Below are 72,089 nucleotides of genomic sequence, written 5' to 3'. Positions count from 1 at the left end.
GATAATTTCTTTTTTAAAGATATAAGCACAATATCATTTTCACACTCAACAAAATAAAAACTTTAATATCATTTACAATCTGATCCATGTTCAATTTTCACTGGTTGTCTCAGAAATGTCTTTTTACAATTGGTTTGTTTAAATCAGAATCCAAGCACAGTCCACATACAGCATATGGATGATTCGTCTCTTGAGTCTCTCTTAAACTATATTAGTTCTCCACCCTCCCCCCAACTTAAAAAAATTAATTTTTTTTAAAAATTAAAAATAAACCAGTAGTTTGAGGTAGAAGCTTGATCAGATTCAAGTTCTCTTCCTTTTGGAAGGATGATTTCATAGGCAGTGCTGTATGCTTCTTATGGAACAATGAGTAGTTTTTCCTGGTTAGTGAGGTTAACTTTGGTCACAGGGTTCAGGTGATGTCAGACTAATCCATTTGTTGTAGAGTTTGTGTTAAGGTTTCTAAGCAGGAGTGGCCAAGGCGGGTTTCTTGAACCAACGTCAGCCTGGTGACTGTATAGAGCATGAGCTGATGAAGTGATTTGGGAGGCAGTGAGACCAGCTGAATGCAGTTGCAGTGGTCTAGGTGAAAGCTAAAGAGTTTCACTAAGAGGATGAACAAGAGGGTCCCCATGTGAGAAATATGAAGTAAGTGGTAGCTGTCTACCAAATGTTGAGTGAGGTAAAGGAGAATACAGTTAATCAGCCAATTTATCTCTTTTCTCTAGATGTATCATGCTTTAGATAATCTCACCCATTCCCGTGGTTTTAAATTCCCTTATATGCTTCTAACTCCCAAAGTTTTCTCTCTGGCTTTCAACTTTTATCCTGAGTGTCACACTCTTGGTATCTGAGTGCCTGCTGAACGTCTTCAGTGGGATCCCAAACTTCCATGTCCAAAACTGTTCTCTCATCTTGTCCACACAAATGTGCTTCCTCCTGCTCCGGGCAATGGCATGTCTAGTTGTTCAGACAAAACCCCCAAGTGTCCTTGTTTCTTACGTATCCCTCACACTCCAGTCACGTTTTGCAGATCTACCTTCAAAACGTCTGCAACTGAACAGTTCCCAGCAACTTTGTCCTAGGTCAAAGTATAGTCAGCCATCATTCAGCTCATGCTAAGACCTTGGTTTCCAGTCTTGCAGGGGTCCAGAGGGGAGATGTAGCACAGACATATTCGATAAACATTAGTTTTTTTTTTCTCTTACTCTGTTCTGATCATGCTGTGCTGATGGTGTCAGAAGGTGCCAACACTGAAGAAACTGGGCTCAAACATTTGCAACATCGTCTGTACCACACACCAGGAGGGTGCCACCACCTTTGCTTTTGTTATACTTCTGAAAACATTTAGAAGCAGAATGTCTGAAAGCTGAACAATAGGCTTACATGCTATCAAGGGTAGTCTGATCAAATTATATAATCCCTAATTACATCTTGCCTTTTAGACATCACCTTTGTTGCTCTATTTCTAGCACTTCAGAATGTCTGTCATTTTTGCTTTTTTCTTCATGGCTGAACACAGGCTTGGCAGGCTGGAGGACACTGGTGGCCAGTCAAGGCTCATGATTTGCCTTCACCTTCGTTGTCTTAAGTGTATGAGACTTTTTGCCTGCACACTAGTATCAACACTTTCCCCCTTTCCAGTTCTTAAACATAAATAGCAAATTCAACTCAGTAGCTGAGTTGAAGGCCGCTGTCCAGCTAAACAGGGCTGAACGGGTAAGAGCAGTGGTCTTACTGACAATAACCATCGTGTGGAGGCAGCGTGTTATACCCAACACCTGGAAGCAGCCATTGTGGCTGCAGTGTAAGGCACTGAAGGTGTGAACCTGGCTCTTCAGGTGTGACTTGGGTTGTCAACTGGCTGCATTGGTCCTACATTTGTGTCTAACCAGGAGGTGGCACCCTTTCTCTGCCCAGATGGTAGCGGTGGGTCATTACTGTGGGGAGGGAAAAGATGAGCTTCCATGGCATGGGCTGCCATTCCAGAGGCTCTGAGATGCGTGTTTTCCTCTTCTAAATGAACACACATTTCTCCCGAAGGAAACCGTGTGGGCTTCAGTTCTGCAGCTACCAGAGCCTCATTTCTCCTCCTTCGGAGGCGCCACTGCCAACCCTATTTCCTTGGGGTTCTCTCTCCTCAGCATGAGCCGCGGGTCCGAGGAGAGTGATCGGAGCAGAGCACTGTGATGAGGGTAGAGTTGGAACGGGACAGAAGACACACGGTCTTGGGGCTGCTGCTCGCAGTCGTTGCGTCCCTCCCTCCCTGCTATGAGCAGCCCTTCTGCTCTTATTCCTGAGTCACAAACTTGTCCTGTGTTTTTGCACGCAGAACTCAGCCCCAGTCCTGCCAGTCACCTGCACTGCTATTTGTTCTAAGCCCTTGCTTTTGTTTTAGATGGATTGTGGGGAATCTAAGGCCTGAACTGGGAAGAAAGAAGAAAGGGATAGGAGAAATGAATACGAGAGAAGAAAACTTGAGGAAAGAGACAGCTAAGCCGTCATCGGATAAACACAAAGTCGAAAGGCAGAGAGAGACACACGGGAAAGGAGAGTTATACAGAGAGACAACACGGCACACACGCAAGGTGGGTGGTGGGGGGAGGGATTGATTTGGAGGCAACAGAATGGATTTGGATCCCAGCTCATCTACTTGAAGCTCTGTGAAGCTGGGAAAGTCGCTTGGCTGCTCTGAGCCTCAGTTTGCCCATCCAGAAATGGGAACGATTACACTTCATTCACTCCACTGTGATGAGAACTGAATAGAAGGCATAAAGGAGGTCCTTTTGAAAGTGACAAAGCTCTGGATAAAATGGAAGTTACCTAATGTCAATGAGACCTGAAGAAAGAGGATGTTTTCCTGGTTCACGCCGAATCCTAGGTCTGGGCCATAGGTGTTCTCAGCATCCCATGAAGGAACCTTAGTCCCCTGAGCCCCAATCCCACTTTCTCAGAGCACTTTATAAGAGGGGGTTTGCTTGCTTTCAGCTCCTGGGCAGAGGAGCCTCCCTGCCTGGGGTGGCATTGTATGTATGTGTGCATGAACATGCGTGCACACACACATTCCTGGATTACTCTCTCCCAGAAAGAACATTCATGGCTAACATTTTATATAATTTGCTATGCGCCAAGTGCTTTTCTAAGGGCACTTCATAAACTAACATTTAATCCTCCTAACTCCCTTATGAAGCCGATACTACTAGCCTCATTGTACAGATGTTGAAATTGAAATATGGAAAGATGAAAAAAAATTGCCTACAGTCACACAGAGGAATGTGAGAAAGTGGCAGAGGAGATTAAAACCCAGGCCATCTTGTGCAAGGTTCTCCTCCACCATTTTGTTCTACTGCCTCTCAAGGTAGCTCCTGGCGGGAAGCAGGGGGCTGCCTCAGAGGGGTATTTAACTGGCGTGCACATCTCGTCCCGATGGCACACTCTGGGGGTCTGCCCCTGCACTCATGGTGTTGCAGGGGGTGTTCCGGGTGGAGAAGCCTCCCCAGCAGGCCATAATTCCTTTTCCTTGCAGTGAGGTGGCAATTTCAGCAATTTCTCAAGAGAGAGATGGGGAGAAGGACTTCATGTGCCCTTTATTCCTGATCAAACGTGCACCCAGACAGGACTAGCCACCCTGCTTCCAGCCTTGTCCCTGGAAGTGGGAACACCTACTGTCTGAAGGCGCCGGACTCCAGAGCCGGGCTTGGTTATGCAGCTGGGAGCCTGCAGTGGAGTGTGCAGTGACGTTCCCACAATGGGAAGCCTACTCCCTGATTTTACTTACTTCCTTTAGGGCAGGAATTGTGGGCCCAGAGTGAAATCCAATGACAATTTCATTTTGCCTGTTTCATATCAGAAAGTGATATGCAAGCAAGTAGGTGAGCAAGACTCAAAACAAAGACGCAGCAGGAACCCTCCTTTTGCTTCCGTGAAGATGCACCTGACACTCACTGCCTGAAAGCAAGTCTGTAGGTCTCATGTTCCCCCCAGAGAAGGGAGAATCTCCACGTGGGCTCCCGGCACAAAGATCCAAGGCCCCATTTAGGAGACCTTCCTGAGGGTTTTTTCTTATGCACTCATTGTGCTTGTCTCCCCTCTTTTGTTGAGTAGTGTTTTTTGTTTTTTGTTTTTTTTTTTAAAAAAGAAGATGCTGGGGTGCTTTATTCCCTGTGTTCTATCATGTTTGAGAACATCTGATTATGACCTTCCATTTGAAAAACAATCTGTCTTAATTTGCAATTATGTCAAACTTGATTTCCCTCAGACCTTCGTAGACATCTTCGTATACTCCTGGGCAGGCATAAAATGTTGCTGTTTGGAGCCTGAAACCAGTCTGATGTTTCACCACTAGTTGATTCTTTATTTATTTCTGAGGTAGAATACTTTAACTAGGATGTGCCTTCATGATGTCTATCATGATTCATATATTTTGATTATTCTTTTCCTTTGATGTTCAATAACTTAACTAGGCTATATCTTAAAGTCTTCTATTGAAGACTAATTATTCTCGGCATATATGGGGTACCACTTTGATTTGCTGACTCTTCATTCCAGTGAAATTTTCCTATATTATGTTTCAGAATTTTAATTTATTTTATTTTTTAAAACCTGAGTGACACCAATTATCCTTACATCTTTGTCCTCTACTTCTATCCTTCCGTATCGAATTGCTGTAATCTCTGTTTTGTTTTATCCTCATTCACTGTGACTACATCAGGCTGTCCCCCAATCCCATTAATTCTTTTTTTTTCCAGCTTGGGTCTCTTTCATTTCATTCATCTGTCTCAAATTTATTTGTTAGATTTGTAATAAGTTATTTTGGTTCATAATTTATTTCCTCAGCTCTGTGAAATTTCTCGTAATTTCACTTCATTGTTCTCTCATCTCCTGTTATTGATTTTATATATATTTATTCTTAGAGAGAGTGGGAGGGAGGAGAAGGAGAGGGAGAGAAAGTCCCATGTGTGAGTGAAACATCCATTGGTTGCCTCTCACACACACCCTGCCTGGACCCTGACTGGGAATCGAACTGGCAACCATTCACTTTGTGGGATGACACCCCGCCAACTGAGCTACACTGGTCAGGGTGATTTTTATATTTTTACTAAATTTCCTATAGAATAGGACTCTTACAGGAAAACTTCTATTTTTTGGGTTATGTTTTTCGCCACCACCCCTCCCCCCTGCCCCAGACTGTTGGATTTGTTTATAATTTTTCTTTTTCCTGCTCTCTCTCTCCCTGGAAAGGCAAGGAGCCCCAGTGGCCCTTTCTGCCTCTGCTGAGGCCCCACAGTGTGATGAAGGGCTTCTACTCACTGGAGTTCCCCCCAGCTTTCCCTAGAACTGTCTACTTCCTCTCTCAGGCCATGCCTCCCCAGACTGCAGCGTATTTGTGAGAATTCTCAGGAATCTTTGGCTTCAACCACACTAGAGTGCTGTTTCTTTTCTTGACTACCATTTTGGAATTCTGTCACATATAGTTCTACCCCTGTTCTTTTTTGGTAGCTGCTAAGGCTTTTTGCTGGTGTTTCACAGTTTTGCTTCATTTCATTGAGTATGTAAAAAGAGAGAATGTGTGTTCTTGCTCTTCTCACGTGATTTCACCCAGAAGTCTGCATTATTTTTATAATCAGAAAAATGCTATACAACTATTAAAAGAGGAGAAAGCGGTTTTGATTATCTAGTTTTTTGACCAATTGTTCTTTTTTTTATTTTGAGTACATTAATATCCACCTATATGAGTAAGTTTAATAATGCCATCCTTTTTAGCTTGGCTGCTTATGTTAATATAGATTGGGAAAATAAATAGAGAGCAAGGTTTACCACATTTTTTCTCAATACATGAACTTCACCTTCCTAGACAATACTGAAGCTGACCTCATAGGGGGCTTTAAGCAATGTTTAAATTTGCTTATTTGATTTTGCATTTCATTATATCGATCCTGGCTAACATTTCTCTTCTTTGGGTGCAGAAGCTTTGGAGTTTCTTCTTCCTCAGGGAAACTTCAGTTTTGTTCTCAAGGTCTTTCAGCTGATTGGATGAGAGGCTCACCCACATTATCAAGGATAACCTTTACTTAAAGCCATCTGACTAGATATTAACTACCTACAAAACACTTTCAACACAGCACCTAGATTAGTGTTTGATTGGATAACTGGGTATGATTGCCTAGCCATGCTGGCCTATAAAACTAACCATCACCCATGGGGAACAGGGAGGGAGGGAAGGGTTTGGCATATGACTCCCTCCAGAGTTTTTTGGGTTGGCCAAAGAGTTCATTTGGCTTTTTTCTGTAAGATGTCTCTAGTAGCACTTGTTGACTTTAACTCCATTTGAAACAGTTTTGTTAGATTGTATCATGACAGCTGTCATATCAGTGCGTTGTTAAAAAGTACATTGAAATTGGTGAATTTCTGTGTAGGCATTTTAATATTGAAGGTGGAAGAAAGTATGCAGTGCTTTCAGCATATTATATTTTATTATTTCAAGGAAGGTAAAAACACAACTAAAATACAAAAAAAAGATTTGTGCAGTGTATAGAGAAGGTTCTGTGACTGATCAAATGTGTCAGAAATGGTTTGCGCAGTTTTGGTGGGGAGTTTTCTCACTGGACGGTGCTCCATGGTCTGGTAGTCCAGTTGAAAGTTGATAGCGATCAAATCGTGACATTAACTGTGAATAATCAATGTTCTACCACATGGGAGATAGTCAACACACTCAAAATATCCAAACCAATAAAGTTATTGGTGAAAATGAAAAATGTGTCTTTTGTTTCATGGAAAAAACCATATGGACTTTTTTGCCAACCCAGTAAGAGGTTAAAAACGTTTCAGCTTCTTTGCTGTGGCAGACATGACCGCAATGAGAATAGTCACATTCACATAACTCAGGAAGTGAATTCCCTGGAAATGTTTCATACAACACTGTCCATGCAAAGATGTGCTGTGAGCAACCTGCTGGAAATTGATAATACACGTCCCCACATTAAAAACCCTGAGAAACTGCACAACAAAGAAACTTGATTATCTTTTTCTTAAACATTCAGTTTTCCCCAAACTCATATGACCATGAAACTTTCCCTTTCTTTCCCCCAAGCACAATGACACCCACCAGCAGAGCACGCTGAGGGAAGGCTGGCTTCAACTCCTCTCCCTGACATCGGAGCCCGGTTCATGGGGGTACCGCTGAGACTTCCACAGTAACACAGCAAGAACAACGCTTTCAGTCATCGCTGCGCATGAACACTCCCTGCTTGCTTGGTGTTCATAAAAAGTCCAAGGTTGACTGACACAAAAAAGTGGAACTTTGCTGCTTGTGGCTTGTTCATAAGACCAAATCTTTCCAGAGAGAGAAAATTCAAAATCCTTTTCACCAAACCTTTGAACAAATTTCTCCCTAGGAAAGTGCTGCTTTGCATATCACTTGATGTGCCACCAGGTACTCTCAAGAGCATTTGAACCAGTGGGAAAGCTTGGCGTTATGCCCCTGTGAGCTGGCCCACCCCCACCCTGGTGGCAGGAAGCAGCGATGCAGCGATGTGGGATAGACCCTGTCCAACAGTTTCCTCAGCCAGTCCTTGAGTATCTGCTGGGGGTAGGCCGCGGTGTGTGCATGTGGAAATGATAAAAAACAATAGTGTAAATTAATGGACTTCTATTGGGGTAGGATTTGATTCAGTAACAGAGATCTCTCAAATAATAGTGCCTTAGATCAGACTAGGGTTTATTTTTCTCTCATGTAACAGCCTGTTACTAGACAGACCAGACCTAGAATGGGGTTCCAAGCTGCAAGGGACCCAAGTTCTGCCATTTTAAAGGTGTTTCTCTCATCTTCTCGTCCCAAAATAGGTCTTCATTCTGGAAAGGAAAGAGGCAGAAGTAGTACCAAGAAGGGTGCTTTTGGATACAACTCAGAAGTTTCCTGTGTCACCTATTATACACGCTGACAGGCACGCAGCCACAGATCTCTTCAAAGACGGGGAGGCTGAGACACATAACCTTAATTCCAGGTGGTCATGAAACCCAGCAAAACAGCAAGGGTCCCATTATGCCGGAGAATGGGAGAGTGGAATCTGGGGAACAACTAACATTCTCTTCTGCAGGGTTACACAAAATAAGAATACACTCATTAAGCCCTTGGCTTTTTCTGAGCAAGGATACACCACAGGCTTTTTACTCCAAGGACTGGACTAAGGGATTTGGATGCCAAGAGCTGAGAACCACAAGGTAACGTTGCTGCCTCTGAGTGAATAGGAACCATCCCAGGATATAAAATGTTTGAGGCTGACACTCCTGTTTGCAAAGAACTCCCAAAGTACTTTTATTTTTAATAGCAACTTACTTAACTCATTGCATTATAATTACTTCTCAGCGTGGATGTGTCTGCCTCCCCAATTATCCCTGCTCCTCTAGGGCGGAGACTCTGTTCTGTGTCTGACTCATGATAGGTACTTAGTAAACACTGGCTGACTCCAGTGTGGGGAGTTGACACCCACTCGCATTCCCACTTCCACCTCCAAAATGACCTGCACCCTGACATTCTCTTAGTTGAAAGTACGAAAGGTGAATCTAAATACTAGCTGAGGACTTGGGTGCATGCCATCAACCCTGTTCTCAGGATCCCTGGCTGTTGGTTGCTTGCTTAACCAAATCTCACTTCATGTGGGGAATATCTGCTTCAGCTCTGGATACTACCTGTTCTGACCATCTATTACCACATATCAAACTACCCCAAATCTGAATGGCATGAAATAACTGTCTGTTGTGTTCACAGACTCTGCTGGTCAGGAATTTGGATGGGACATGGAGGGAAGGGGATGGTTTGTTTCTGCTCCATAATGTTGGGGCACCAGGCGGAAGGCTCAGAGGCCAGGACTGACCCAACATGTGGGGGCTGGAATCATCCGAAGGTCCCTCACTCTCATGTCTGACAGTTGATGCTGGCTGTTGGCTGGGACCTTTGCTGGGGCTGTTGCTGGAATATCTGCACATGGTTTCTCCATGTAGCTTGGGCTTCCTCACAGCATGGAGGCTGAATTCCAATGGTGAACGTCCCTAAAATGATAGCAGGTAGAAGCTGCATTGCTTAGTTCTAACTTAACATGGGAAGCCACACACCATCACTTCCATCATATTTTGTTCTTTGCGACAATCACAAAGGCCATTTCAGTCTCAAGAGGAGAAGAAATAGACTCTACCTCTTGATGGGATAGTGGTGGCTCATCAAGAGGACTGGTGAGTGAGGATTAACCTCTGGCAGAATGACACCATCAGACACTCTCCCCTCATTCCAGAGGGCCCAAGAAGAGCCAGGAGATTTGGCAAAGTCCCTCGCATCCTCCAGCACCCCGAGAAGCACCATGGCATAATGGAAATCTCCCTTGGCTGGGGGCGATGAAGCCTGTGATCTGATTGTCATGTGGTATAGGACAGGCCACTTGAGCCACCTGAGTCTCAGTTTCCCCTATCTGACAGATGAGAAGTTTGGACTAAATCAGTTGTTTTCTAATCCTTTAGAGCTGAGGATTTGTCTACTTTTTAATTTGTATTCTTTCCAAACACATTTCAGGTGGAGCCCAATATATGAACGGAACAAAGGTCAGTGAAAGGGGCTTTGAGCATATACATGCCCACCTGGCCTTTCCCACTCCCTGGGGATTCTCCATGGTACCTCAGTGCTCCTCTCAGGGCGTGTTTGGAAAACCCTTGGACCAGTGTGTTTTCTAAGGGTCTCCAGGATGGTACTTGGGTGAGAAAGGAAAGACCCACCACCCATATCTCGGATTTCCCTCCTCGGGGCTGTTTTTGCTGCCTTCTTGCTCCCTACTTGACCTCCCACCTTTACCTCTAACACTGAAGTGTCAGTAGGTGTTCTGGATGAGCTGAAGTCCCCAATCCCCCTGGAGAGAGAAATAGTTAAGAAGCATGAATATCTGCTGGTATAGTTTGATTTGGTACCCTTTCAGCTTCCTGTCATTTGTGCCAAACCAGCTAGGTCTGGGGAGACGTCTGGGACTCTGAGGAAAGGCCTGGGGGCCGTGGGGACCGTGGTCTCCACAGTGTTACCTTCCAGACCTCAGCGGTGGCTCTGGGACTCCCCAGCAGAGGAGAGGAGCCCAGCTTGCTCTCACAGCTCTTCCCCTTCGCTGAAGCTCGTGTCCGCCTTCCTAACCCCTTCCCAGCCCTCTCCCACCCCCACTTTTTCTCCCCCACATTTTTTTTGCTCCATATCTTTGTCTCTCCACGCCATCTCTCTTTTTTTTTCCTTCAAAAAATCAATCCACAGAGTGATTAGATTTGCAAATGAGCGGGCAGAAAACTGGGAACAAAGGGAGCCAGAGCCAAAGAGGGAGCAGGTATAATTACTGTAATTAACTCAAGCAGCAGGGACACATCCCCTGTCGGCTGCAGCAAGGTGCTGTTTAGGCACAGCAGGAGATGCTGAGAGGAGCCAGGCTCATACCAGGAAACTCAGCCAGCTCCCCATTCCCCAAGGTTGGGGAGTCCTTATGGGGTCGCAGCTGGGGAAACTCCTCCAGATGCAGGTGCCTGTGTGAGGATCCATCTCATCTCCTGTCCTGGGCTCTGCAGGAGACAGGAGGAGGGGATCCAGGCTCAGAAGACATGATATGGTTTCTTGCCCAGAGAATAAAGTTACCTCTCTCATCTGGACACTTAGCTTTTCTCCTGAGAGCCTGCTCTGGTATCCCTGGGATCCAAACACTTCTAGAGGTCTTGGGGAGAAAACATGTCTCTGATCCCATTAAACTCTCATATCTGTGTTCCTAAGCATCTGCAGATATATGTCTCTTGGCATTTGAGGACTTCCAGTGTACCTTTGCAACCTTACGTTTCACAGCTGCCCCTAACACTTCATCTTCTAGCCAAATCAGACCATGTGCTGCACCCTGAATGTGACCTACATTTTTCCATTTCTCTGCCTTCACATGTGAGGTGGTCCCTTTCCTCCTGTGTGCGCTTTCCCAAATGCCAGTTGGTAGAGTGTCCTCCACCTTTTGCAATGTGTACATTTGAAATTAAAACCACTTCTGTGAAGTCTATATGGGTCCCACCTTCCAAAAAAGCCCGTAGCCCTTGTCTCTTTTGTGGACCTGTCCTCCCTATACTTCTCTCTACCTCCTCTCCTTTGGGGAAGGCAGACAGACCCCAGCATCAGGTTCAGCCAATTCTTTCTTCTTAAAACTTCTAAAACTCATTTTCTTTACTCCTTTTTATCCCTACTCCTAATTTCTTAATTCAGTCCCTCTTACTTTCAAATATGGATTCCTCCTACGTCCTCCTCATGGGTCTCCCCTGCCTTTCTTGCCTTCTAACCTATTCTTCGCACAAAAATCTAATCATATCTCTCCCCTGATTTATCTTTGAATGTCACCCCATAGTGATCAGGACACAGAGTCCAAACTATAGGACATAACATGCCAATGATTTTTCCTTGCTTATTTCTTTAGTCTCATCCCTATCCACTGCTACTCTCTCCAGTTTTTATAAGTCCTTCCAGAGGTACATTATGCATGAAGTATACATACCCCCTCTGCTTTATACATATGGTGGTGCCCTTTCCTATATAGTTTTGCACCTTACTTTTGTCTCTTATTGTCCTACAGATTGTTCCCTATAGATGGACCGCATTCTTTTAAAGGCAGAGCCTGCACCCCTAACCTCTATTCTATTCTGCCTTAGTAAGTGACAGGAAAGTTATTATTGGCTCTAATTGATGCTCGGTAAATAGTTGAGGAGTTGAATACATTATGTTGAAACTGCCCCTAGGTGGCTGGACTCATGTGTTGATGACTGAAGGAAACAAGATGCTTCATAATCAATTTGGGGTCCTGTGAAATCCAGATGGTTCTGTCCTCTCCTTACACTTCTCTGAAGAGGTTCTTCTTGCCTCCCCTCCATGGTAGGCTGAGGCATAGTAATATTGGGTTGGCCAAAAAGTCCATTTAGTTTTTTCTATAAAATAAAATACACATTAAAATTTTTTCACCAATAACTTTATTGATTTGGATATTTTGAGTATGTTGGCTATCTCCTGCATGGTAGAACATCGATTGTTCTCAATCAATGTCTCAATTTGATTGCTATCAACTTCAACTGGTCTACCCAACCATGGAGCATTGTCCAGCAAGAAATCTCCAGCACGAAACTTCGTAAACCACTTTTGACACATTTGATCAGTCACAGCACCTTCTCCCTACACTGCACAAATCTTTTTTAACATTTCAGTTGCGTTTTTACCTTTTTGAAATAACAAAGTATAATATGTTGAAAGTGTTGCTTATTTTCTTCCATCTTCAATATTAAAATGACTACACAAAAATTCACCAATCTTGATTTTTTTTGTAATCTTTAATCATCTAACATAACAAATAATAGAACTAGAATTCAGAACACTCAAGCAGCAAATAATTAGAAGAGCTTGAACTGAAGTTTCAATGTCTGGTCTACAGTTTTTATTTTATTTTTTTTGTTTTGTTTTAATCCTTACAGCTTCACAATATAATCTAACAATATTGTTTCAAAGGAAGTTAAAGACAACTAGAGCCATCTTATGGAGAAAACCAAATGAAATTTTGGCCAGCCCGATATTTTAACTGCAGCTCTTGTCTCTTCTCTCCCATTTCTTAACAATTGAATTTACACGACAAAACCACATTCATTGTATGAAAGGATGCATGCCTGCACGCATTTGAGGAAGCGCTGTGAGGAGATATGAAATGTACCTGGATAGCACCTGGTATCTAGAAGCTCAGCAAATACCTTTTGGGTGAATTTGGGGTATGCTGTGTCTTGTGTAGTTATTCTCTACCCCGTGCTTCTTCCAGAAAGTTCTGGTTGTCTAACATATAGTTTGGACCGATTAAGTAATGCCGTCAGAGATAAGCATATAGAGATATTTATTGACACATTATTGATAAAAGTAAAGCATTGGAAATACCCTAAATATTCATAGCAACAGAACAGTTAAATAGATGGTGAAAAATCAGTATATAGTGTTAGTATTAGTTTGTTGGGGCTGCTATAACAAAAACATCTTAGACTGGGTGGCTTATAAACAAAAGTTAATTTCTCACAGCTCTGGAAACTGTGAAGTCCAAGATCAAGGCACCAGCAGATTTGGTGTCTGGTGAGAAACTGCTTCCTGGTTCATAGCTGGCTGTCTTCCTACTTGTCCTCACATTGCAGCTGTGCTAGGGAGCTCTCTGGGGTCTCCTTGATGAGAGCACTAATTGTACTCATGTGAGCCCGCCCCTTAAGACCTAATCACCTCCCAAAGTTTCCACCTCTTAAGACCACCACATTGCGGGTTAGGATTTAACATGTAAATTTTTGGGGAGATGCCAACATTCAGTCTATAGCAAGTAGATAGCTCTTAGAAATGTGTGTGTTTGTGATCTAGGTTAACGTGGCTCCCAAAGGTAACGTGGCCCCCCACCACTTCATTGGACTGTCTTACCACAACTTCAGAAACTAACACTCAGCATGAGATACAAGTTCACCATTTTACATTTCTTCTAGTTCTCACAGCAGCCCCACAGAAGGGCCTTATTTGCCTTATTCCTGCAGAAGAATTAGTCAAGGCCCTATAGCTAAGGTATAGAAGGAACTAGGATTTGAGTTCACGTCTTCCTGACTTGAAAGCCTGAGCTCCAGCTGCCCACGGGGTGTCCTGTTCCCAAAGTGTGTCCTTAGAACTCCAGTCCTGCAGAATGTTGCAAGGAAAAAGGGTTCCCTGTTTTCAGGGATATTTGCATCTGTTCTCCATGTATTTGCATTTTGGTTGTGGTTTAAAGTGGGAGACTGCTCACTGTAGTTTCTAGGATCCACCTATGGCTGAGAGAGGAGGCCTTTTTTGTTTGTTTGTTTTTGTTTTAATAGACGATGGCTTGGTTGACACCTTGGAATCATTCCATGGGAGCTGATCATTACTTGAACTGAGTATAAGGTAGCCCTTTCTGTGGACTGTCTGGACTGAAGAAATTAGGAATATCAGAGTGAAGAGGGCTTCAGAAAGGCTATCCATTTACTCTAGAAATGAGGATATTGAGGCAGAGGGAGACTGGTACTTTATCCAAGGACAGCTCTTGGTTTAGCTGAGAGAGGGCTAGAACCCAGGACCTCGACCTCCTGACTCCTAGATCAGTGTTTTCCACTCTTTCTGTGAATATGAGAACTGTTTTATAAATTTCCTGGCGATCAATGAGTGGTTATATGTCTATTTCTATTTCTGCTTCCATTTCTCTGTTTTAGCTCCTAGTCTCACTCCCTCAGTTTCAGGGGCTCCTCCTGATTGTATTTGAGTTCACAGCAAGATAGCAGATTGGTCACATAGAAAAGGGGAGTTAGAGAGTTGAGCAGAGGGACCCTCAGGATATAGGGTTACAGTTTTGCAACTCTGAGAGGGATAGCTGTGCATCATTACACATTAGATTTGTAACTGTAAAGGTAAGATTTTACAGTTGAATCATATAAGGAATGCTTCCTACTTAAAGACCACCATGATCACCCTTTGCCTTATTCATCCCATCTCTAGGAATTTATCTTGCAAATATGTGTGCGTAGAAATGTTTTTAAAACATTGTATGCAATAGCAAGAGACTACAACCAACCTAAATATCTACTGGTGGGGGGGTGGTTATAAAAAGTGTATTCATACAGTGGAGTACATAGAGCCATGGGATGTAACATGGCAGATGTTATGTGTTGATATGGTGTAACCTGCAAGATACATTAAGTGAAAATATAAGGTGTGTGCATGTCTTGGTTTGAAATCAAAGCCTCAGAAAAGGATCTGGGTGCAGGCAGTTTACATGGGAAGTGATCCCAGGAAAAATGAATGGAGGAATGAAAAGAGTGAGACAGAAAATTCAAATAAAGGGTATATTAATGAGTTGTTGCTATACATAATGGAAGCCCAAATTAGTCCAGATGTTTGAAAAACAGAATGTCTGTTTCCCAGAACTGTCTGTCTATTGCTAAAAAGGAAAGCTGGGCATTTATTAACGAAACCCATCCTGCATTGGTTAAGGTGGTTTCAGAGACTTAACTGCCTCTTACTTCCAGCTGCGTTAGATTTTGGAGAAAGCCCTAGTGTTCCAAGTGGGGCTCTGCCAGTGTGCCAGAAAGGGGCTGTCCAGGGGAATGGCAGCAAAAATCCAAGCTGGTCTGATCAGATGGGATACTAGGCACCAAAAGCACCTGCTGTAATATAAAAGATGTCTACGTGCATGTTCACAAAGTACATGTGTGTGTTTGCGAATGTATGCTTACATACAGACCCATATACAAATACCAATATCCAGGTGTATGTACATAGGGAATTTTCTAATAAACATAAAATCACTGGGACACAGAGGTCACATTTGGGTAGCGAGTAAGGGGTTTTTGCAGGTCTGGACATTTGGTATGGGAGAGGACTGATTTTTCAATGTCTCACTTTTTGGTACTATTTACTGTTTTTTTGACCCCGTGAATGTATTTCTTTAACAATGTTTTAATTAATTTTATTGAGCCATAACATACATAATAAAGTGTACTCATTTTAAGTGTGCAGTGTAATGAGTTTCAACAAATATACACACTGATATAAGCACAATTACAGTCAAGAAGTGTAACATTTCCATCAAGTTCCCTGCCGGCCTTTGGTGGTCAATCCCCTCCCCTCGCTCTCGGTGAGCACTGCTCTGCTTCATATCATCTTTGCTTAACTTTGTCTTTCCTGCAGTTTCTATAAAAGGAACGAAACACTATATATTTTTTTGTGTCTGGCTTATTTCGCTCAGCATAATGTTTGTGTGAACGATCCATTGCATATTTTTATGTCACTAGTTTGTTCCTTTTTACTGCTGAATTTGTGTTGTAGGAATGTAACACAATGTGTTTCCTGTTCACTTCTTGTTGGACTTATGGATTGTGTCTGGCTTTGAGTTGTTATGAATAAAAGTTATGAAAAAGTCATGAGCACTTACAAGTCTGTGCAGACATATATTTTCATTTTTCTTGTGTAAATACCTAGGGGATTGCTCAGTCATACAGTAATGGAATATTTAACTTTATAAAAATTGCCAAATTTTTCCAAAGTGCCAATTTATTTTCATTTCTACTAGCAAAGTGTGAGAATTCCACTTCTTCCACAATCTTGCCAACACTTGGTATTGTTTCTCTTTTTAATTTTAGTTCTAGCTGGTGGTAGTAATACTTCATGGTTTTAATTAGCATTTCCCCAATGACAATGATGTTGAGTATATTTTCATTTGCATACTTGCCATTTATATTTCCTCATTTGTGAAGTGCTTGTTCAAAAATTTTCCTATTCTTAATGAAGGTAATATGTTATAATTGAGCTATATGAGTTCTTTGTATATTCCAGGTACAAGCCTTTTTGTCAGGTATATTTACTGCATATGTATATTTTATGGCTTGCCTTTTCTTCCATTTTTAATGCCATCTTTTAAAGACCAGGAAGCTTTAATTTTGATATAGTCCTATTTGTCAAGTTTTTCTTTTTAGAATATGTGCTTTTTTGTGTACTAAGAATTCTTTGCCTATACTGTGGTCATAACATTTTTCTCCCATATTTTCATTTAGAAGTTTTTAGTTTGGCATTACTAATTAAGCCAAAGAACAATTTTAAGTTAATTTTTGTTTATAGTGTAAGGCAATATTCAAGGGTCATTTTATTCCTGGGATATTCAATTGTCCTAGCAACATTTGTTGAAAATCCTTTCACATTGGATTACTTTGGCATTTTTGTCAAAAATTAATTGACCATATATGAGTAGGTCTATTTCTGGACTCTTTATTCTGTTCCATTGACCTCTATGTCTATCCAATGTTAATGGCACACTGACTTCATTATTGGTAGCTTTATGGTAAATCTTAAAATGAGTTCTTATACTATTTTAGGATGTAGTGTAGGAGGTAGTCTAAGTCCACTACTTTGTTCTTCTTTTTCAAAGATTTCTTCTATGACTATTTTAAGTCCTTAACATTAATGCATAAATGTTATTGCCGGTTTGTCAATTTCTATTAAGAAAAAACCTAACCTGGTGATGTTATGCTTGAGATTACATTGAATACCTGTATCTCAACAAAACTGTCTTTCAATCCATAAACATTGTGTATATCCTCATTAATTTTTTCAGTGATTATTTTATCATTCCGAGATTTAACATGTTTTGTTAAATTTATCCCTAAGTGTTTTATGTTTTTCGATATTATTATTATAAATGGTATTTGTGGTAGCCAGCCTGAAGTCAACTCCCAGGGAGGTCCTTCCCTTCTGATAGTAATGCCTTCCAATAACAGCCGGCCCTCTGTTCCAACTCCCATACACATATTGTTCCAGAGCTGGTCCGTGTGAGCAATAGAATATGGCAGAAGTGGAATGCTGCTTCTGAGACTAGGTAATGACAAGCACCATAGTTGTTTCTTTGCTCTCCTTGCATTGCTGGCTCTGAAAGACATGGGAACTGATCTGTTGCAAGGGCCAGTATGGTGAAGAACAGAGACCTCCATGAATGAGGGGCTGAGGCCTCTGTCAGTAAGCTGTGAATGAAGGGTCTTGGAAATGGGTCCTCCAGCCCAAGTCAAACCTTCAGATGACAGCAACCTTCACTGACATCTTGAAGGTAACATCCTGGGCTGAAGGACCACCTGCTGAAGCTGCTGCCAGATTTCTGACTCTCAGAAATTGTGTGAGATGATAAACGTTTGTTGTTTTAAGCTGCTAATTCTTTATGCAGCAATCGAGAACTAACACGATGTTATTTTTTAAATCAACAGTATCTATTTTATTACAATTTCCAATTCTTCAATCTCCAAATAGCATTCAGAAATTCTATTTTCCTATTTTTTAAATATAGACCTTGTGACCAGTGTCCCTGCTAAAATCAGCTCCTTTGCAGACATCTTAGGATTTTCTATATAGCCAGTCATGCCATCTGTGACAAAGACAGTTTTACTTCTTTTCAAATATGGACGACTTTTATTTATTCTACTGCCTTATTAAACTAGCTAGATCTTTCAGTATTGGGTTGACTAAAATGGTGAGAGCAGATATTCTTGCTTTGTTCTTGATCTTAAGGAGAAAGCATTCAGTGTTTCACTATATATGTGATCTTGGGTGTAGATTTTCCAGACATACTCTGGATTGGGTTGAGGAAGTTTTCTTTTGTTAAGAAAATTTCCCCATTCCTGTTATTAGTACTAGGCTTATAGTTTATTTATATTAATGGATAGTTGTTATAGTGAGTCCTACACATACACACAGAATTACTATATTTAAACTCATATAAAACAATATTTACATGTATAATTCCACTTTTAAAATGAGAAGATAAAGTAAAGCTTAAGTATACAACAAAGAAAAGAAAAATACACCAGACAAATTTAGAGTTAACAGTAAAAATATCACTCTCTGTTCTTGATACAACATGTGGAATCTTTTTGTCAGAAAGCTACATCTTCTTAATCTGATTGTCCAAATCATTAAAATATGGATGGTTCAATGCCATTTTGCCAGAAACTTGTTTGGCTGAATCATAAACTAACACTTGTGAAAGCAAATCTAAGGCATTTTCAATCAAGTTTTTGCCATGGGATGCTAGGTTCCCTGATTTCAACTTGGGAAACGTATTCCTATAGTGCTATAAAGGTCCTGCTTCTGGCCACACTTTATTATTGGGGGTGCTCAAAATTCTGAAGATCATGAAGAGCTGATCAATTTCTGAATATCCATAGAAAAGTGGCTTATCGATGGCCAATTCTGCAAGTATGGTGTCTATACCCAAAGGTCAGCTGGAGTGGAGTAGTGAGCTGACCGGCCCTCAAAATACTGCTAGAGATCTGCCTATACCAGAGTGCTATTACCTTTTGTATATACCTCTAATAGGTATTCCAAAAGCTCTGGCAAGACCCAAACCAGCCAGTTTAGTTGTTCCTTTGTTATCAATAGATTTTGAGGTTTTAAGTTTCTGTAAGATCTCTCTTAGAGTGACAGAACACAAACTTTTGCAAGATTTGGTGTAACTAAAAAGTGAAGAATCTATGAACTGACCAGAAGGGATAGAATCCAAGTATTTCTTCAGTATTCAAAGTATTCAAAAATGAGATATAACCTGGAATCCTCATAAGCACATCTTAAAGACTGACTATATTTGAATGACAAAGTTCTTCTAATAGAGAAATTTCCAGAATTCCTGTACTAGGAAACTTTCTGTCTTTATTTTCTCATCTGATTTTCTTCAGGACAACCACTTGACCTGTAGTTTTGTATTTTCCCTGATACATGACTCCGTATGTACTTTCTCCAATTTTTCCCTATTTTGTACATAATGTTGCATAGTTATTCAATAGGTATGGTAGACCCCAGCTTATTATTCTGTGGTGGGGGTGGTAGGAGGATTGGGGAGTTTGGGAGAGTGGCGAAGACAGAAGTGGCTGCTACCTTGTCTGGGTCACTCTTTCCTAAACTCCCAAAAGCCCCGAGGCCATTGAGATAATTATATTTTTCTTTTTTTAGTTGTGTTAATATGGTGAATTACATTGATGGATATTTGAATGTCGTTGCATTTCTGAGATAAGCCCCACTTAGTCATCACATCTAAATTGCCTTTGAAAATACTTGATGAATACTTTCCTCTCTTCTATTGTTTCAGGCGCAAGGCCAGGAGATGCTGCTCCCCATTGGCTGCCACAGAGATCGCAGGGACCCCATAACAGAACCCCTCTGTGGGTGTTACTACTCTGGGTTCTTTTTGCCCACTGCTGATAAGAACTGTGGCTCTCAATGCCAGAGTGTGGCAAAAAGGAAAGGAACTATTTATTAAAAAATTGTACAGGTTCAGAATAATGGCAGAATATTGCTGTTAAGTTCCAAAGTCCCTTTAAAACACCCACAAGCACACATACAGTCCTGCTTCCTCTTGCCAAACCAGGCCAGTCAGGAGTACCGTATTTCAGGAAAAGAACATAGAAGTCAGTAGCTCAGCTAGGCTCCCGTTCTTAATCCAAAGCTGGGTGGCACCTCCTCATGGCGGGCCAGTGGGAGTCTTTTTGCATTTTTTCAAACCATGTGGCCGAGACCACGCACTGCTGCTACATGGTCAAGAGGCTTTTTCTTCCCCAGCTACATGGTCAAGAAGAGCAAGAGAGAGACCCTCTCATGGCTGTTCTCCTCTCCTTCCCACATGGCCCAGAGCTCTAGCATGGCTCAGAGAGAGTGTGGCTGAGAGGGGAGGAGACGGGGGGGAGAGAGGGAGAGAGAGAGAGAGAGAGAGAGAGAGAGAGAGAGAGAGAGAGAGAGAGAGAGAGAGAGAGAGAGAGAGAGAAAGAATGCTCCCTATCTGCTCTCAAAGTGTATGCTTAATACACTTTGGCTGCCACGTCTGGGTTTAAATCTCAGCATGGATCTTCCTCTGTAACACCATTTCCAACTCCTCCTACACTGGACTATACCTGCCAGTTGTCTGGTTTCTTCTGCCTTTTTCGGCTGCCATTGTTAGTCTGGGCAAGCTTGGCCCCTTGATGTAGGAGCAAGCCACCTCTACTCCAAGCCGCTCTCTCAGGAGCAGGAAAGCCCCTCCGGCTACATCTCCTCCAGGGTTAGAGGCACGCCCATCTCCCTGGCTCTGCGCCGCCACAGCTCATTAACATTACTAAAACACTGGCCAAGTTCTTCAGATATGCAAAGTAGCTCTCAGGGGCCTTGCTCTGCTTCCCTTATCCCCAAAGTGATAGCTGTGGGGGCTTTGGGATTTTTGGGGATCTCTAGCTCAGCACCCTGTTACAGCCTCTTGGTGCCTGAAACTTGCACAGGTAGGTTTTTGTAATCCTCTAAGACCCTTGGGACAAGTGCCTAGACTGATACATGTGGGAATCTTGATAAATTGTTGATAATTTCCTGCTACCTTGAATCAATTATATTTGTTCAAATAAAATATTTGTTCAATTTTAATTTGGAGGAGGAGCTGAAAACTGGGATCATGAGTGGAGGAATGGAGAAGGAAGACTATTGGTAGAAACCTCAAAACAGGGAGAATATTTAGATATTGGCTATCCTAAAATAACAAATACTCATTGTTGAAAGTGTGGCCCTTTTGGGTCTTAGGTGTGTCTCCAGGGTCATCTTACCGTATTCCTTAAACCATACACTCTACTTTTGCAGAGAAGTTTGGAAGAGACGTTGTTTCCTTTGCCGCTTTAGGTTTCCAGTGATACACTAGCTCCCCGGAGATATTTGGGCACCTTTTCCTTCTGTATCAGTGCATCCGGCAGCTGCATGAGGGATCCACCCCTTAATCTGACTCTGACCTATTTCTTCTTTGTGCTTTGAGCTCCGAAGGAGTTTGATCAGTGTATTCTGAAAGCTCAGTGTCCCCTTCTTTGGGAATTAAAGAAAATAGGTATGAGATATGAAAATTTAATTTTACTCAAGAGCTTTAAGACCAGGGGAAACCTCTCCTTACTTGCCTTGGAGACTGGGGTCAGTATGCCTATGTTATGAGCAGAGAGGCTGAGACGTGGGATTCTGAAAAGGAAACTTTCAGTGGAAGAAATAATAGGAAAGAGTCCAAGTGGCTCCACCGAGCCCCAAACAGCTGCCAACTTCTCAAGGTTAATGTGCCGAGAAAGGGCTAGAACCTCTTGGCTTTCTCCTGTACCCCGTCAGCTATAGATCTAGGAGTCTTTGAAAATAGCTGATGAGCAAATCAGAGCAATGAAGTCTCTCCTCTCTGTAGCCCAATTTTTCATCCTCTTTCCCATATCCCTCTTTCATCTAGGCTGAGACAATCAGATGACGAAAGAGTTCTACTTTAACACAAGTGCACCCAGGTATTTATAGAAAGGGATTGGACTGAATAAGCCAGCTGCTAAAGGTAGAAAGTCTGACTTAATCCATTCAGGAAGATTGTGGCCCAATGCATTTACAGATAACATAAATTGATTCAGATCTAATATTTAGAAAATATATTCCAGATTGGGATGGTAGACCTCTCCTGAGAAATACTACTGATTTTTCCAAAGGAGCAGCAAAGTGGGGATGAGCTTTGTAGGCAAAAGACTTAACCTTAGCCTGAACATCAGAAGACCTTCTAAAGTCTGTTCCAATTATCCTCCTGGAAAATTGGTCTAAGTCCTCTAAGCTTTGCACTACATAAATTCAGTAAAGCTTGTGGAGTCCATAAGGAAGGTTTGGGGCTCTAATTTAGGTTTGAGGAATACTGACTGTCAATTTTATTGTTGATGCTCATTCCCTCTTCCCACATGCCTAAGTTCTTTGAATGAACCAATGCACGGCATTTGGTGAACACTTTTAATGAGTGTCATGCACCACACTAGGCCCTTCTCTAGCTATTTTGCTTAGGTCTCTCCTCAACCCTGACATGTATTCTCCATTTTGCTGATTTACAAACTGAGGCTCAGCTAGGATTTTCCAAAGCCATCTTGCTTGTGAATAGAAAGCTAACATTTGAACTCATATCTAGCATTGGGGTGGACACCAGTAGTGCTGCAATCCTCTTGCCATTTTATTCAAGGCCTTGCAGTTCTAGGCCTTCAAACAGCATTTTGTTTAAGATGAAGGCTTTCTCGACTACTTGTCTCTTAGTATTTTTTCCTCCTTTGAGTTCAACAGCATAGTTGCACTGTTCAACTTCATGTTTACTCTATCTTATTACCATCCATTGTATCTGTTAGGAATGTGTTAGGTTGCAAGGAGAAAACCTCAATCCATGTGATGGTTTAAAAAAAAAATGGCTGCAATAGAGAGTGAGGGTCTGTGTCACCTCTCCTTGAACCTGGTGACTGCTTCAACCAACTGAGTACTGTAGACATGCAGTACTCATAGCTCCAGCATGAGGCTAGGTGATAAAGAACCACACGACTTTTTTTCAGGTCCCTCAGAATGTTTGCCCCCGAAATGCAGCCATCGTGCTGTGAGAAGCCTACACGGTATTGAGAGGCCACCTGTGTAGGGACTCTGGTCAACAGTCCCATCTGAGTCTAGTCTTTGGTCATCCCAGTTCAGGTATGAGACACATGAGTGAAGAAACCAGTCTGGAAGCAGATACTTCAGGCCCAGCTGTTCTAGTTCCCTGGCGTTTGAGTCACTGTCAGCTGCCTGCGTCTCCTGAGTGAAGGCCTCAGGCATCGTGGAGTAGAGAGAACCCATTCCAGCAGAACCCTGTCTGAGTTCCTGACCTGCAGAGTCTGTGAGCTTAGTTAAATGACTATTTTATGTCACCAAGTTTTGAAGAAGCTTGTTATGTAGTAAAAGTAACTAGAATATCCAACTAGCGTGATTTATAGCAGTAGAAGTGTGTCACATATATTCAATATAGTGAGTGATCTGGATGTAGACTTTTGTTGGCATTAGGTTACTTCTCAACAAGGCCATCAGGGATCCAGGACCTTTCCATATGGCCATGTCACCATCCTTAGTATGTTGGCTTTTGTCTTCATGCTCATTGCTTTATAGTTTTGGCATAAATGCTGTAGCTTTAGGCATTGAATCAGCATTCAAGTTAGGAAGAAGAAAGTAAAAGGACAGGCAGAGCCACCTATATGGTTTTATTAGGAAAGCAAAAGCTTGCCCAGACGTCCCCAGGTCTTCACTTATGTCTCATCAGCTAGAATTTTGTCACATGCTACCTCTAATGAGAATGGAGGCTGAGAAAATGAGTATTTACCTGGCATACTGCTGCCCTGAATACAATTTGGATTCACTTAGCAAAGACACAGGAGAACATGAATACCGTGTGGGAAAGACCACTGTCTACCGCATGCCTAAATTATTTCACATTTTTTTTTTCCCCCTGGTTGGCTCAATTAGATGGTGAGTCTTTGAAAACAGAGGTAAAGTTGCTACCTCTTTGGAATGCCTCATAACATCCAATACAGCACTGAGAAGGTCGTTTCTGTTTAATATGTTCACTTGTTGATGACAGAGGAGAGTAAGGAGGAGGTTTTCCATAGCAGAGGACTCACAATTTTTACTTTGCATATCTCTTGAAAGAATTTTGCAAGAGAGTGTACCTCCTTGCACATTTTTTAACTTGGTCTCTGCAATTTTCATTATAACTTTACAGAGTTACGAAGAATATAATTTTTGGCATATTGACACCAAAAGATAAACCTTTACATTCCTTTTTTAAAAATTCCCAATGAAGTCTAAATATAATGGTGATTTGATACTATTACCTTCTGTTTAAAGCTACAAAAAAATAAGCTTTTTTTAATAGTCAGAATTTTTACATAATTCCTTTTCTCCTTGAACTTACATTTTTATTCCACATTCCCCAAAGAATTTTGCCTTAATATAGTATATTTTTATGCTTGATAGTTTTTTATTGATTTCTGTATCATATTTATTCTGCAGCAAAAACATATGTATAAATGAAAAGTGTTTTAAAACAGTCACGTGACTAAAAGGATTTAAGAATTGAAACATATCTTCTGTATTGAATTATTAAAATTATTATATGATTTAAAAACAACATAAATATATTATACATTTTGATATGTAATTGTTAAACATTAAAGTGAAAGTCATTGAAAATATATCTGCTATGAGATGGATAGGATTTTAAAAAATTATTTTATGTATCTGTGGGTGAATATGACTTATTGCTAGAATGAGTCTAAGTTTGGCATCGGTTGCAAGCCTTTTTTTGTTTATTAAGACATAGTGCTGACGGATGTTGACTAGACTTATTGCGGTGATCATTTCATAATATATAAAAATATTGAATTATTACATTGAAATGAAACTAATATAATGTTATATCTCAATTATACCTCAATTTATTTTCCTTTCTTTTTTTTATTGTTGTTCAAGTACAGTTGCCTCCATTTTCCTGCAACCACTTTCCCTCGCCCTCCCCACCCCCACCTCCCGCCCTTCAGTCCCACCCCCTTTTGCCTTTGTCTGTGGGTCCTTCATACCTGTTCCGTGAGGATCTTTCCCTTTCTTTTCCCCATTATCTCACTCCCCCCTCCCCTCTGGTTACTGTCAGAATAATACTTCAGTTTTAAAAAGACATAAATGCTGAACACATTGTTCACATAAGTAAATGGAAGTGTAAGGAATATTGTTACATTTGAATTGTTTGAGCTACTTCCAAGTCATATATTAAAAAAAACACATAGTGATCTATCATCAAAAATTATTTTTAATGCTCTATCAGCTGACAGCTTAATTAGGTGTTCTTGGATTATTGGAAACCATCTGACTTGGAAAAGAACTTGTAACCAGTCATTTGAGTTGTTCACTTGCAAGTGGATTTTTTACCCACTCATTAGAGACATGTACAACCTCAACATTTTTATTGACCCCCGTGCTTGGAGCCCTGGAAGTTTGTACTCCAGCACACATCATATTAAGATTTGGGATGAGTGAAAACTGTGTCTTTATTTGAGTTTAGTGGGTGGACGAAATAAAGAAGATGGGGGTGGGGAAGAGATCTTGCCTGAGCCTCAACCGCAGGCAGAGCAATTCTGGGAGAGTATGAAGGAAATCAGGATTTGCCCTTAAACCAAGTTTGCTTGTACCCCACCCCCAAGAAGATGTGTACCCCATTTGAAGAATGTTGTTCTAAAGGCTGTTAGGACTCAAGAGGTGTTAATGCTCGTGGGGAGGATGGGTTTTCTTGAGTTTTCCTTCTAGCATGTTGGCACTTGAGGAGCTGATCTGGGCTAAGGGCCTTGCAGGGACCGTCTCCAGATCAACCTTAAGAGTGAGGAAGTATTATCCCTATCTTGCAAGTGAGGATGCATAAGCTAAGGGAAGTGGCAACCGTCAAGAAACAATGTGGGGTTTCAAACCCAGGGCTAAGGGCTTACAGAGCCCGAGCTCTTTAGCTGCTGTGTCAGATAGTGTCAGCTGTGGGTACAGTGAACACAGATCCTCACCTGAGCTGTTGCCCACACTGCTGTTTCTTTTATCTTTGTTTTCTTCTTGGGAAGTTTCTCTAAGGTATCAAACACAGATGTCCAGGCCCCACATCCAGAATTTTTGAGTCAATAGGCCTGGGCGAGGCCAAAAATCTGCATTTCCCAGGCCTGGGAACCACACTTTGAGAACCACTTTTCTTAGGCATGTCTGGCATTATGAGAGAGAGGCCTATTTTTAATGTATTTAGGGACTATATATATTTTTTCTTTTAAGTTTCTTTTAGGACTGAAGTTTTTACCTGCTTGGAAGTGAGTCTGTATAAAATGCACATTGCAAGTATAGTTCAACACCTGAAACAACTTCGGAAAAACTTGTGCCACAGGAGTTTTTGCTGGAGATTTTTTGAGTGACATTGCCCATGGGCGTGCCTGTATAAGGGGAAGCTGTGTTGACACATTTTTATTTATTCCTGTACATTTTGCACATGAGTTTCCTCTGTGTCTTTGCCAAGTTGTTCCCTCTGTTTGGGTGGAACATTCTGTCTTCCATTCTTCACTCATTGGTTAATATTTAGAACTCATCTCAAGATAATTTCTTTTTCTATGAAGTTTCCTGGCTGAGCAAAGTTCCTCTTCCCTGAACTCTACCCCTGCACAGTATTCTGCAGGCACAATCTTGCTTACAGAGTATTTCTCCCACTGGATGATAAACTTGGTATTACTAGGTGCTCAATCAATAACAGTAATCAGCTAACATTTGATAGCATTTACTATATACTAGGCATTGGTTGAACACCTTATGTATATACTTCATTAAATCCTTACAACAACAATCTTATGAGGTAGATACTATTGTCATCCCTATTTTATATTTGAGGAAACTGAGAAAGATAACTTATTTACCATGCACGCTCTATCAATGTTTGCTCACTCAAGGGCACATAGCTATTCAGGGGCAGTTCTTCATTGAAGTCCCTGTGACCCAGGACTGACCCTCAGGCTGTCAGCCCATAAAGCTCATAGCCATTGAAGCACATGACTCATATCAAGGGAAAGCCAGTCCATTGATTTGTGTGGCAAGAAATGCCGAAGGGGATGAACGCCCTGGGCAGCCCATTCTCCCTCGTGGCAGTTTTCTCAGGAAGCCAAAGGAAAAGCCTCCCTTTGACTAGCCAGCCCCAAAAATTTAGACCAGGGGAATTAGTAATGTGGCTCAAATCTGTAGTGGCCTCAGATTAAGACAATCCATCGCTGTAACAAGGATGTGTCTGGAGTAATAAGGTAAGCTCTTGCCCACTGTTGCTTCGTGGATGGGAGCAGGGACTCAGCAGCTACACTGCAGGGTACTAAGGCCAGCTCTGTACTTGCTAACTAGGTGACCTGGGGCAAGTTTTTCTTCTGAATAGGATGTTTGCAATAATAAACCTGTCTCTTAGCTTGTTGTGATGGCCAAGTTCATTAGCATATATAAGGAAATTGGAAGTGTGCCCAGTATATTACAAGAACTGTGGAAATAGCTGCTATTGTGACTATTGGCATTGTATTCTCAGAGACTTGATACATGGTAGGTGCTCACTACATATTTCCGAATGAGAGAATAAATGAATGAATGATTAGTTTGACTAGAACTTTGTTAGACTCTGCTGATGTTTACTTGACAGCAGTGACTTTCAAAGAAATGTTTTTTGACAGTGACCCATAGTAAAGGAATACATTTTAAATTGAGACTAGTACACATGTACACACATGTAGACTCACATATCTTCCTGGGGCCTGTGGATGCAACTCTTCCATGAAGCTCCAATTTTCTCAGGGCTTCATGGACAAGAGCTGTGGCCTAAAATTAACTGTGCCATGGACCTTGTGCCTCTTTGGCAGAGTTTAAACTTGGCTTAGGAAATGCTGTCTTTTCACAGGTCTCTTGTTGTTTATTTAACACTGTGCTTAAGGTTGACTAGCATCTGCTGTAGGAATGGTCTTGATCCCTTCCTGCACTCTCAACTCGTCCTGGTATAAATAGCCACCCCTCATTTTCCTGACATAGGCTGTTGGCCCTTGGGACCAATTCTACCCTAGGGAAGGCTTTGAGTGGCAGTTTGCCCTGATTCCTGAGTTTGTGGTGGCTGGGCAGGGTGACTAGGAAAAGATTTTTTTTTGCTGGAGAACAGTGATGGGGTGGGCTGGGCTGTAGCATGGTTGAAGGAAAGGGTGGGTGGAACATGTCCTGATGTGCATTTAGAAGTGTATGAAAAAAAAAAGAAGCATATGGACTCTAGACAGAGGTGCTCTTTTGCAACGGGCTGGCCGGCGTTCCATTTGCTGCCCTCTCTTTGGTCTCTCTCTGTTTTCCCGAGTAAACAGTAAGGACAGAATCTTTGCGAACTTTCTTAGCCACCAATTTGGTTCTTGTCAAGGCTTGCATATAAACACCATGCATGTTACTACTTGAGGTCAAAGAAGAGGAAGGGAAAAGGACAGAGGAACTCTTAATGTGAAAATAATAACATGAATAACCCTTGCTACTATTTATCAGGCATCTCTGAGCTTTGACACTTGTGGATTCTGCCTCCTGACTCAAGATGGCAGCTGTGTCTGTGTTCTGTAGCTTGTGGTCCACATGACCTCTATTTATCTTTTTTTGTTTAAACATCTTAAAGTCTATTCTATTATTTCTTCTAAAGGTTAATGCTAGTAGCCTTCTCAAACCATGGCCATTCAGGGCTCCTGTTTTTTCTGACTTAGGAATGTGAATACCTCTACCTGTCTCCCCCATTCCTTTTGTCCCTCTGTTCAAACACTTTTCAAACAATGATAGTGTCAGGAAAAGCCCCACAAGGACTCAGTAATGCAGACTCTTACAATTTGCTGATTTTGTATGTGTTCACATTTTCCAAGTATTCCCTAGCCTATTTGCTGTCGATAGATGTTTTTGCAAAGTCTTCATTACTTCCTAATTGTTTTACTGTGTTTCTTGGCCCCTCCCCCTTTCCTTTCCTGTATTTTCTCTATTTAAGCAGTGGTCATGGATTTTTGGATTTCACAGAGCAAAAGGTAACAAACGGAAGAACAGGGTAACTTACAAATGGTTGCTATCTTTTTATTTTTCCAAATAATGCCAATTACTATTTACTTTTACCCTCATATCATAAAAGAAGTTGCCCAGTGGAGATATGTTCTCATAGAAGCTCAACTTCCTCTCTGATTCCAGTTCAGTGCAATCTCTTGGGCACTTACTGTGGGCTCAGCACTGTGGTTGGCACAAAAGGGAGGCTGGACTTTTGCCTTTACCTCCAGAGGTCCCACAGAAGAGAAAAGACAAGCAGCTGTGTAGGGCTGTAACTTTTAGGCCTGTCTTCCCCACAAAGTATATAAAGGGAAAGATCCCTTATGTCTCTGTGTCCCATTGCACCAGCATGGTGTCTGAACTGTCATGTGTGCTCTATCAATGTTTGCTCACTCAAAATGGATTGTAGGACAATACAAAATCAAATATACATAGATGCTCAATTGAAGTCAGTCATGTACCACTGCTGTACAGCACTGTAGACTGAGTGGCAGGTGAGGGCAGGAGAGGGTGGCTCACTGCTGATTCAAAGTGGCAGGTGGTGAGACATGAGATGGGTCCTAGGGAATGAATAGAAGTCACATGACCTGGCAATAAGTAGTGGCGTCCTGTTGGAAAGCAGTTTAAGGTGCAGGCAATAATATTCAGGAGAGGTTATGTCTTTGTTTTGTAGTCTAATCACTATTTGAAGCATGGGATGGTGATAGACAGCAAAGACTATTTAGGGCAATGGTTCAAAACTGTGGTCAATTTTGCCCCCTATGGGACATTTAGCAATGCCTGGAGACATTTTTGGTTCTTATACCTGGGGGAGAGGTGACGCTGGCATATAGTTCTGGTATATGGCGGAGGCCAGGGATGCTCCTAAACATCTTACAATGCACCGGGTGGTCCTCTTCCTCCACCAAACAACTGGCTGGCCCAAATGTCAACATGCTATAGCTTAGAAACTGATGGAGGGGGATTGATAAGAAAAAGGAAATAAATATGGTGCTATTGGTAATATTTCATGATCGTGAGCCGTACCTGAAAGGTAAAGCGGCTACTACAGGGCATCATTTATTTCTTCCCTTCTCTCCAAGGAACTCCCTTTTCCCAGCCACCTTCCTATCACATTTCTTTTTCCTGACTTGTGTTGCCAGGTGTCTTTCTCTTCTCCTAGTGGCTCCTCTTTGGCTTAATGCCTCCAGAACTTCTACTGGCCTCCTGCAAGTCAAGGCCAACCTGGGGAGCTAGCTAGGGAACACCGGAAGGCTGTTGGGACAAAGAATAGAATTTGGAGATGAATGCAGTGGCCTTAGCCCTAGATATGGCTTTACTTTCTTGTCATCTAAGCTCAAAGTCCCAGGTTAAGCCTAATGGCTTATGTACTTATTCAGAGGGACATTTTAGGCTTTGTCACATTTCTAACCTTTTGAGTCCAAGTTAGGTCCTCCCCGCTCCCCCCACCAGGGGCATGATAGCTGCATTTGTTTACCTTAAGTGTAACAGCAGAATACAGAGGTGAGTTTTCCAAAGTATAGTCCCTGTAACATTAATTCTCAATATTGTAATAAGTATTCTCTGGGAAAAAAGCGTTCAGGAAAAAGGTATTTCAGTGACCACTTATGTCTAGGACACTGGGTTAAACACATACTTTATTGTAAGACTTTTTAGAGCCTTTATTAGTTATATGGGCATTTTGAATTTCTAAGAGGAAGAAGTGGTATTCTACATTTTAAAATGTATTTGACCATGGGACACAGTTTGTAGAACACACATCAACAACTTAGTTTGTGAAAGACCATTACAGTGGAAAAGTATGGATTTTGGAGCTCTGTCTTCCTGCTTTCAAATCCCTGCCTTCATCACTGAGTAACCTGTTTCTTTGGATAAGGTACTTAATTTTTTGAAGCCTCAGCTTCCTCATTTGGACCATATAGTTATAGGCAAAGAATACTTCCCTCACAAGGTATTGGATATTACCTTCTAATGTCACATTTTCATAGCTTGTCACATGGTTCTATAATTTGTTTTTGACATGAATGCCTTTCCTATTGGATGGAAATCACTGAAGGCTTGGAAGGTATCTTATGATCTTTGTATTCTCAGTTTTTTCCCCAACTCCTGGCCCATCATGGCCTTCAATAAATGCTAACTGAATGAGTCAATGGGTAATATATATGTATATATGTATATTGCACTTGTACAATCTCAGTGAATAGTAGTTTTTACCTGGCTCCTTCCCTTAATCCTCCTCAGTCAGTAAAAGCTTTTTGGAAGAGATAAGAAGAAGATGTAGTAGAACCATAGAATAATGGTAACTTTGACCGTGGCATTTCTTTTGGCTAAAGGCTGCATGAGGATCCGTGCTTCATGCATGTGACAGTTAGCCTGTGCATATCTGAGGCTTGCTTAAGGAAGGTGTGTACCTACCTGGAGCCCTGTGCCATGGGATGACATGGGCTAGTTCTCATCTGGAGATTCTATTTGATTTGAGACATGAGCCGTTGGGAGGGAGGGGACATTGTTTTCTTGAACGTCCCTAGCCCTGACTGCTTCTGGAGGGGACAATGGAGAGGGTAAGAGAATTGTTCACAAGCTGATGAGGTTCTTCCTGGGAGGACACTGGAAAATCTGGATGTCCCAAATTACGGGGGATGGTGAAGAAATGGCAGTGTGTGCACTAGAGAGCAAACCAGGGACACGTGTTAACCTTCTTAAGAGCAGCATTCTGTAAAGGAAAGGGCTTTAAACTTGGGTTTCAGTGTCTGGGACTGGATGAATTTCCTGCCCATGAGTCTGAAAATGAAGGTTTTCCTTGTCCTGAAAATGAAGGTTAGGGGCTGGAAGATATTTGCAGGTCTCTTTTGGTTTGATAAAGCACAACTCAAAACACTCGAGGAAAGTCTAGACTCCAGAATTTTTCTGTAGATTTCAGGGGGCAGAACTTGGACCAATAGAGTGGGAAGAGAAAAGGTTGGTCGGCTGCTCAAGGAGAAAAAGTCTTTTCAGAGGGAAGGAAAAGGTAAAGTCGTGTTCCCAGACGTGTTACCAGAGCCACCTGCCTGGGCTGTTTCAGAGATGGCTCCTAAGACCTTTGCCTTCATTTTGTAACAAATAAATTTTTATTTTAGAATAGTTTTAGATTTATAGAAAAAATCTGAAGAGAATACAGAGAAGTCCCATATGCCCTATATATAGTTTCCCCTAGTATGACCATTTTACATTAGTGTGGTACATTTGTTGTAAATGATGAACCAACATGGATACATTAGCGTTAACTGAAGTTCATACTTTATTCAGATTTCCTTAATTTTTACCTGTTCTTTTTTAGTTCCAAGATCCCATTCTGGATAGTACATTACATTGAGGTTCTTCTTGGCTGTGACAATTTCTCAGACTTTCTTAGTTTTCGATGACCTTGGCAGTTTTGAAGAGTGCTGCTCAGGCATTTTATAGACTGTCCCTAAGCTGGAGTTTGTCTGATGAGTTTCTCATGATTAGACTGGGTTGTGGGTTTGGGGGAGGAAGACCACAGAGGCGAAGTGCCCTTCTCATCACACTGTATCAATATGGCTTATCACTGAGGATGCTGCCCTTGACCACCTGGCTAAGGTAGCATTTGTCCGATTTCTCCAATGTCAAGGTATTATGATTATTATTATTGCCTGTTTTTGTACTGCATTGTTTAGGAAGGAGTCACTATGTACTGCCCACCCTATGGAGTGGGAAGTTATGCTCCACTTTCTTGGGAGGAGTCTTCAGTTTTAAATTAAAAAAAAAATTATTTTGACTTGCTTCACAAGCCTCTTACAGAGTCCAGGTGCTGTGAGCAAGCACACATTCTTTTTTTTTTGGTCAACGACAGACAGCTAATGAAGGTCTGGGACTTAGAAAGGTTACCAGAATGCTGAATTTGCTAATTACTCTTCTCGCTTCTCCCAAGCAGTGTTTTTTGAGGGATGAAACAAATCTATCGTAAATGAGGGTTGCAGCTGAGGAACCAGGGAGGCCGAGGAAGAGGGAGGGGTGGCCGACAGATGCAGGACTCGCGTGGCCTAAAGGGAAAGAGCGTGGTTAAGAGGGAATTAATGAGGAGTTTGGTCTCTGGGACTAATTGAACCTTCCCAGTCTATGCTGTTCGTCAGCATTTCTTCTGGGTTACTGCTGCCACCTCCGCTAATGGGGGTTGAGAAGGAATGTTTATCCCGGGACGGTGGCTGGAAGGAAAGGCTGTTTGGAGTCTCTGGCCTTTTGTTCCCAACTTGCTGTCATCATCCTGTAAATCAGGCTTTTGCGGGTCTTTGGTTTCTCTGCTGCTCACAGCCAGAGTTGGATGTTTGCGTCCAAGTCTGCCGGGAACTGGCTGTGTGAGCTTTGAGCTCACCTGTAAAATGAGGTGTTGGTTTGAACCCGAAAGTGGAAGTACCGGGACTAGTGATGCTTGACCTCTTTTCCTACTTTTGTCAGATATTGCTAATTGAGACATGACTTCAGAATCCTTCTCAACATATTAACTACATCGGTTGGGGTGGGCAAGCAAGGGAATGATTTGCCATCCCTAGACTAGATGCTTTTTTAGGGCTTCTTCAGTACTATGATTGTAAGATTTTAAGATTCAGGTTTGCACAATTCCTCCACCGTTTGATGAACAGCTGTGCATAACTCTGTGTGTCAGGCTCTGTGTGACGTGTTGGGTGTATGTTGGTGAATAGAAGAGCCATGGTCCCTGCCTTTGTGGAGCTTACAGAGTTTAAGTCCTTTGATCAATGTCACGTGTCATATCCCAGTAGCTCTTGGTAGATCTTATTTAGTACAGGTGAGGACAATCGAAGTCATCTGACTGTGGGAGGGGTAGGAAGTAGATTTGATTAAGCACCTTGGGCAAGTTTCAACCGTGATATCTCATTTAATCCTAAAAGCCACCTTATAAATTAAGAAGTAGTAGTTGCAATTTACAAACGAGAAAAGCGAGGCACACAGAAGAAGTTGCCCAAGGGCCCACAGAGCTAAGTGGTAATGAGGAGATTAGACCTTTGGTGTGCCTCATGCTAAAGGCAATGGTTTTTCTACCATACCTCACCCATGGTTCAAAGTCATCTGTTCATTCACATGAAGATAGAGTGACTTCTGTAATGGAGGAGGCCAGATTCAAGTCCATGCTGGGGAAAAGGGGAGAAGCCGGGCTGACCTGGACGCTGACCCGCAGCTGCTGGAGGCTTGGCTGGGGATGCTATGTGGGGCGGATGCAGCCAGCCAGCCCATCAGAGCAGGCTCTGGCTAGAATTATGCTGTAAATGAGGTCAGCCCAGAACACGTGCCTCTTCCTGCCCCCTGGATCATTTATCATACCATATTAACCTGGTTTCCTCCTAGGCTTGCCTTTGGCTTGCAGTGTAGCCATTTCTTTCCTGGTTTCCAAGCTGCTCAAAGCTCTAAGATTTCTCCCTATGCTCTTGTGTTGCCTTGAGGAAGGTTGCATTCTGGAGAGGTGTGTTTAGGACAGAGGTGGAGGGAGGCAGATACTGGGCACAGCAGAGTTGAACTTGCCCCCCGTGATGTGGCCCTGCCCCCGGCGCAGACCTCTGTCAGGGCCCCATCTCCCAGCCCCGCCTTGCTCTCCTCTCAGACTTCGAACAGCTGTTGGTGAGAATGTTGCAATTCAGTTGTTGACTGCCCAGAGTTTTGCTCACAGAAAGTAATGATGTTCAGTGTTTGGGGGCCCAGAAAGTCCATAATAGGCTCAAGCTGGGTAAAAAAAAGGACTTTCCTGGAAAAGAAATAGAAAAGAAAAGGCTTCGTTAGGTATTTTGGCTTCGTTAGGTATTTTGAGACACAGGGAAGGACTCTTTTTTCTTCTCACAGACAAGCTATTCTTTTCTTCATTTCCTAAATAACAACCTAGTACAATGGGGATCTCTTCTCCCTTATGAGTGAACCAACCGTCCCAAATGGTCGTATTTGTTTTTGCCTCAGATTCCCTGAGAGTAAAGTCTGAAGCAGGGACTTGGGTGCAGACAGTTTATCGGGAGGGTGGTGGATGCTGGATGCGCCACTCAGAACCTGCCCCAGGGATGAAAGGCTGAGTCGCTTTGTGCTGGGAGTGCTGTGGCTGGGAGCCCAACAGGTCAGCTGTCAAGGCAGGGCCTCAGCAGCAAAGAGCTGCCTACTTCAAGGCCACACGCACTTCGGGGTGGCTCTTATCCAATGACTGATGGAAGTCAGGATACAAAGCTCTGGCCCCTTGCGCCAAGGTGGGATAACTTGGAAGTGTCACCTCAGTCTCACAACTCCTCCAAGGTCAGCGGAGGCTCACCTGCTGCTTCCGTGCCTTCCCTTCCACAGGTGTTTATTCCTGGAGTTCTCTGCAATAATCCTAACCTGTGCGCAGAGGTGCCAGACGGTCTGGGCAAGCAAATGCTAGGATGAGATATTGGAGCTGGATCACCTTTGCCTGGCTGGCAGTGAGGACCGAGGTGCTGGAAGCAGGTGCAATGGTGCAAGCTTTAACCTGTGGTGATGTGGGATGTATACCAGTGGAAAAGAATGGATGAGCTGTTCAATGTATCAACATTTGAAAAACACAGTGTAAGTGAGTAGTAACCATGAGGATGGTAGAATTGACTAGCTGTTGCTAAGCTCAAGAATGTGTTGAAGAAAGATATTGAAGGGTTAAGAGTGCTTAATCGCAACTGTATAGTCAAGTGTGAAGTCCAGAGGACCTCCGTGGTAGCATGTAAAGATGTTCCCATCTCCAGCAGAAGGAGAGCAGGGAAAGCTGAGGCCTGAGCCCAGGGCTCAATCATTAGAAAAGTCAAGTTCAAAGAAAGTTAATCTCTGAACCTAAGCAAGTGCTTAGTTTGATTTTAAGCATGGTCAGGGCCCTGGTTAGGAAGGAATGGGACCCTGACACATGGGATGGGGACTTCTGAGGGAGGTACCTGAAAATCTTGAGTCCTCAGCTTTCCCTGTACCCTTAAACCTGAAGAAATGACCCCTTCCTCCCTATTAAGGGCTAGTGCTCCCCTTTGCTTGAAGACAATGCAAAGATCTCTTCTCTGCAAGACAGCGAGTGCCTCCTTCAGAGTGCCCTCACCTCCCTCCGGCCCCTGGGCCAGTTACTAGGGTATGGGCACAGCACCTGCTCAGGCACAGACTGGGCCTAATAAGGAAGAAAGAACATTCCTGCGAGGAACTTCGGGACCCAGATAACATAGTGCAACAGGACCTGGGAGAACCTGCTTGGGGCAGGATCTTGAGATGCTTGATCAAGGTGGGATGAAACACAGAGTTGGTTGAGGGAGAGTTTAGAAATTGGGAGCAAGTTCACTGTCTGGAGACACACCGCTGGGATGGTGGTTTGGAAGAAGCATGGGCTCACAGTGGGGGGATGCAGGGTTGCTGTGACACTCTGTGGGAGCAAGGCTCAAAAGACTGGGAAATGAACATGGTAGAGTAGATACACCAGTATAGCCAGAAAGCCCATGATGTTCCATGAGGGCCAGGAGGACTTATGGAAACAGCAGGGAATATGTCGGTGGGAGGATCACCCTCGTCACCGAGGTGGCTCTCCTGCAGAGGCCAGGGGCTGATAGCAGGAGATGCCACTAGGAAGAGGGCTCGCTGAGAGCAACGGGGATGCAGGAGCCTGGGGCAGTGGAACCAGGTCATGGTGCTTCACCTTTAGAAGCCGGGAGGACTCAATTGCCGCAGAGAGCAGGGAGGCCACCTGGCAGCTGGAGCTTATCCGGCAGACAGAGGGGGTCTTCAGCTGCGGAGTTGAGATGCTTAGTTGAACATGGGATCTCTAGGGGCAGCCAGCAGGGACGCTCCTTGACCTGTGCAATGAAAAGAAATTGAGGGTGGATCCTCAGGATCCTGGAGGCAGGTGCCCCAGGTAAAAAAATAAATAAATAAATAAAAAATCACAATGCCTTGCGTGGGAAAGCCAGTTTTCAGACCTAAAACTTGTTGACTGAAGGAGAGGCCAGGTTCCCAGGAAGAGAGACCCTGTGGGTCAGAATTGACATGGGCACTTGGAGACCTGAAGTGTCATTTTGGACTCGGGTTGAAACATGCACACCAATACTCCAAGTTTTGGGGTATTTTTGTCCATTCCTTCCCAGTGGGTCTTTTCCCAGGTTCAGGTCGTTCCCTCTCAGATGTGCAAATCGGCACTCAGCAAATTACTGGAGAAGACCTTTCTGCAGCATCTTCTTTCTGATACTCTGCCCCACAAAGTCTAGCCACCGTGGCGTCCTTGAACTTGGATTTCTGTCTCCCCAACCCAGGGAGACTGCCAGGCCCCGGGTGTGCATGCTCTCCTCTTGCTGTGGTCAGAAGCTGGCTCTGTGTGGCGAGCTGGTGTGGTGGGGGGCTGCCTGACTTTTCTCAGTGATCACAGTCCAGTGTTGCCTGTTACCTACTTTCTGAAAACTCATGTTCATATGTTTTGTCTGGTTGTACAAGTTGTTTAAGGTGGGAGGGTAAATCTAGATTGTGTTATTCCATCTTGTCCAGGAGTGAAAGTCTTCTAGGTCGTTTTTGTTTGTTTGTTTGGTTTTTAAATTTACCACTTAACTCTAACTATACAAAGGACTGTAAATGAAAACTAAAGTACAGTGTTTGGTGGTAATGGTGAGGGATTCCTTGGACAACAAAGCAGTCAGAGTTCTGCAGTTTGGCTCTTAACTTGACCAACATTTGCCAGGATTTCTCAGCTGAAATGGATGACTTTTTTGCCTAGTGGAAGCCCACCCTTTCTCATAGTGGACCTCCTTGGCAGCTGGTTGGTGTCTCTGTAAGGGATGTATCTCATTGGTAGGTTTAAGTATCCACCACCCACCTCCAACAGGGGGCGTTTGCATGTGCTGACATCAGAGTTTTGTTTTAAGGGTCAGGGCCATTTGGTCTGGGTACTGACATCCAAGAATGTCCCGTGGCAGCAGGAGCAAGAGAGTGTGTAAAATTGGAACGGCCATAGAGGGGAGTGTGCAGTATGTAGAAGAAATCAAAACTCAATGGCCAGGAGCCAGGTAAGCACAGGAGGCTGGAGCAGAGGTGGGAAGCAGGAACCAAGGCCCCTTGACTCTTGCGGCAGCCAGGCCCGGAGCACCAGAGGTTCTTTCTTAATGCGAGGGTGAGTGAGTCTAGGTAAAGAAGCAGAACTGGGGATCCTGGGAGAATGGGCCTGAGGAGTTGGGTCTGACTGTTCTAGCTAGAGGCACCATCTGTTCTTTTCCTAGTCTGACCTCTCCCAGAAAGCATCAGGTTTGGTTCCGAAACCCATGAAGCAGGTTGGTCTTCCCAGGAGGGCCAGGAAGGGTGTAATGACATGGTCTGTGACTTCCTTAGAGCACAGTCCTGTGAGGTACTTTTCTTCCCTCATCATATAAGCTTGGGAAACACTGCATTCTGCATCCCCACGTTGAAGAGTCATTTAGCACATTTCAAGTTCTCAGAAACCTGCAATGGAGAAAGCTGTTGAATGTTACCTAGCTTTTCCTCAGTTTGCCCTGCTCCAAAAAACTAGTAGCTTCTCTAGGTAACCAGCTGGAGGTGGGAGAGGTGGTGTGTAGCACAAACATTGAGAGAGAGAGAGAGAGAGAGAGAGAGAGAAAGAGAGAGAGAGAGAGTGAAGAGTCTTTATATCATGCTCACTAGCAGTCCAGCCATCCTAGTCTTTGTGTTCATGGAATCCACCCAACTGTCCTAGCTAGACAGTGCCTTTGCATGGGCAGCTTGGCTTGTCCCTTGTCCTAGAACACCCTGTCTGCCTGGTGTCCCTCTGCCACCCCTCATCTGGTTCTTCAGTGGCTGGCTCATTCTCGCTTCAACTCCCTCCTCATCCACTCACAGATGCTTTCCTGACCAGCCTGTCTGAAGCTGGCCTCCGTCAATCATTTTATTATCTCTATACTGATTCTCCTCTTCTACAGTTATCTTCTTTATCTACTTGTTCTTCTGTGAGAATGAGGTTTTCAGGAGAGCTGGGACCTTCTCCGCCATTGCATGCCCATGGCCCAGGCCTGCTACAGGGGCTTCATACATGACAAGAGCGAGTGACCACTGGGTCTGCTTGAGAGCTCCTACGGGACAGGCGCTGCTCTTTGGGTGTCCCCTGGGTTGTCTTGTTCTAAATTTTGTTGCCTGAATTAAGGACGGGAGTCCTCTCCCTGCCCCCCTCCCCCTGCAAATCTGGCCACACCTAGTCCTGCGTCCACTGGGAATGTATTAATGCGCCACCAGCCCGCTATCATACCACTTACTGTGTGGTTCCCATGTAACTCACCTGTTGTTGAGCCCCTTCTTACCAATGGCTACAATTAATTGAGTGGGTTTTAAATGCCAACCTTACTGTTTGCTTTGTAATGTTTATTATAGTAGCTTTGCGGGAAAAAAAAATCTGAATTGTGCTACAGTGTTGCTGAAAAGCCCCTCACTGGGCTGGGAACACCTAGATACGTGCTCCTTGGTGGCAGGAACTATTTTTACTCATGCGTCCCAATCCCCAGCTGTTCATTGAACACGTGCCAGACACTGGTCAAACTGCTGGGGACAGCGCGAACAAGGCAGGCACTCCCTTCGACAACCCTCACACTCACATCCTAGAAAAGTTTTATGGTCCGTCCTCTGCACATCCCATGGTGTTAACACAGGACTGGACGTTCATTCATTCCGTCATTCACTCACACACCTGTTCACTCACTCACCAGTATTTGAGTACCAACTGGCTTTCAGGCACTGGGCTTGGTGTATGAATACAGCAGAGTATCAATACGCGCCGTACAGTGCATGGGGGAGGGGACAGATAAACAAAAATCATAAGCATATCAAGCTGTACAGAGGGGTCTGTGGTGCCAGGGAGGGCCTCCTACATGTGAAAGAGAAGCAGGTGCTCACGAACAGTAATTGCTTTCCTTGCAGTGGGAACAGAAGTGCCTTTAGGGGGGAGGAAGCCACGATGTTCTGGGAGCCCCGAGAAGGCCCGTGAGCTGGGAACCCGCGAGAAAGGGCATCTGGAAGGTGCTCCTATCACATTGAACACATACGACATTTGACATTTAACCGTAGCTTTTTTCCCCAAAGTAACTCCATCCTACGCTTGCAGCGCAGGACTTCCTTTCCCAGGGAGGGTGAGACTAGAGACAGCCACGCCCTCCCAGGGCTACCTCCGGAGCGGCCCCGCCCGGGTGGCAGCCAGGAGCGGAGCCTGCGCTCCTTGGGAGCTACCGGCTGGTAGCCTAAACGCCACCGAGAGGAAAGGATTGATACGCACTGCATCCTCCGAATCCCTTGCAGTGGAGCGGCTGTTTGTGCAAAAGTCAAACATTGATTCAGCTGCGGGTGGGAAGGGGTGAGAGGCGGAGACGGAGGACCCCGCAGCCGGGATAGGGAGGAGAGGGGAGGGGTAAACTGTCAGGGGAGGAGACTTGCGAGGAGGCTCAAGGGTTAACTTCCCCCACGTGCCTGTCTACCCCTCTCCTCTCACAGGCTGTATTTATAGATGGGATAATTGCAGGGGCTTTGAAAGCCGCCTGCTTTCCCCGACAGCGCTGGTGGGTGGGGGTGGGGAGGCCTGAGTCCCACCTGCTCCGGGGAGCAGCCCCTCCCCCATTCTCCTTTTCTCTTTCTTAAGGCTCCTAACCAGACCCAGCAAGGCATGGGGCCCCACCAAGCGGCGTCCTCACCAGGTATTTTAAGCACCTCACATTTAATCCCCCAACAGTCTTAGGCAGTGGGTGCAATAATTTCCCCCAGCAAGTCAGTGAGGTCTTTCCTGAACACCTGAGCTAAAGGGGTCCCTACAACCCAATCCCACCCACCCCCACAGCCACTCTAGAAGCTCAGCTAGTTTTATTTGTTTTGTGGCACTGATCATAATCAGAAAATTATCTTGTTTGTTTCTTTTACTTGTGTATTTAGTGTCTGCTTTGTGTCTCGTTTGCTGAATGCCTGGCCTAGAATGGGCGTTCAATAAATATTTGCTGAATAAATGAATGCTTATTTAACAGAATAGGACACTGAGGCTCAGTGGAATGAAGTAATTTTCAGGGTCACAGGGTGAGTAGGTGGCAGAGCTGCGATTATTGTCCAGGTCTGCTTGTCTTCCAAGTGTAAGATCATACATCAGGCTGCCAAACGTGGTGGGGGGCGGGGGGGCGTGTGTGTGTGTGTGTGTGTGTGTGTGTGTTTGTGTGTGTTCAGGGTGTGGGTGCTGTTTTTGGTGGATGGCGCTCCCTCCTGGGCCTGGCTGAAGGGGCAGGTGCTCTTCAGCTGTGGCTAATTGTTGCTGGATCTTTTCAGGACAAGCCCAAAATCTGGATTTTTGTGTCAAATGTCCTGGTTTTTAAATGCTGGCAACAAATCCACATTAAACACACACACACACACACACACACACACACACACACACACACACCCACAGAGCACAGGCCACGCACAACACAGCTGCGGACTGGAGGGGGCCTACTGCCTGCGACCTCTGCCCTCTCCTCGCCTGCCCTGTACTGAAAAGCAACAGGGATAATGCTGATCCCTCCCGGAGATGCTGCACTTCACCCATTTTAAAGCCCTGTCTCATCTACCATTTCTTTTAATGATCACAATGTTCCAGGGAGAAGGTGGAGGAAACTGCTGCACCCATTCTAGAGATTGGCAAACAGAGGCCCCCAGTGACTCTCATGAAGCCACAGGGACGTGGCAAAGAGCTCCCACCCTCAGCCCCGTGCCTGTCGCCCAGGGCCACCTCTCCCAGTGTGTTTTATGTCTGCCCCTCTATTGCGACACAGGAGAGAGGCCCTGTGAAAGGGGGTGAGGAAAGCCCACGCTATGTTGCCCACAGTTTGGGGTGCCCCAACAGGACTTATCACCAGCTCTGTGGAGAGCGGCCTGCGCTGGTTCTGGTTTGGAGACGCAGTTATCAAAATACTGTCACACTGAGTAATGATAGAGCTTCATCAATGCACTTTAATTCTAATTAGGCCTTAACAGTTGTCCATCCAACAAAAAAGGGGGAGCCTTGGCTAGTCTGCAAGCTCCTGTGTGGTGCAGAGCCTCCCTTACTCCAGCCTAGGGACACCCCAAGAGGAGACTGAGAGCAGGTGACTGCTGAGTGAATGAATGAATGAATTCCTGAGGGTCCATGGAGCAACGGGGACAGGGTAGAGGACTTCTGAATAATAATAATAATAATAATAATAATAATAATAATAATAATAATGTCATAGCCATAGTTGGCATTTCTTGTGCACCTATACATTCCACACACTGACTTAAGCCTTTTACCTGTCCGTCGAGGTAATCTGTAAATCTAGAACAGTGACTGGCACTCTGTAACTGCTTACAAGATGGTAACCATTAATATTTTATTTAATCCTCATATCACCCCTGGGAGACGCATTATTATTGTTATGCAGACAGGGAAACCAAGTCACCAGGCGGTCAAGCAGCTTGCCCAAGTAAGCCAGCAGGTAAGTGGTGGCCCAGGGCTTGAAGCTGCAGCTGTCTGGCTCCAGAGCGCATGCTCTTGCCCACTAGGGAATAGCAAAGGATGGAGATTGCTAGAGAGAGAGAGACAAGAGAAGTGAGCAAGAGCATTCAATAGAGTCAAGAAAGAAAGGGAGCATGAAGGAACCCGGCTGAGAAAGGGCAGCAAACAGGGGCCTCAGCCCACAGGGCAGTGTGAGCTGAGTCAGAACACAGTCCAAGGCCTCTGTCTCTGCCAGGCTTGTTCCCATGTGAACGTGATGGAAACTGACAGATTCACGATTAATCTAAAGATTTCCGCTCTCTGAGTACCAGGTGGAAATTTGCCTGAAGCATGGCCAGAGTATGATTTGTGAGCAGGGCCTGACCTTGGCCGCCAGCAGGCCTGGGTACCCTCCACACTTGTCCAGGGCGGCTGGCAGGGCCAAGGGCCCCTGCTGAGACAGGTCAAAAGGGTTTAAAAACAGGCAAGAAACAAGAGAACAGATCGATTTTTCTCAGTGAACTTAATGCCCTGTGAAGGAAGTGTGTAATTATATGAACTTCCATGTATGGGGAGAGACCTAGCGCTGTCTGTTTCTCTGTGTCCCTCACCATTGATTACCCATGGGTGGTCTGCCACCTTTTTCAGTACGTGTCTCCATAGTTCCTGGTTTTAGGTGAAGTGCGGAGAGGCAGGTGGTTTTGAATGATTTTTTTGCTCATTGACCATAGTAAGAAAAACCTTTGACATCAGCACATAGTATACAAATACAAGATGGTGGCAGGAGCCGTAGTGTCCCCAGTCCCATCAGGCCAGTCCTGGGAGCCAGAGCTGCAGGTGGGTGTGGTGGGGGCCTCATCAAAGCCATCAAAGCCCAGCCATAACCTTCAGGGAGGTGGAGCTGGTCTGGTCCTATCAGGAGATGAGTTGAAACATTTGGTGGTCAGAACTGTCTCCTTGAGCAAGACAGGCCAAGTGAATCTAGGAAGGTGCTTAAAAAGAATTAGGGTAGACTAACTCCAATTCTTCTTTGTTTGATCATCTATGATGACCAAGTTTTGGCCAATGAGCTTCACAAATAAGACTGTTGGCAGCTTCTTGGAAAGATGATTTCTTCCTGATAGGTAAGAAGTGTGAAAGAAAAAAATTCCATTTTTGCTATTCTCTCTTTTTATGTAATACTGTTTGGATATCATTGTGTGATGGTAAGATGCTTGGAGTGTGGCAGCCATGTCGTGACTATGAGGGAAATGTGATATAATGAGGGTGGCAGAGGATTTATGGAACTAGGTACCAAAGACATGGCTGAGCTGGGGTACTTAGCCTTCTTGTGTACTTCTTGTCTAGTAAGTAATAACTTAAGTTTATCTCTACTTCTTGTCTGGTAAGTAATAACTTAAGTTTATTACTTAGCAAAGTTTAAGCCATTGTTGTCAGATTTCTACTCCTTGCTGTTGAAATACTCTTATGATTTAAAAGCATAAACCTGGGGACTGTATTCCTGTATTCCAGAAGGTTCAGACTTTTTTGAACAGACTTCTAGAACCAGTGTAGGATGACTCAGGCCCATGGGTTGACTTGTGCCCCCTTCTTTTGTGTGAAGGAAGTTAGTGTGGAGACCTCAGAATCTTGGCTCAGGATCTCTATTCCTTAGTGTGTTTTGCTCTCTTTGATTTCCTTGCTTCTTTTCCCTTCTTTAAGAAATAAAAAATTCCCTTGAAAATGAAACTGAAACTCCACTGTCAATTCAATCAGGAAACATCATGGCCAAGTGCAATGGATGAACCATACATATGGAGGTGAATTCCCAAGGTGCATGGTGGGAAGGGAATGGGTTGGGAGACCTCCAAAGAGCTAACATCAATTATACACCTATTATGTCAGATATAAAACAGTTTATTTCTGAACCCTCAATTTTAGTCCACAGATCTATATATCTTTATGCTAGAGCCACACCATCTTGATTACTGTAGCTTTAAAGTAACTTTAAAATTGGGATGTGTAAGTTCTCTAACTTTGTTCTTTTTCAAGATTGTTTTGGCTATTCTGGGTCTCTTGAATTTTTATATACATTTTAGGATCAACTTGTAAGTTTCTGCAAAAAAGGCAGTTGAGATTTTGATAGGGATCATACTAATTCTGGGTGTCCATTTGCGGTGTATTTCTATCTTAATATTATCTTAGTTGTGAACATAGGATGGGTTTCCATTTTTTAGATCTTTAATTGATTTCAAAAATGTTTTACAGTTTTCAGAGTATAAGCTTTGCACCTCTTTTGTTAAGTATAGTCCCAAGTATTTTATTTTTTTTTGATGCCATTGTAAATGGAATTGCTCTCTTAATTTCATTTTTAGATTGTTCATTACAAGTATATAGAAATACAATTGATTTTTGTATATTGATCTTGTATCCTGCAATCTTGCTGAACTTATTGATTTCTTCTGTGTAATTCTTAATGGGATAAGTACTTTTCTTTCCTCCTTAATTCTACTTGTTTCTGATCTCCAAGCTTTCTGAGTCATCCTTGGCTCTGTAAGTGTTTTTTGTTTTTAATTTTTTAATATAAGTAGACTGAACATTTAAAAAGGAGAAAAAAAAGAGAGAAAGAAAAAAAAAAGAAAACCTGATGGAACTAGATAGCCCTCCATTCTTTATTGGTTTCACTTGTGCTTTGAGTATGAGCTATATAGAGTGAGATGGAAAATAATCTTAGGTAGCTGAGGAAGGAAGAAAAAAGAGATCCACTTACCAAGGGAATGAGAAAAGAGGATCTCAGGAGAGAAAAGAGTAATGGAGAGGAAGCAAGAAAGGGGAGAAAAAAAACCCCAAACCCCAGCACTTCGAAGCAAGTTTGCTGAGGGAGTGTGGGGAAGCAACGGCATGTAGGAAGAGAAGAGAGGCGGTGCAGGGAGAGTAGGGTTCAGGAAAAGGTACATCAGTATATTTGTCACCAAGCCTGGTTGTTCAAAGCAGCAGGTGCCAACCACTTGCCCTGAAGGACTTTTTGGTGTTGGTGTGGCTGGGATGGCCCCTCAGTTTTCAATATTTGCATCAATGACTCTTCATTGCACATCTGCTATGTGTCTGACACTTACATTCATGACTTTTAAAATGATCGTGGACAGTGGATCATATCTTCCTTTTACAAGTAAGGGGACTGAGTCTCAGGGAAGTTCAGGAAATTTCCCAGTTTGTGAAGGACAGAGTGAAAGGCTGAGAACTGGCTTCTTTCACTCTAAATCTGCCTTCCTTTCACTTGCCTCGGAGCCTCCTGAGTCCTGGCTTGGGGAGCTGTGCTCTGCAGGTCGGCTCTGCTGTCCCTCCTGCAGCTGCCGCCCCCCAAGCCTTCTTGAAAGTTCTCTCTTAGGGCAGGGTGTCTCTCTCTGTGTGTGGTGCTCTTAGGTCTGCTTTGTATCACCTTTTTGCAAGTATCCTCAACTCCGCTCTGGCCCTGCCAGCAAGAGTTTTCTGCTTTATTTAACACTCTCTGAGGTACAGGTGGGAGACCTGGGAATGGGAAATGTGAAACATATTCCCTATTGTCTTCCAAGTTCTACAACCACTCCTTTACGTCAGCTGGGAGATGAGCCTTCTCCTTGTGTCTGGGCTGACTGGCTTGTTGGATTCAGCTCTGTGAATATGGGAGCATGGCCACCCCACCAGATTTTGGCTTGGCTAGTAATATTTGGTCACCTGGAAAAGCAGTTGGGACCAAATTGGGTCTCAAAAATATTTCTTGAATGGTGAAGGGATGGATTCTAGTCCTTGCCCCAGCACCAGCATAACTGGGGCTGTCATCTGTTAGTCACTCTCAAAATGGGAGGCAGTTCCAGTTTAGGATAGGGCGCAGGGGTGTCCAAACTGTGGCCCATGGGCCAATGCAGCCCAGCGTGACTGAATGCGGCCCAACACCAAATTGTAAATTTACTTAAAAAATTAAGAGATTTTTTTGTGATTATGTGTTGCAGTGTATTTAATGTGTGGCCCAAGACAACTCTTCTTCTTCCAATGTGGCACGGAGACGCCAAAAGGTTGGACATCCCCGGTAGGCGATGGGTCTCCTCATTATAATAGATCCCGCCTTTATAAACTCGGCTGTCTGTTGAGGGAACAAATACTGTTCTCTGAGGAGCTGCCAGGGGCAGACCAGTCAATGAGTCTTGGTACTCACGGATTTCCAAATTTAGAGGAGGAAACAGTCATAATGTAAACAGTTATGAGTGTCCAAATCCTGGGCACCATGTCGTCGGTTACCATGTAGCTTTTCATGACTAAACGCCTGTCATTTTACCTGCTCCTTTTTCCTTCCTCCTCTCGGCTTTCTATGTCACTTCCCTGCCTTTGACCACCCTCTTTCTGCACTGGGTGTGAATTTACCCTCCTTCCTGGGACAGGCTTCCCACGTCCTTTCTGAGAAGCTCCAGGAACTGTTCTGCATGAGGCATCTGTGAGTCCCTCTTTCGCCACTGTCTCCACCCATAAATCCTGCTGGAGCTCCACCAGTCAGTGTGGGCTCTGCAGAGCACTTTCCCCCTCTGAAGGACAATGCTGGGGACGGCCGCTGTGGAAGAGCATCTCTCAGGCTTAATTCTTCCTGTGTGAATTGCACGTGACTGAGTTCCCACCCCTGGAGGGAAAGCATTTCTTATGATCATTTCCATCACTGTCTCCTTCACTGAATGTGCCTTTGAGGACATTTGATGGGCCAGATAATGGGGACAGGGGCTGGAGATGTGTGTGGCGACAAGTCCCCATCCCTGTTCTTGTCCTCTTGGGGGAAATAGGATGTACCTACCCAATGATAGCTAGTGACATATGGAATCATAGAATCTCAAGGTTATCATTTGTTCTAATATTTCTCAAACTTCTTTGATTATGAAGTAATAGTAAAAATAATATACTATATAATAGTATGTAACATATAGTATAATGATATATACTAATAGTATATAATAGTGTCATATTATAGTATATGAGATAATAGTAATGATATAATAATGAAACTCCTTAGTTCGCCTATACTATTAATGATATAATAGTATATGTTATTATATAATATTATGTAATACTATACTAATAGTAAAACATATATTTTATATCATGACCCAATATGCATGTATATACATTATTCATACATATGCACATGGGTATTAAGTAATTTAATGTGTAGCAAAAGTTTTACAAAGCAATATTCACCCTTAATATGCCTACATTTTCTCTTTTAAAAGTGCTGACCCCACAACTAACTGATTTGATTCTGTGACTCAATATCTGAATATTGTTTCAAACTGCAGTTTGGAAAATACTGTTTTTTCTTTTTTTTCCTGTCCATTTGCTTGGAATATTTTTTTCCATCCCTTTACTTTGAGCCTGTGTAGGTCCTTTGTTCTGAGGCGGGTTTCTTGTAGGAAGCATATGTGTGCGTCATGTTTTCTTATCCATTCAGCTACCCTCTGTCTTTTGATTGGGGCATTTAATCCATTTACATTTAAAGTTATTATCGATAGGTACTTACTCATTTTTTTCCTTTGTGCCTGTGATCCTCTCTTTCTCACTCTTTTTCTTCACCTTCTTAAAGTAGTCCCTTTAGCATCTTGTAGTGCTGGTTTGGTGGATGTGTATTCTTTTAGCTTTCTTTTGTCTGGGAAACTCCTTAGTTCGCCTTTCATTTTAATTCAGAGCCTTGCTGGGTAGAGTAGCCTTGGCTGCAGCCCCTTCCTTTTCATTACTTGGAATATTTCTTGCCATTCCCTTCTGGCTTGTAGTGTTTCTGTTGAGAAGTCAGATGCTAGCCATATAAGGGCTTCCTTGTATGTTATTACCTGTTTTCCCTTGCTGCCTTTAGGATTCTCTGTCTTTGATATTTGCCATTTTAATGATGAGATGTCTTGGAGTGGGCCTCATTGGGTTCCTCTGGAATGGGACTCTCTGTGCTTCCTGGACTTGCGTGACTTTTTCTCTCCTCTAATTAGGAAAGTTTTCCATCATTACTTTTTCAAACAGGTTCTCTATCCCTTGTTCCTCTTCTCCTTCTTGTATCCCTATTATATGGATGTTATTATGTTTCAGGTTGTCCTGCATTTCCCTCAACGACTCTTCATTTTTTTGAGTCTTTTTTCATTTTCTTGCTCTTTCTGGGAGCTATTTCTACCTTGTCCTCTAGCTCATTGATTCACTCCTCTGCTTCATCTAGCCTGCTTTTGATTCCTTCTACTGCGTTCTTCAATTCAGAAATTGTATTCTTCATTTCCTCTTGCCTCTTATTGATAGTTTCTATGTCTTTTCTCATTCTGATATAGTTTGCAGTAAGTTCCTCCTCGTTTCCTTGTAGTTTTTGGTAATTCTCTCTGAACTCTCTGAGCTCACTGAGCTTCCTTAGAACTGTTGTTTTGAACTCAATATCTGATAGTTTACTTGCCTCTATTTCATTTAGTTATTTTTGTGGGGATTCCTCCTTTCCCTTCGATTAGGGGATGTTTCTTTTTCTTCTCATTATTTGTGAGACTCTTATTTTTTGCTTCTGCTTCTTAAATTGATCTGTCTTGACTTTCTGACTTTGTCGTGTGAACCAGAAAATACTGTTCTAATCTAACAATCAAATGGAGCTTTCAACATCTTCATAGTTGTTGACCAGTCGTCTAGCCTTGGATTTCTCTGGTGGTTGGGAAATCAGTATCTACCTAGGAAGCCTATTCTATCTTTGGACAGCTTTTGCTTTCTCTGTTAAAAAAAAGGTCCCCTTATGAAAATCCTGTCTTCCACATATGACTGACTTGGTTTTCTTCCTAGGAAAATCCCTCCAGAATACCAGTGTGCCCGCCTGCATCCCTTGCTGTCATGTCATGCAGTAACTCTGGATCATCTGGTGCTTGAGCCTGAGCGTACCAGCTTGTCAGAACTGATTTCCAAATTTCTAGGAATTTTGGGAGGTGATTATTAAAGTCATTATTAAGAATTAATTTTATGACTTACAAATAAATTATATGAAAAGGAAAAGTAATAAGTACCAAAACTCATCACTTCCTAATTACTTTATGACATTAAACTATCATTCTTGAAGTTTTTTATGTCTGCTGTGTCTGTGTGGTGGAAATACCCTATGATGGTGTGCTGTTGCCTGTCTCTCTCTTAGCTTTGTGTTCAGTGATGCTGTATTGGTAGCCTGAAACTGGCCTTGGTGGGAATATTTACACCATGGAAATTGGCAAATACAATAGGGCCTCACCTCCTCGCAAGCCAGTTTTTAAGAACTTATCAGCACACTGTTGCTCTGGAGTCACATTGCTTGGGTTTCATTTCAGCTCCAGCACTTGCTTGCTGTGTGACTTGGACAAGTTACTTAACATCTCTGTGCCTCAGGTTTTTATTTTTTTAAGGCACATTCTTCTAGGGTTGCTTTGAAGATTAAGTGAATTAATGCACACAAAGTGCTTAGAACAGTGCCCAGCACATGGCACCTATGTAGGTGTTCACTGTCATCTAGGGTGTTACTAGATTATTCATTCATCCTGGTAGGGTATAGTTTCCAAGAGTCACTCAAGAGCTTGCTCATTGTCCTCTCTCTTGCCTTCATATTTGATAGATAGGTTTGTCTTCCCTTTCCAGCTAGATCATAGGGCCCCTGAGAGTAATGGTGTTTTTTCTTCCTTCCTTCCTTTCTTCTTCTCCTTTTTTTTTTTTTAAACTGCTAGAGCCTAACCTTGAGCTGGGTGCAGGATAGATGCTCCATCTCACTGACCATTGGGAACTTTCCAGACTCTCCAGGGACCCTTGCTTTTTCCAGTGTGGTGCCCTTCTCCCATGGAGGGCTCTGCACTTGGCTGATAGATCTGAAGATGAGTAAGTATTTGGGTTGAGGGAGCCCAGAGCTGGCTGGCTGTCACAGACAGCCCAGCTGCCACCAGGTGGTTGGCCTATAAATCACCAGGCCTTACCCTCCCTGAAACCTGATAGAGCTGACGCATGAACAGCATCTGTGTCAGTGATGAAGCATCTGGCCCCACCCCCAGCTCTGGACAAGGCCTCATGGAACTCGGTGAGGCTCTCGTTCCTTTCTCGTGCACGGCTACTGCTCTGTTAGAAGTCAGGAGACTCTCCTGCATCACAACAGCTCCAATGGTACCTGTATTTTACCATTAAGGATTTATTCCTTTGGGGTGACAGTGCTTTCTCCATGAGGTTCTATATTAAAATGGTAGTATCTTGGCAGAGCGGCATGATATCAAGCCTCTAAAATCTTAGAGTGAACTTGCCAGCTACATTCTCGCTGCTCCACTGCCGTCCCTCATCTAAGTGGGTGTCACTGTGCTGAAGGCAGCGTGGTGTAGTGTTGGGTCCCCAGACCTGGCTATACTTTCAGTACTGGGAGCTCATGGCTGAATTAGAAAAACTTAATTTGCTAACTACTGATCCCTCCCAATTCAAAGTAAACTTCACTCATACAATCTCATTATTTAAGTAAATGTTATATGTATAACATATACATAAACAAAATTCCCCCAAACTATAGATTTCCCTTCTCCCTCTCCAAACCTACAGAAATAGAATCTTCTGGAATTGGGGCCAGGAATCCTTATTTTTAAATATCCTCTCCCAATGATTCTAAATATGCAGGCAGGTATAGGAACTAGTGGAGTATTAGACTGATATTTCTCAGTGGTAGGTACTATCTTTGATTCATTTTCCTATTCTTAAAGCTCCTTGCCTGGGGCTTGGAGTACAGCAGACACACAGTAGGTGCTCAATAAGTGATGTTTACATTAAACTGGAAGAGGCTAGGAACCGGACAGAACTAGAGTTGAATCTAAGCTTTGCCACTTCCTGTGTACCTTGGGCAGGTGATTTCTTTCTTACCTGGCAAATCAGGATGATCATGTGCACAAAAATAGAGCTGTTTAAAGGCCAGTGGGATCGCTCCACTCCCTGTCACACCCCCTTTTGTATCAAACACACCCCAGGAGGTTTTGTATCAATTTCTCAGGAGCAACTATAAACCTGCTTCAAGCACTGGCCTTTCCCTGCTACCACAGGTCTCATGACACTGCCTTTGGACCATGCAGATGAAAAGCTGGGGACATCGGCAGGGCTGGAATCGATTCCTTCTCTGCTGCCTGTGGCTGGATTGATCGGCTTCCTGCTTGATACCTGCAATCAGGCGACCAACTGGAGCTAATTTGTAGCTCTACCTGCCTGGGTCCCTAGGACTGTGGGGGAGGTGGCTTTAGAGAAAGCCAAGTGACTAGCAGGGAGCTTGCAGGAGGGACAGGATTGGGTGTGGATGGCGTGGCATCTGCAGAGGGCGCTACTCTGGGGACAGGATTGGGGAGGGGTGTTGCCTGCCATTGTCATCTGGAGCAGAGGGACCTACGACCATCTTCCCCACAGTCTTACTGTGTCTTGCTGACACCTGCTTCTTCCAATCTTGGTTTTAATAATCATCATGTGGGTGCATTTTCTTAAAATACTGAGCCCTTTTTTAAATAACACCCCTTTTTTATTACAAAATCATAAGCATGTAATTCTGTAATGTAACAATATCACACTCAAGCACACCATATGAAATTTTAGGTGAAATGTTCAAATTCAAACTATAAATTATCACATCCAACCACACCCTACCAACCACACTCAAGCAGGCGTTACTTCTGCTGGACCCTGTACTTTATCGAACAGGGAGACTCTGGAGCGTGGAGGGGTAAGGGTGGCCCAGGTGTCACTGAGTGTCAGTGCCCTTGGCCTCTTCCTTCGGAAGGAGGGACGGGGCTGTCTCACATCAGGGACTAGGTTTCTGGCTGAGGTCTCGGGTGGAGCCCTGGGGCCAATTCTTGGTATGGCATCAGGTGAAAAATGTGGACCTCTGCTGCTCTGTATTTGGTTATTGTGGGGCTCAGCTCTTCTGGGGTGTCAGGCTCCCTGAGTTTTACTCTTTACCTGTAAAATGGGACAATGATATCTACTTTACAAGGGGGTGGGGATTCAATGAGAAAACCCAGGAAAAGCACCTACCTCAATCCTTGGAACATAGTAGTTGCTCAATAAATGGTAATTATTGGTGCTGTTGTAATTTTTTCTTATTTTCTCCTCTAGTCTAAGACTCCCCCACCCCCAATTTTAATGTGTCTGAAATCATGTCATGTCTTACAATAATTGTATACTTTAGGTGTAGTGTTTTGCTTTGTCTGCTCCCAAGAGTGGTTATTGAATGAACGATGACTTTTATAATTAAGAGTTTCTCAGACCTGAGAAAATGTGGTATCACAGAGTCCCGTTTCCCAGCCCTCAGCTGGGACTCCAGTGATTTGCAGATGTCTTTGGCCAGTAACATCTTTTTAAAAAGGGAGATTAACAGGTATTAAAAGTGTATTAGCAGCTAATTGAGCAAAACTAAAATGACATTGAAGAAAGGGGAAGATTTGCAGAAAAGGAGGTAACTGTGCAAACCATTTCATGGAAGGGAAGGGTATTTAGGAACTTCCCTGATCTGGAATTCTCCAGAACCCACGTTTCTTATTTCATCCTGCTCACCTGCCAGCCTCTTCTTTAAAACCGTCCCTCTCCTCTTATGGGGTTACCCACCTGCAGGGCAGGGATGGATGTTTGCCTATTTGTGACAGGGTGTCTTGGGGATCCTGTCTACAGATCAGTTTACAAAATACACTCAATTTCAAAAAAGATATAGCTTAATCTGAGGATCTTGAAAATGTTAGGAAGTAGGAAGACGTAGTGTAATTCTGGCCCATCCATTCATAACTATTACATAAGAAATTTGAAGGTAGTCTGAGCCTTCTTATTTAGTTCTGCACATGTGCATGTGCTGTGCAATTAGGGAATCTGATATTCCTGAGAAAATGACTTTTGTTGAAATCATTCCAGAGAATTAGCACCTTACTGCAGGCCCCCTGCAGCCAAAGGAAGCGTCCAAGTCCACCTTGGTTTCCAGGAGCTGGGCTGTGAGCAGAGTCCTCCCGGGGACTGGCCTTTCAGTCCCACGTTCTTGTCAGGGTAGGAAGCGGATGCTGCCCTCACTAGAGGGAAGCAGTGTGTGCTAATGCTGCTGTTACTGATACCACCCCTGCTGCAGGTAGCAGGCCCCTCATTTGATCCCCACAGCATTCCTATTAGAGAGATTCTATTATCAGTACCATTTGGCAGACGAGGAAATGTAATCCCAGAAGGCTTGCTTTATGATTCCCAAGCTGGCTTGACTCCACACTGCAGTTTGACGTTCTCTGCCAAGACCACTGCCCCTTGGCTGCTCTGGAGTAGGGGGCTCAGCGTGAGGGGAGATGTGCTGGGGTGGGGTTTGGTGCCCTGAGCTGTGTTTGCCCCAACCAAACCCTGCTTCTGCCCTGGGTAGTCCCTGCTTACAATCCCTCTTAGAGCCACTTATCACACAACTCCAGGAAGCATCATGCACATCCTAGTCTATTGGAGGAGGACGGCAGACTTTAAAAGGCCAGGTGATGTTTTGGTTTGCGGGCTGTACAGTCTCTGTTGCGACGACTCAACTCTGCTGTTGTAGCGTGAAAGCAGCCAAAGACAACTTGTAAATGAATGGAACTCTGCTGTTGTAGCGTGAAAGCAGCCACAGACAACTTGTAAATGAATAGGCAGGGCTCTATTTCAGTAATACTTCACTTACAAAGCCAGGGAGCAGGCTGCAGACGGCCGGCCTCAGGTCCGTTGGCAGGCAAAGGGGTGACGCTCACAGAAACAACCATGTAGGATGTGCCCATGGGAGAGGTGCAGCAAGGGAGTCCTGCTTTTTGGTGACTGATGAGTATTCCTGAGAGAGAGAGATCACCTGGTCTGAATGAAGCTGGGTGTGTGTGTGTGTGTGTGTGTGTGTGTGTGTGTATGTGAATGGTACATGTGTGTACGGTACATGTGTGTACTTACATTGATGGATCATATTCCTTATTAAAACCATCCCGGTTTAATAATCCTAATTAAAATAAAAGCAAACATTTCTGCACTGTCAGGAGAGCCTCGAAGGTAGGGAAGGGTGGTGTAACTCAAGGTCTTGCTGAGTCTCAGGGGTCTTTGTTGGGAGGGAGTCCCCATGGTCATTCAAACGGTTGTTCCAGGCCATGCTCTTCCCTGCTTAAAGGTCAGGCTCCAGTGCAGGCAAAAGTCTTTTCTTAGTCCAAGTACAACTGAAAGATGCACAGACTCAAGATTTTCCAGGGCATTTAGAGGAAACCAAAAGGAGAAATGCGTATACTGTAAGATATAAACGCGTCTGGTTTACCACGTCCAGATTTCTGACCCTACCCCAGCCAGGTTGTTACCATGGATCTCAGAAGTCTTTCCTTTTCCATACACTTTCCTGGTACTTTCTAATTAAGTCTTGCTTCAGGCCTGAGGACACCCTCTGTCCATAGGTAATCAGTGGCACGTGGTGTTTGTCATTATGAGTGACCTACATGGTGGACCTCATTGTCAACATATGAAGGAGGCCCATGGCCATGACATGCCAGTTGGCTCTAAATGAATAAAGCATGTGGTACAAGGCAAACAGAGCACATTTAGCAAGAAAAAAATAAAATAAAAATCTGATGTAGCCCTTGCATTCCAGACCAGCCATGCCACATCTGATGTCATTCTTCCCGTACAGAAGACTCGCCTATGTACACGATGCCCTTTTCTGTAACGTGCTCGGTGTGTTTCTTGAACCATATATAAATTCATTCGACAGTACTGGCAATGCAATAACAGAGGGGTCATTCTGTCACAGCAGAATACGCACTGAGAGATGTTTGGTGATGGGGGCAGGGAGGGGAGGGAGACTGCAGAGCCAGCAAGGTGCTGGGCTGCGGTGCTGTTGCTTTCTGGGCGTCCTGGCCTGGTGCTCAGCCTGGGGGCAGCGGCAGGGAGGGGGTGGGATCAGTGGACACAGATATCTGAAGTGCCCTTGCCCTCCCTTGCCTTGAAAGGGAGGTGGCAACTGTTCTGCAAAAGGAGACGGGACAGGGGTGGAAGCTGGTGCCTCCTTCTCATTCTCTGCAGCTGTCCATCCCCCCTGGTCAATGACGCTTGGCCATTACCACCCAGATCCAAGTCCAGCCATGTGCAAGGGGACCATCTGTCCCTTGCCCTGAAGCCAGTGTGACCGCAGAAGCCAAATGTGGGGTCACTGGGTGGCAGTGTGTGTGTTGGGGTGGGAAGAGGGTAGAATGGTGCAGAGTGGAGGGCAGGGGCCTGGTGTCGTTGGGGGCCCTGCCTGTCCTCTGGGTTGTGGGCACAGCTAGCCCACTGGACGCTGGGGCTGCTGGGCCCCCTGAGGCAGTGTCAGGCAGTGGGAGGTAGGCAGTGGCTCCTTGGGTGCTCAGCAGGCTGTGGGTGGCATGGAGCAGAGTGTGTTTGTGTCCTGATCTGCGTGTCACTCAGCATTGGTATAATCAAGGGCGAGTTTCTCTTGGTCCCACATTGTGAGGGCTTTATGGGCACGGTGCCTTATGGCCTCAGGGGGTCACAGCAGGACCCACATCCATCTTTTCATTAGGTCTGTCACCAGAGCTGCCCTGATAGCACAGGGTTAAGGACCTGTTAAACCAGGGTGGGTTCGAATACAAGCTTCTTGGTGTACCGGCTGTGTGACCTTGAGCAAGAGCTGAAATAGCTCTACGCCTCTTTCCTCCCCTGAAAAGGAGAATAACCATGCCTGTCTTTGGAGGGGGTGGAAAGAATTAGTTGTGTTAATGTATATTAATCACCCAGCTGGCTTTGTAGCTGCTGTGGGGGTCAGTGTTGGAGGCTTCCTTTCTGTCTTGATTTTGTTCACATCTGTAGACTCTGACTGTGCTCTTTGAGGTGGTACTGGGCGTCTGCCATTCAGGGAGGGATCAAGGTCAGTGCCTTTAAGCCCCCTGTTTGATCCTGTGATGACCATCTGGTCACCACAACTCACCGTTCATGCCGGCAGCCTGTTTCCCAGGCCTTGCAGCTACAAGAGTGCTAATGGCTCACGCGGACAGCCATGACCTGTTTCCTGGCCTTTGACTTTACCTGCTTACCTGGGACCTCAGCCCTGCAAAGCGCCTCTGTCCGTGGCACACCTGGCAGTGCCTGGGGAGGGGTCTGGAGTGACGTGTCAGAGCTGGCCCACAGCCTCGGGACTCTGCAGCTGCTGCTCCAGTTCCTGAGTCCCTCACCAGGCGCCGCTCCCTCCACTGTTTGCCAGTGGACAGCGTCACCTTCTCCTGAGCTTTCTGCAGGCCTGCCCATCCTTTATCTGAATCCCCTGAGCCAACAAGGCTGTCCCTGAGTCTGTGCTGAATCAGGGGTTGGCAGGAACAGGGTAAAGGCAGAGAATTCCTTTGAATGTACTTTTGGGGTCACGCTCTAATGGGACATGTTATCCCAAAGCAGTTCTGCATCTGTTCTGATCTCAAGGTTTTCTCTTGAGATGTCTTTTTTCACTTCTAATTTCCAGCATCTCCCCACCCTCCAGACTGCAGACCCGGATCCCATGAGGACTGGCTGGGAACAGGTCTGAGAGTCTGCTGAGATTCATCCCTCCTTCTCAAGCCTGGGCTTCCGTGGACTGCGAGACCCCCCAGGAAGACCCTCAGACCTCACAAAGCGGCTTGGGTAGGCCTGTCCACTGGGCTGCCCGCCAAGCCCAGATGCCCAGGCTCGCGGGGAGGCCTCGTGCCCACACAATCATTCACCATTTGCTTGGAGTCCATCATGGGGGATCTGGCCTCCTTTTTTCCAAACTAAATAATCCTGTTTCCTACAACTGTCTGCTTCCAAACTGCTTATACACTTTGTAATAATCCTCTGATCCTTTCACATTCAGCTGGTTTTTCTTGGTGTGGGGGCCAGCTGGGGTCCTGGGGACAGTCTGAGCAATGCTGAGTGGCACAGGCAGTTGCATCGCTGGCTGTGTGCCGTGTCCTCTGTGTTAGGTGATCCTTCCAGGGCTATGCCCTGGTCAGGGGGCTTCTCTGGAACCGTAGGGGGTTCAGGGAGTCAGCAGAGCTCTGGCCCTCCCTCCTCCTCCCAATGCAGATGGCTTTTCCTCCCAGCCAGCCAATCCTGATGCAGGCTCACCCTGGAGACCCACCCTCACTTCTCTGAAGGCCAGTGGTCTGATTGTGGTCAAGGTCTGGTCCGATGCCCGCCTCCGCAGAGTCACCCTGGGGTTCTTGTTGAAATGCAGGGTTCTGAGTCCTTCCCAGGTTCCGCACCATTATATCCACTCCGCTCAGAGCTTCAGGCAAAGGCATGGTGGAAAAGCTTATAAGCTCTTCAGAGGCCTGCGGAAACATTTGAGCCTGAAGGAGGAAAAAATACTGGCCACAATATGTGAAAAGAAAATTGCTAAATCAAAATTAATAAATGCTTAATTAAATATTTAGAAAATATAACTGTCTACTTGCCAGCCACAAGTCAATTCACTCTTATGTAGTTGCAGAGGATTTCTATCCAGTGTGGGATGCGGTGGCTTTTAATATGTTCCTTATGAGGTGGGGTGATGTCCCACCTCATTCAGTAAGAATACCCAGGGCCTCCTTCAGTCTTAGGATGGCTCTGTCCAGACCCTGCAAGATCTGAATCTCTGGGGGTGGGACTGGGAGTCTGTATTGGTCTCCTAGTTTTCCTGAGATTCTCGTGGTGCTGACTGAGGATGTTATTGAAGGATAAGAGTTGTACACTGGAAGCTGGCAGTTCCTAAACCTAGCTGATTATAAGAACCTCCATGGAACATAAAAATAAAAACACAGTGACCTGGTCCCCACTCCAGGCCTATTAAATACACTCATTGGGGGTTGGGGCCTGGGAATCTTCTTTTTAAAAAGTTCTCGAGGGGATTCTAATGAGTAACTAGATTTGGGAATCATCAGAGTTGAGGAAGGGGACCAGACCAGCACTACTCAAACTTCAGTGTGTACAGAGATCACCCCGGGATCCTGGTAAACCTTGGATTTGACTCAGCTGCTCTTGGTCGGAGACTCAGATTTATTTATTTCTCTCTTAAATTAAGTTTATTGGGGCGGAGCTACAGACTGGCATTTCTAACCAGTCTAGCGATGCTGCCACCGCTTATCTACCAACCACACTTCGAGCATCAAGGATCTGGACCCTGGACAGGATTCCTAACTTACGAGTTAGGGGAGTTGGGGCATATTAGTAACATCTGAGAGCTCCAGTGAAGAGGCTGCAGTCAGCTTGCCTGGAGAGTTTAGAGTTTTAACATGGGCCGTGGGGGGTGGGGGTGAGGTTTGGTTAGTTCAATGCCCTCTCCTTGGCTCATCTGTGGATTTGAGTGACCTCCTAGGATGAGCACTTACTGGGCTTCTCTGATTATAGCCAGGGACTGACCTGCCCAGCCACCAGAGTCTGATTTGTGGCTGGCATTTTTCTTCAAGTTTTGCAGCCCCCAGAAAAACACCTGTGATGTGATCAGATATTGTTCTTCAGACTGGGCCTCTGGGAAATTCTATGAGCTCCCTAATATCCTTTAATAAAGTCCCTTTCTTCTTAAATTAGTCAGAGTGGATTCTGTTGTTTGTGGTTAAGATGGGATCAGAGCCATAGAAAATGTTAGAAATGGCAATTTCAAGTTCTTCTTTTTATCATCAAATGCCCCTGTAATTCCTTTTCTTATATTGTGTTAGTTTATGATGACAATTTGTTTGAAAGCCTCTTAAGGGCAGGCTTGGGTCTTCATTCATATCTTTATTCATTGACTTAGCTAGTCAAACATTTATTAACTGTCAGCTATGTGCCAGGTACCAGTGCCTTAATCTGGGTTTTCCAGAAAGCCGAACCGGAGACAGATGGCTTATGTGGGAGTCCTTTACTGTAGCATGATCCCGGGGGCCAGGAGTGGGGGACAGGAAGGACAAAGCAAGAAAGAGGGAGAGCCCCAACCAGGATGCATGACTGAGCTGACCACAGCAACGGGTGACTAGGTGATAGATCTAGGGACTCTGAGAGGCCATATGAAGCATGTCCCAGGATCACCAGTCTGAGGTGGGAGAGGAAGAAGCATCTATCCATCCACTTCTACACCCCATGAGTATTAGTTTCTTCAGACTCCCGTAACAGATTACCGCCAACACAGAAATGTATTTTCTCACAGTCCGTGAGCCTAGAAGTCTGAAATCAAGTTGTTGGCAGGGCTATGTTCCCTCTGAAGGCTCTAGGGAAGAATCCTTCCTTGCCTCTTCCAGCTTCTAGTGGTTGTTGGCAATCCTTGGGCTCCTTCGTTTGTAGCAGCATCATTGTAATTTCTGCCTCTATCTTTTCTTGGCTGTCTTCCCTGAGAGAGAGAGAGAGAAAGAGAGAGAGAGATAGAGTGTGTGTGTGTCTCCAAGTCCTCCTTTCCTTATAACGATATGAACCATTGAATTTAGGAACCACACTAATCAAATATGACTTTTTCCTAACTTAGTCACATCTGCCTAATCCCTACCTCTAAATAAGGGTCACATTTATAAGCAAAGTGGGGAAGGAGAAAATTCTGTTTCTTCCTCTACTCTTAATACTTTACTTCTGAACCAATTGTGTGTTTTTTTCCCCCTCCCTTATCAAGCACTTCTCCAATATCAGCTAGATGTTCTACATTTTAACTCGTTTCTGACACTGTGTGGCACTAGTGTCAGATCTTACAGGTTAGAATTGCCCCACTTCGTTTCAGATGCCAATCACAAGTCCAGGTTTTCATCTGCGCATCTGATTGACTGGCTATGGATCGAAGGTTCCCATAACTTTCTTCTCAGGTTCACTAATTTGCTAGAATGGCTCAGAGAACTCAGAAAACAGTTTACTTATGAGGTTACCTGTTCATTGTAAAAGGATACGACTCAAGAACAACCAGGTGGAAAAGATGCAAGGTATGAGCGAAGGGGTGTGCCTCTCAGCACCTCCATGTGATCACCAACCTGGGAGCCAGTACTTTCAGGATATTTGCTTCATCAACTCAGGTATGGTGGATTAAATCCACCTGCAGCACCTCTCCCCTCCCTGGCCATCAGGAGTCTGGGGGTGGGGTGGGTACGGCTGAATGTTCCAAACCTCTAGTCACTTGGTTGGTTTCCTTGGCAAGAAGCACCCCCCGCCCCCTGTGCCGAGGCTACCCAGGAGCTCACAGCCACCAGTCATCTCATCAGCGTAAAACAGACACTTAGGACTTAGGAGATTGCAAGGGTTTTAGGAACCATGGGCTGGGAAATGGGAGCATACATGTTTCTTGTGTCACAGGGGGTTAGGGCTTCAATACATCTTTCTGAGGGATGCAGTTCAATCCACAACACCATAGTTAAAAGTTATCCCCATCCTGCTAACTCCACTGTCGTTCCAGGTTGCAGGTACATGGGTGCCAAGGCTTTCAGTGTGGCATGAATAGAGGAGCCTCAGGTGGGACACGAGAAGTCCTAGGCATGGACCCAAGGTGGACAGGATGTCAGGTTGCACCTGTGTGAACCTGTTAGGAGCCACACTGAGCTGTTTGCTGCAGCAGGGGATGGAATAAGAGATGAGGGCAAAGGACCTGAAGTGGTGCATGCAAGGTGTCCATACTGATGGTGATAATGCTAGTGACAATGAGGTGAATCTGTTCATTGAAGTTCCCCAACAATCCTATGAAGCAGGTGCTGTTATCTCCATCTTACTGATAAAGAACCTGAGGCTCAAGGGGCATATCTTACTAGGGATTAAACTTGCCTCACTACAGAATGTAAGTTCCACAGGAGAGACTCAACGCTGTGTGTAGCCTCAGCACCTCGAATGAGTTCTGGTATACAGTTGGTGCTCCGTAAGTGTTTGTTTACTGTTTAAATTATGAAGCTGGGATTTGAATCCAGATAGTCTGACACCATGCCTTTAACCTGAGAGAATCAGCAATTATCAGAACAGAGAGGTGCCCTCTCTTGCATTTGGGACGCAGGCCTTAATAAGTAATTCTAAATATTTGCTCTTGGGGCAGTCCTTGCTCAGGTGGTAGGCATACAGTGGGTGCTCCGTACACATTTGATGAATTGGTACTGGGCTCACATGCTGGAGGATTTGCCCGTTCCATCCAATCTGGCCCATCCTTAACAATTACGCTCCGATCTCGTCCGTGAAGGCCAGGCTTTGCCTGCCAGATGCATTTCACGGCACTAATAAACATTCACACCTACCCAGAGCATTTAGACAGAAAACAGAGCCTGGAAGCTCTATGCAGCAATGTGCTTCCCCTCCTGCAAGCCTGGGGAACATTAACTGAAACATCCACGCTGCGGAAACTGGCTGCAGCATTATTGGAACTGATGCATACTCACTCCAACCAATCTATTTTTATTTGAAGCACTTACATTGCATGAAACTGAGCATAATAACTACAGTCAATAGAGATGTATTTGTTTTTATTTAAAGTCATAAATGTGCTAACACCAATAAAGGTTTTTTTTCTCCTCTGAAAAGGAAGACCTGTGTGAAGGAGATGGAAATGTATACATCCATCCAGCCACGAGGGCCCATCTTCTCAGGAGCCACTTTTTGAATTGCCAGTGATTTATGGTGGCAGACTGGAGGCTGAGTTGGTGAGGTGGAGAAGAGGAGAGGGAGAAAACCCATCTATGTAGTTAATTTATTTCACCCCATTTACAGAGCTGAGGACTTCACACTAGAGAGGGATGACAGAGATAGGGTGTCTGAGCAAGCTTTGGGTTCTAGGAATATGAAGTCAGTTGGATCCTCATTGTTCTCATTTTTGTGCAAATATGCTTTGGAAATTTGGGAATTGGATAGACTGTGAGAACAGCTTGGCTTTAGAAGGTTTAGATTTACTACTATCTACCCATGTCATTGTGACATGGACCTTGGACTTCCTCTTCAGGGAACAGAACATTAATATTGGCCTCACTTGGTGGTTAAGAGCACAGGCTCTCTAAGCTAGACTCCTTGGATTCAAATCCCAGCTCTGCCTCTGCCACTGACAACTTTGTGACCTTTGGCAAGTTACTTGACCTCTCTGGGCTCTGGTTGTTTCCTTGATCTGTGAGGAGATGCTAATACAACATACTGGTGATATTGTGACTTATAATAAGAAATATATATTTGGTCTTCGTCCCATTTCTAGCACAGAGCTCCTAAACCCTTGGAATTTCCCAAGTGGTGAGAGCTATATGTGTCTCTCATTGTGTTAATGACAGGACTTTTGGAAATGATGGAAGTTGACCCAGTCACCAATGGCGGATGAGTTAATCAATCCTGCCTATGTAAGGGAGCCTCCATAGATACCCAATAGGATGGGGTTTGACGAGCTTCTGGGCTGGTGAACCCATGGAGGTGCTGGGGGAACAGTGCACCTGGAGACAGCATGGCCACTCTATGCCGTGTCCCCATACGTCGTCCTATGAATTTCTCCTGTCTGGCCATTTCTGAGTTAAACTGTTTCATACTAAACTGGTACTCTGATAAGAAGGATGTTTCTCTGAGTTCTGTGATCCTCTCTAGGAAATTAATTGAACCCAAGGAGGGGATAGTGGGAACTCCCAATCTATAGCAGTTGGTCAGAAGTAGAGGTGACAACCTAGACTTGCCAGTGAACTGGGGTCTGAAGTTGCGGGGAGGGGGTTGTCTGAGCCCTTACCCTGTGGGGTCTGATGTTATTTCTGGGTAGATAGTGCCAGAGAGGAGTTGAAGTGTAGGCCATCCAACTGGTGTCAGAGGATTGCTTGTCGGTATGGGGAAAAAACCCACACATTGTAATGGGTGACCAGAATCTTAATACCCTACACATTTACAGTTTTGAGATTTAAAGAAGTGATGCATATAAAGGACTTAAAACAGGGCCTGGCCCATAACTAGCATTTTAGTAGGTTTTCCATCATTTGAGTTAGGAAGGCAAGTTAAGAAGTATTGAGTCTAAAGCCCTTCATTTTACAAATGAAGAAACTGAGCCCCAGAGATGTGTCCTGTATTAGTTTTCAATTGCAGCTGTAACAAATGACAATAACACTCATGGCTTAAAGGAACATACATTTATCCTCTTATAGGTCTGGGTGTCAGAGGTCTAATATAAGTCTTATAGAACTAAAAATCAGGGTGTCCAGAGGGTGGTTCCTTCTGGAGATTCCAAGGCAGTGTCTGTTCCTTGCTCCTTGCAGCTTCTAGAGGCAGCCCACACTCCTTGGCTTATGGCTACACCACAGCAATCTCTGCTTCTGTTGTCACATTGCCTTCTCTTTCTGAGCTCCTGCCTCCCTTTCATAAGCACCCTTGTGATTGCATCAGGCCCACCTGGATATGCAGGAAACTCTCTGATCTCAAGATCCTTAGCTTGCTTGTAAAGTCCCTTTTACCATGTAAGGTGACACAGTCACAGGTTCAGAGATTAGGGCATAGACACTTCTTGGGGGCCTGCGGGGGGCAATATTCAGACTTTTACAAATCCTGAGGTCACATAGCTCGTTAGCAGCATGAACTGGTTTTAGGAAGAGATTTCTGGATTCAAAGGCTCTTTGGATGACTTGATGACTACCTGCAGGCACCTGGCCAGGAAGAGGAGGTGTCCTCAAATGTCTGAGGCCTTCTCTCTCAGAGGAATGGGTGCTACATCTGAACCTTCTGGTTCAGGGAATTCCTAGCTCGGTGAGGCTACAGGACCTTACCGAAGATGCTGTATGGAGCCTCCTGAAGGCTTGTCCCCTCAGTGGCCTGGCAGCTGGGGCCTCAGGGGCATGAGGGGCAGGCTGGATCCAAAGCTCAGCTGGTCTAGAGCTGGGGCCCTAGCGTCATACACCCTGGGGTGCAGGGTAGGTGGCGGGGAAGAAAAGCTCCCTTAGCTGGGTCTGCTGTGGGGATGGAGAGTAGACAGGGTCTCAGGGAAGCTCAGAAAGATAACAGGCCACAAAGTTGTTGGGAGCAGTGGTTTCTAAACCATACCAGCCATGGCTTTCTAAAATTTTATTGTTTTATTTTTTAAGCACACCCATTATGATTGCTATTATTAAAAAAAAACAACAAACAAATCAGAAAATAACAAGTGTTGGTGAAGATGTGAGGAAATTGGAACCCTGTACACTGTTGGTGGGAATGTAAAATGGTACAGCTACTGTGGAAAACAGTATGGAAGTTCCTCAAAAACTAAGCATAGAATTACCATATGATCCAATAATCCCACTTCTGAGTATATTCCCAAAATAATTGAAAGCAGGGGCACAAATATTTGTACACCCATATTTACAGCCTCATTCTTCACAGTGGCTGAAAGGTGGAAGCAACCCAAATGTCCACCAATGGAAAAACCAAATATAGATGTATAATGAAATATTATGCATCCCTAAACAGGAAGAAAACTTGGACACATGCTACAACATAGAGGAAGCTTAAAGACATTATGCTAAGTGAAAAGAGCTAGTCACAGAATAAGACAACTATTTGTGGAGCTGCTGAGGTTGAAATGGGACGAGGCATCTATGCTCTGATTCCTCCCCTCCAAAATAATAATTTATTATTTTTAATTACATATTTTCCATTGCCATTTATCCCCCTTATCCCCTCTACCCCTCTGCAATCACCATACTGTTGTCCATGTCCATGAGTCCTTTTTCCTTTTTGCTAGATCCTTCCACCCAACACTCCCCCACCCCCTATAGCTGTCAGCCTGCTCTCTATCTCTGTTTTGCTTGTTTGTTCAGTTTGTTCATTAGATTCCACATATATTGTCTCCTTTCCACTCTCTATGGAGGCCCTGAGTTAACTCCTAGAACTCTGGGGCTCCGGACAGCGTCGAGAAACACTGTTTAAATCCTTGCCAAGCTACCTGAGTGATGGAGCCTGGCTACCTATAGCTCAAGTCCAAGGCACCTTGTTTGCACTGCCCATTCTCGCTGGGGGAAAGGCCATTTTGTCTTTGAATGGGCTCTGAGTGGCAGTGGTGGTGGAGAAACACTGGCCTGGGAGAAAAATGGGGCAATGCCTGCCTCCCTAGAGTCTATCTTTGGGCTCCTGAAGTGCTGTGGCTGCATCAAGTCCAACTGCAGTGAGACTCTGGTCCTTTGCTGGAGGAGGGGAGCTGAGGAGGTGTGGAGCGGACTTCTGCTGGCAGCTTCCCTGGTTGGACCTGGAGGGCTTCCTTGCAGGTGTGTCAGCAGCAACCCAGTGTTACATGGGAGGAGGGGCACAGCAAACAGAAGGTGCAGAGCATCCTCAGGTGGCCGGCTCCCAGCCAGCTTGCAGCTGCCCCTTCAAGTCTGTGTTTTCCTTGGCTTTGGCCCATAGGCTTTGCCCATCTGCAGATAGTCACAGGCTGTGTGAGACTGTGGCTTTCTCTTCCTCCGACTGTCACCTCTCCTCTCTCTTCCTCCACCTGCCCCGAAACCTCTTTTCACTTCCTTTTCCTGGCTGGTCCTTGGGCACACAACTTGACCAGGCTGGCTGCTGGAAGTTGTCCAAGGCTCAGCCAAGCAATGTGGCTTCTGAAAGGGGAGTGGGAGTCATAGGTTGGGACAACTGAGTGGTCTCTGCTCTGCCCTGGCTTCTTTGGCTGCCCCGAACCTGCACCTCTGACCACTGAACTAGGTGCTGGTTTTGGCAAGTTGGGAATGAAAAGAGTGGGTGGGAAGGGTCTGGTACTAATAAAAGCCTGCCACCTGTCTAAAAAGGCCAAGAAATAGCTGTTATTTGGTGATACACAGAAAGGCTCCCTTGAGTGATATAGCCCGTAATGTTTTAGGACATTGGAAACAAGAGCCACTGCCATGCCCTCTGAGGATGGGTCAGGGGCTAGGAATGGGCCATGAGGGGTACCTGGGTAGACTAGTAATCTTTCAGTTGTTGGGTGGAGGCTAGGCTAAAAAAAAAAAGAGAGTGTTTTATAGCCAAAAGGTCCAGATGTAGATTTAACCTGAGGCCAGATCTCCTTCCTCAAGTGGTCAAGAGGTCCACCAGGAACCTCTCTCCCCCTGCACTCAATCCTGGGTTCTCCATTTTGGGTCCTTTCCCCCTACATATTGGCAGCGTGGCTTCCAGGAGCTCCAAGCTTACACCCGTCTGCTCAGCAGCGAGACAGACGAGCGGGCTGCTTTGGTGACAGCAGAAGTTTCTTGCAGGAGATAAATTTGGAAGAATAAGGGTAAAAGTTTAAAAAATAGATTGGGTTCAGGTTGTGGGTGTTCTTAAGTGCCCAGTTAAGGGTTTGGGCTTTCTTGAAGGTTTTTGACTTGGAAAGCAACTTGGTTAAACTGATAACTTGGGGAGCTAATATTTTAGGTAGTGAGATCAGGGCCTGTGGAGTCATTAGGGGGTGCTATAGAAGAGCTGTCCCCAACCTTTTTGGCACTAAGGACTGGTTTCATGGAAGATAATTTTTCCATGGACCTGCAGGACGTGGGATGGTTTCGGGATGATTCAAGCGCATTGCATTCAAGCTCACTTCCTGTTGTGCGCCCTGGTTCCTAAAAGGCCTGGATGGCTACTGGTCCATGGCCCAGAGGTTGGGGACCCCTGCTACAGAAGTCTAGGGGCGAGTGGGCCTGAGTGACCCTAGAGGGTGCCCCATCCACTGTGCTGTTGAGGTTGGCCCAGTCACCTCTACGTAGAGTCTAGAGGCACAGCGGGAGCTTCGAGAATACTAAAGCTTGAGTGGAGGGGTGGGCAGATGTCTGGGTGGATGTCCTAAGTCTTAGACTAAACCATGCCAATGATGGGAGTTTCATGGAGAGAAGGTGCAAATGTGAGGAGCCACAGTGAGGATATACGTGCATGAAGTTCCATCTGGGGTAAGCAGATCCCATCAAGACTGAGCTGCCCCCTGCCTCCAGCCTGCTCTTGGGGCCCTGAGGGTGCTGCCTACAAATCAGCAGGGATTAGGACCCAATACTCCCTACCTCTGACCCTGCTGGGTACCTCCCATTAGGTAATTGTTTCTGCTAGAAAACTTGTCGTGTATCTTCCTCTTTCAGAGAAAACCAGAGACAGAGCCTTCATACAGTTTGTTGTGTCAGGAAAAGTTGGCACCAAGGAATATTTCCCCATCCACCACAGGACACTCTGTCCTTAACCTTATCTTGTGTGAAATTGATTGGCAGGGGGAAATTGGGCTTTCATACATTTAAAACGAAGTTATTGAATATCTACCACATGTTAAATTTTGTGGTTGGTATTTGGACCAAAAGATGAATAAAATGAAATTAGATCATTTGATTCTTTTTATTGGATTTGATAGAAACCAACCCTGGCTAATGTAAAGACAATTAATAGAAAGGATACTGGGATGGTTGCCAGAATCTTCCAAAGAGGAGACTAGCCAGACATCTGGAGGAATAGGAAGCAGACCTTGCCTAGGGTTACCAGTTGCTCCCTTATCAGGAGTTTTTGAGGGAGTCCCAAAGATCTCTAGTCTCACATTCCCTTAAATCTCAAATTCCCAAGATAGAGACTCTGACTGGCTCAGGCTTGGATTAGGTGTCTTTCCTGGGGCTGATAAGCTGTGACTGGAGTTGAAGGGTCACAGAGCAAAGATCCGGCTACCCTAGGGAAATGGGCCATTCCCAGAGAAAGGGAAAGAAAGCGCTGTTAGGAGTCAGACAGTAAATATTACACAATTCCCTGTTCTGGAGATCTTTAGACTAATCTCGCCCAATCTTGGTCTGGGGTGTATGGGGTAGCCTGGTCCAATATTCCTCTTGGTTCCTAAATTTTCACCCTTGTCTAATGAGTTGTCCAATTTCTTGGCAGGAAATCATTTCCTCTAGGCACTTGGAGATGCTCATCCTATCTTTGATCAAAACAAGGTAAATGGACCTTATTTTCATTGATTTCCAGGCCACTTACAAGGCTGGCAACCCTACGCAGCGCTTTGATGCCAAAGGGGTTTCTGGGCACTGCCCGGATTTCCAAGCCAGGCGCCCATCAGGACCTTCTGCAGCAGCATCAGCCGCAGGTACCAGGGAAGGCTTCATCCGCCTCCTTCCTTTTTTATTTACAATCAGTTTCATTTATGGGAATCTATTTATTTCCCTTCTGGACAGTGTTTGCGATTGGTGTTTCTGTTGTAAGTGGGTCAGAGCCTAAATAGGTCAGGTTGGCTCTCTAAATGTGGGAATCCCGAAATGAACTGGGCAAGGGAGGGGGAGGGGAGGGAGAAGTGCTTAACTGGTATCTGAGGGGAAAGGGAAGGTGAGCCTGGGGCTCCAGGTCCCACTTGTGCGGAGATCTCTGGTGATAGGGGCCAGAAATCCCTAAGTGAACAGATGGAAAAATGTCTGCGGGCATTGAACAGAGTGGGAGGATGTGTGTGAGAGAGCGGTCCTGCTGCCTTCTGACCTGAACTGTGAGGGAGGTAAGAGCTGGCAGGGATTCTCCGTCTTTCAGCAGCTGGAAATATGTGGGAGATGGTAGAGGCAGGAGGAGGCCTGTGAGGAGCTGACAGGGCTGAATTTTGTTCCCCCCACTTAATTTCTATGTTGAAGTCCTAACTCTTAAGTACCTCAGAAAGTGGCTACATTTGGAGATAGGATCTTTGCAGAGGTCATTCCGTCAAACTGAGGTTCTATGGGCAGACCCTAATCCAGTGTGACTGGTGTCCTTACAAGAAGAGAACACAATACAATACACGGATGATATATTATTGAATTATATACCTGAAACCTATATGATTTTATTAACCAATGTCACTCCAATTAAGTCAATAAAAAATAAACAAAATAGCGCTGGTTGGTGAGGCTCAGTGGATTGAGTGCCAGCCTGCGAACCAACGGTCACCAGTTCAATTCCCAGTCAGGGCACATGCCTGGGTTGCAGGCCAGGTCCACAGTAGGAGGCATGCAAGAGGCAACCACACATTGATGTTTCTCTTCCTTTCTTCCTTCTTTCTTCTCTCGCTAAAAATAAATACAATCTTTTAAAAAATAGATAAAGAAGAGGAGGTCAGGACACAGACACTTACTGAGGGAAGACCATGTGAAGACTAGGGAGAAGAAGGCCGTCTACAAGCTAAGAGAAGCTGGAAGAGACTAACCCTGCTGACACCTTGATCTTGGACTTCCAGCCTACAGAATTGTGAGACAATAAATGTTAAGCCACCCAGTCTGTGGTACTTTGTTAGGGCAGTCCTAGCAAACTGGAACTGGGGGCCTTCTATGAGGGATACCACTACGTTATTTGAAAATAGTGTGATTTGTTCAGGTGATGCTTTAATGTTTTATTCCGCAGGGCCTGGGCAGTGTTTAGTCTAGGGCAAATTAATCCCCACTACTGTGAAAAGACTCTTCTGAGCATTCCATTCAATGCCCGATGGATTTTGTGCTTTTGCAGTCTGGCTGGTGGGAACAGGCTCTGCTCCCAGCCCCGAGGGGGTGCTGAGTGCTCTTTCCCCGAATGCTTTTGGGTGGTTCTTTCCCAGCCTGTTGGTTTCTGACTTGCATGAAGACTTGAGGTGGACCCTTTGCTGATCTCTGGAGTTCTCTGTCTCTGGCTCCCTCCTTTACGGTAATGACTCACAAACAGTAGCTGCCTGGGACTCTCGGCAGCCTCAACTCAGGGAGGCTGTTGGGTTCCACTCGCATTATGGCCTGGAAACTCAAGGCACTAAGCTGGGCCACTGTCAGGGCTCACCTCAGCTGTTTCCTGTTCTTCAGGTGCCACTGGCTTTCATTGTCTGGTGTCATTTTTTATACTTATCTATTTATTTCTTGGTTGTTTCAGGAAGGAGAGTAAATCTACTCCTGTTAGGCCATCTTGGAATAGAAGTTTGAATAGCAGGGTTTTTTTGTTTGTTTGTTTGTTTTTTAAATACTGTTTTTAAAATTGCATTTAAAGATCTCCAGGGGGGATTGTTTTCTCAAGTTGCCACAGTCCCTGCCATTTCCTGTGTTCCATTTTGTTGCTCTGGTTCACTTTCATGGATGTTGCTTGCTGGTCCCTTAGCCATTTCTAATTGCAGCACTTGAAAGACATGGGCCATAGAACAGATTACTTTGGTGGGTATGGTAGAGGGTCAACAGGTTGGTTTCCTTGAGTGGGAATAGCAACATGACACTTTAATTTTTGTATCCCTAGCGTGTGGCACACATGCATTTTTATTGAAGGAAAAAAGGAAGGATCAGGAAAAAACAAATTATTGCTTGGGTTGTCCAATGGATTTATGGACCTTTAACTTAAGTAGATATTTCTTCCAAAATGTCCATCGTCTTTTATACCCCCACAAACTCTGTGTGAGACCATCACATATTAGAAAATATTGTTGGTACCTCCCTGAGTCTTTTCTCCTTTAACGTAAGCCTCTTGAGCTCTGCATAGGGTGGTATAGCAGGTGCTGAAGATTTATTGCCAAATTCCTTAGGCCCAACCTTAGGCCACTTTAACGTAGTTCCTGGATGTGATTCCTTTCTCTGCATCTCTGCCTGAAGGCATTTTCAAGCCTTAGGAGCACACTGCCCACTTGTGCAAAGTGGAGATGCTGGCAGAACTGCACACTAGTGTGTCCCTCAGCCAGTGAGGGATGGGAGTTGGTGGGTCAGCCTTCCCCTGGGGACCAACCCTGCTGTGTGTTATACAAGTATCTACAAGGATCCCCTGGCTGGGATTGAGCTCCAGTTTTCCCGCAGTGATGACCTGTTCATTGACACACCTTTCACTGGCGTCTCTCCCGCCCCATTCTACTTCTCTATGCCCTCACTGTGCTTCCTGGGATTATCTACCAGTAAACTACCTGCACCTGAATTCCTATCTCCAGCTCTGCTTTGGGGGTTGTGGGATGGCAGAGAATCCAAACTAAGGCAGGTGGGTGTAGTAAGGAACCTTCCTGGAACTCAAAGCATCCTCTGTGCTGTCACCCTCCCCCCGCCAACCCCTCCCAGGACAAACACGTATGTATGGTAGGAGAGCTGTCAGAAGAAAGTGCTTGGCTGGCAGAGAGTCTTGGTTGCCAGTGGACCCCTATCCATGGTGGCCCTGCTGACGTTCTTTCTGTGATGGGCAGGCCAGTTCAGCTTGTGGGAGGCCTGCCTGGGCCCTTGCTCCTGAGGTGGCTTTGCTCTGTTCAGATGCATAGGTGCTGCAGGCAAGGTGTGATGTGACGGGATGGAGCCCTGCCACTGGGTCTAATGATTTCATTTTCTGTTTAAAACAAGGGTTCTTATTTCTAGGGCATCACTAAGTAGAGCTACAGTAGGTCCTTTTGTGTGTGGATCTATATGGCTACTGACAGGTACCCTGTGAGCATTTGGAGGTAGGATCTGTCTTATTTTCTTGGCACCTTTTTTTGTGAGTTCATTTTAAAAAAATAGTTAAGATGTTCTTGTGGTTCAGAATCTTCTTCCCGCCCCTGCTCCACCCTGGACATCCACCCAGTTTCAACTCTACCCCCATTCCAGGCAACTCTGTCATTAATTTCTTAGGTAAGCCCCAGAGTTTATGTTTATGCAAATAGATATAAATAAAGAAAGGCCAAGTCAAGGAACATGCACAAAGGACCCATGGACAAAGCCAAAGTGGGGAAGGATTGAGGGTGGGAGGTGGGGGTGGGTGGGGCAGGGGAAAGTGGTAGTGGGAAAATGGAGATAAATGTATTTGAACAATAAAAAAAATTTTTTTTAAAGAAACAAAAATGCCCATTTTCTAAATAAAGATGAAGAATATACATTTTTAGGTCAATACAAAGAATATGAGGTATTTCCTATCCCTACTCCCATTTACATACTCTCACAGGTATGGAAATTTCCA

The 72,089-nt window shown here is 44.6% G+C and overlaps 1 pseudogene; it reads right to left on the bottom strand.

The window, feature by feature from the left end:
• Nucleotides 1-18,473: 18,473 nt before the first annotated feature.
• LOC129066075 (cyclin-dependent kinase 1-like) lies at nucleotides 18,474-57,658 on the bottom strand (annotated as a pseudogene).
• Nucleotides 57,659-72,089: the final 14,431 nt, after the last annotated feature.

The sequence above is a fragment of the Pteronotus mesoamericanus genome, unplaced genomic scaffold, assembly GCF_021234165.1.
Source record: "Pteronotus mesoamericanus isolate MK-2021 breed Mesoamerican mustached bat unplaced genomic scaffold, CSHL_Meso_final contig_182, whole genome shotgun sequence".
Classification (NCBI taxonomy): domain Eukaryota; kingdom Metazoa; phylum Chordata; class Mammalia; order Chiroptera; family Mormoopidae; genus Pteronotus; species Pteronotus mesoamericanus.
The sequence above is the reverse complement of the archived record's forward strand: the minus strand, read 5'-3'. Positions and strand labels throughout refer to the sequence as shown.